General features: G+C 43.1%; 1 non-coding gene across 1 annotated transcript; it reads left to right on the plus strand.

Annotated features, from left to right (window-relative positions):
* Positions 1 to 30,220: 30,220 nt before the first annotated feature.
* Positions 30,221 to 30,292, plus strand: trnag-ucc (transfer RNA glycine (anticodon UCC)). The gene has a single exon. It is a non-coding gene; the product is annotated as a tRNA-Gly (tRNA).
* The last annotated feature ends 41,797 nt before the right edge of the window (positions 30,293 to 72,089 follow it).

Raw genomic sequence — 72,089 nt, forward strand, 5'->3', positions numbered from 1 at the left:
CACACAAGATGGCATGTTCGTAGAGTGGTACCTTGACCTAAAAGGTGAATTAATTCCGTGACCCAGCTCGTAATACAAGTTACTTGGATATCAAATTCATTTTGCTCAAATTTCATAAACATAACCAATAAACTGCTGTGGCAAAGCACTGGTTTAATGTGAAGAAGTTTAGCTGGGTCTCAAGTGCATCTTTTTCTTTCTGTTCTTCTGGCTTGTTACAAAGTTGTTATTGATAAAGAGTTAAAATACACAAAATGATGACATTTTTGCGAGGAAAATACACTTTCTTTGCATTTGAACCTAGAAATAATATTAAGTACAAGCACTGAATAAGTACTGCACTCTAAAAAGAACACTAATTAACCAAATACATTCTAAAGTCCAACGGGTAACCCCGTATTGGGGGAAATAGCTAAACCAGGAATGGTCCAGAAGCAACTGAGCCAATGCTGGGTTACTTATTCCAAGTGCATTGGGTTGAGGATTTGACCCAGCATATTGCGCCAAGAAATTGATCCAGGAAGGGGTTAAAAAAACAACAACACATACTGATGACTTAAAGCTACCAAAAATGGTTACCATCTTATCAGTCTAAGTGGTTACCAAGAGTTCTAACAATCTCCAAGAAGAACCGATGTGTCCGTAGTCAGCCGAGTGACCCACTGAGCCATCCAATCAGTACCAATGCTTTCTGCTACATTAAATCCATCAAATCCAATTTCAATTTCTGCTGGGTCAAAATACCGGTAATCAACCCCTGTGTGGGTCCAAGTAACCCATTCTGCTCAAAACCCATTGCCCAGCAAGTAGGTTTGGAAAACAACCCAGCATTTTTTACTGTGTACATTTTCCCCGCAGTGGCGCAAGGTAATTTAGTGAAATGCCTATCCCTTGTTAATATCGACCTGGCATCTCACCATCAAATCATATCCAACGCTACGGCTGCATGAAAAAAGGGCCGCAGCGATTCTCAAAATAATTACTTCTAATTTATCGGCAAGAGAGGGGGCAAGGCCAGGATCAAATGCCCTGAGCTGTCTCATTTCTTAACGAGTAAAATGTTGCTGACTTTCCACTTTCTAGCAGGAGGAGCAATGACCTTGTTTAAAAGAGAACTGAATGGAAGCCTGTCCTTGAGTTTACGAAGTAACAACAGGTAGGGCGTGACAAGAGAATTTAATGTAGGTCAATAAGAGCCCTACTGTTGCGTGTAGAGTGAGCATAGCAGCCAAGGAGGGGTTGAGAGGGTTAACCATCCAAATTTGTCTCAACCCGTATGTCTATAATTTGCTCATTTATGACATAGGAATGCCAAATATGCTATCCAAGAGGTACACCTTGCCAAATAGGCAAGTTGTGCTTCTCAAGAGAGATTGATCTCATTTGGATTTTGTTTTTCGTCTTCCCCTTTCTTTAAATCTCAAATGGTATCCAAATAATACAAGATAGGTACATTATTTCAGAAAGGAAATGAAATGACTATTATGAGCAGCTATTCTTTTTTTTGTCCTCCGCATATGCTGTTCATTCGTTGGTGTGTTACACTTCCAAATTGGCAGAACCTTCTAGGATCCAAATTGATAAAACTATATTTTACGTGAATGCTTTCCAACTTTTATTTTAGGAGATGTGATCTTGAGGTCAGAGTTTTGATGAAATAAATACGTTGTACTTTAAAATACCCATATTTTATCTTGGCCAGCATTGCCAAAGGTGGGGCTGCTCAACTTGGCTTCGAGCCCTTCGCATATTCCTCAAAGACTTGTGGGCCACTGAGCGCATCACACGGATACAAGCAGCCGGCTCACGTGAGCATGAAGTCATCAACAAATCTATGATTGCTGCTTTCTCTCGTGTGTCTGTTTTACTTTTTCCCCGTTTTGTCTGCCAGTCTCAGTCTGTGTATACATGTAGGGCTGTGACTGATGCGCAGCCAAGTTTCACGCTGAGGAAGACACATGTACAGTAGGAGGCAAATAAACGCACTAATGAGTACCCCGGACGTGTGTATGCGCAATACCCTGACCGTAGATGTTACCTGAGGGGGTCTAGGCTGTGGTTTGAGGCTTTTGAACACAAAGAGTGATTAGACACAAGGCTGGCTGCGATGTGCGTCACAAGCATGAGTTGTCTCAAATAATCAAAGACACACTGACTGCTCCAGGGTCGCTGGAGTTCCCCGAAATGTTTTAGATGAAACACCCGCTAGCTTCCAGTATGAACATCAAAGTTTATACATGTTTACGAGGTGCATCTTTATATAAGCTCTTTCACAGACATGAACTGTCCAGTGTGGTTTATGTTCTAGTTTTGAAGGTTGTTTCTGCATTGAAGACTTCTCTTCACCTTGGTCTCGTCGGAATAAATTATAAAGGAGGGAGTTACATTTGGTGCTTTATCAAGACACATTTATCTTTTTAAATTACTATTATTATTATCATATCTTTAACCAGTCCCAAAACCACGGGCCACACTTGTGAATTGAACGGGATAGACTAATAAAAAATAAACAATGCAGAAATGAACAGTTTGTGTTAAATTCTAATATTTATATGACCATTGGATCTAGATAAATATATTGTATAATCTGCGGTATATGATGTGCTTCTACTCCCCTGCGGCTAAAGCCAAACTGTGGCGGTGTTTTTAGTTTCTGGACCCGGATTTGACAACGGCGTATGCTCAGTGGTGGAAAAACAGGCGCAATGTCATTTTGGTGCCGGGGGCAAGTCTTGTCTTGTCTAGCGTGTTTGGGACCACATTGCACTTCACTCGGTGTTCCGATGCACGGAGCTGCCTCGTCACCGCCACACCTGATAATTTGATCGCATAAAGTAGACTGCGTTTGACGTAAAAATGTCATGAACGTGGTGATGGAGGGCCCCAAGAAGCAGGCAAGAGGGAGGAGCAGAGTGGACTTACTAAAATGTATGAATAAAACACAGAAAAAATGAAATCCAAAACAAAGTCCCAAAAAACAACAAGAAACCAAAGTAACAAAAAAAAAACCATGACAGTAAACACAAACACAAACAACGACCCGACCCTGAGTGGTCAGGCAGGGAGTCCTTTTAACAGAAAACCTACTCATGACATAATGACCAACAGGTGTGCGCTGTAGGAGGAGCACCACAGTGCCACCTGTTGGTCACAAAGAGATTCCCCAATGACAAAAAAATGGTGCATCTTAATTTTCAAGCCCATTTCAGTGTGTTTGGGAATTTAGTAGATTGTGAGATGTATCACTTGGTGTCTCGGGGACCGAAGGCGTTTTCTGTTACGCTCCTTCCATTTGCGTCTGCAAATTTAGTTACAAAAAGTAGACACAATTTTAGAAGACCTAAAAGCAGGTCTAACTCGTGGCGCAGGTGTTGTAATGCGATTTTGCTGTATTTAATGGAGGCGCAGGCAGACAGATTTGGCACTTCCCAGATATGTGTGGTAAATGTCATGGGATTTTATTGATAAATATGATACTAGCCTGGGACAATCCCTCAGAATCATTGTAGAAAGCAATTCATTGAAACAATTACAATCATTATTATTAATGTGTCACAAATGGACGCATGGTCGTGGGTGAAAGGCGTTCTCCACTTGCCCACGTCACATGCATGACGACTCCATCATTTGCAAGAGGAGATCATTTAGTTTAACCGGCTGCCCATATCATGCGTGGATACCAGCAAGTCTATTTTTGTGTCTGAAATGTCAAGCACGGCGTAACTGGGCACACTGCTCTGACCACCCTGATTTTAATGCAAATTCCGATTGACAGGGAAAAGGCTACTTCCATCCCACAAGGGCTGAATACCAAAAGAAAAACAACTCCATCCAAGGGCACAGTTAGACTGCGTATTGCACAGTTTAACTCATCATTGAATTTAATAAATCCACAGTGTTATTTTTTGTCACAATTTAGCATTTTAGTCATAAGTCACTGTCAGCCTATTAGGGGATTACAAAGGAGCCACACCTTTCTGAAAGGGACAGATGTGGATCTTTTAAGAACTTTAAAAGTTTAAAATCGGAAGATGAGATACAAAATCAATTTCTGGGCCGTGTCTCCCATACTCAGAACCTTATAATCAGATTCAAAGTGTTTATCTTTAACAGTAAACAAGGTACTGTGTATCATTACCAAACCACACTCTATCGCTAACGTCCCATATTTTAAAGGTACCAGAATACTTATGGTACAATCGATTATTTTTAGTTCCCTTCAAAACTTCACAATTGGCAATGAAAACAATCTTATCTTGCACTGAACTGAACTGGTTTAGGAGGATAAAAGCCGGTATTGCTGCCTGAGCATGTCAAAGCGTCAGGTTGCAACACACACCTGACTCACTTGAGTCAGGGCACGAGCGAGGGAGACGTGTTTGGGTTGAACTCAGAACTATTTTTCTCCTTGTTTACTCTGTGTTTCTGAAGCAGGCCTCCCCCTAAGTCGTCGGTGCCACTCCTCAAGTTGTACGATGCTTTCTTGAGAAGAATCTGTGGGAGGAGATTGGGCCTTCATAGTTCTCCGTTTATATGCCAATAGTACGTCAAACAACATGCTGGACAGGGGAAGGCAATACAATTTTTGTAGGTCAATGACGGTTTGAGTGGAAGGAAAAACAACACAGCATAATGCCCTGCTTTATAGAAACGTTGAGTAATAACAATAAAATAAAAAGTAAAGAGATTGTGCATCATGATTTATTGCTTTCATTGTGCTGTTCCTTCTTATATGCCTGCGTTGGCGACCACAAGGTAGTATAATTCTATTTTGCAGACACAAAAGAAGAAGAAACTTGCTTTTCTTGCATTTCAGTCAGTAACTCACCAAGATGCTAGAATGTATTTTTTTGTAAAGGAGAAGGACTATGCCTGTGGGTATTGTTATATTGTTTCTCTATCTGTGTTGCTCCACTGTTTATAAAACCATTTCTTTTATAATCACAACTATCAACGCTAAATGTTAGCAGTAGCATATCAGTGGCATTTTCCATTATATGTTAGCACCAAGCCTGTGAGCCATTTAAAAAAAATACACACAAGATATAATCTTTGTTTTATGTGTATTTTGACAGTAAACTTCAAACGGGTGTGGCGTTGAAACAGCTCAAAGCATTTTTGCCAAACTGCTGCTTATCGTGAAGTGAGTTGGTTTGAGCTCACTGCCACCATACAAAACTTGCAAGTCATATCTCAAGGCACCACTGAATGATAATGTGTGATATCGCAGTTTACAGTGCCAGGAAAAATGACATTTTCTTTTTGTTTGCTTGAGTGGTTAATCGTGTCGGGATTCCATCCATTTTCAATAACGCGGATCCTGAACAGGGTCATGGGGAGTTGCTGGAGCCTATCCCAGCTGACTGAGCGGAAGGCAGACTACACCCTGAACTGGTCGCAAGTCAGTCGCAAGGCACTTATCGGGCGGGATTCCCTTTTTTTGTAACATAACCTCTTCCCATCGAGAATTATTTACACATTGTTTTGTTTCCTCTCCTTTTTGCCACCACTGCGTGTGATGTCGGAAATGTAGGAGATGTTTGTCTTTTCACTTGGGCACCGTTGTCTTTTGTGTGTCTCTCTTGTCTCAAACAGCATGTCAGCCAGGCAGGGCGGCTCTGGGAGGATGTGTGTGACTGAGAAAAAGCGAGTGTGCGCTGAATGCAATGTAAAAAAATAAAAAGGCACGCCTGCCTGCGCGCGCGCACACACACGCACACACACGCACACACACACAGCCTTTGGCCTAATGGGGGCTGACACTCTGACAGGCTTCTGAGCTCTTTATCTGGGCCTCTTGCCTTAGTTTTGGTGTGTGTAGGCCCGTGTAGTTGTGTGTTGTGTTTCGCATGCATGTGCGTGTGTGTGACCCCAGCGGGGGTAGTTGGAAGCCCCCCAGAGAGTTTTATAACCCCCAACCAGAGTCAGCCTCATTTACATTGAAATGGAAGAGTGGCAAGGCCTCTTTATGGACTGTTTGCTTTTTCTCTATAGAAAAGCCTCAACCCCACCCTTCTCACATGCGCTCACATATGCACGCTAGCTACATGGGAATGCCTGGCTGCAGCTCACATTTTGCCAAATGGCGTGGTGGTTGCGCCCTCTTTAAGACTGTGTGTGTGTGTGTGTGTGTGTGTGTGGGAGTAGCATGAGTTATGGGAGTTGGGGTCAAAGAGGGCTGCTGGATCAAGTCTGTGTTGCAGAGGCCAGAAGACTGCTAAGTGTTTTTCCGACTCTCACTCCTCTTCTACCTACCAAATGACTATGGGCCAAATGCTGTTGCGGAGTCTCCCCGGCTCCTGCTCAGCTCGCTGGTTCTACACACCATATAAACTCCACCTGAGGCAGAGATTTCTGCATCAGAACTCGCTCCTTCAAGAACTTCATCGTCCTCCAGAGTGGAAGTTCTAAATCTGGCCCCAGATCAGTGCGTAGACAGAAAGGGCTCCTAAAGTCAGTGTAGGCTGCCAGAAACCACACGTCTAATTATAGCATGCAGGAAGCGAGTGGGAAGGAACCCGAAGCCCATACAATTATTTACTGTCAGGGAAACACTGGAGCATAGAAGTGAGCACCAGTCTTCTTCCTTCTTGAATCTAGATCGCTCCCATAAAAGAAAAATAAATGTGGCCTTTTGTCCAGGTTAACGTACGACAGTATTTCTCCACTCTCCGTGCTTATCTTTCTGTAAGGGCCCTCGAAAAAAAGTAGAGCAAGGTGTGGCTCCTTCAAGTTAAGTGCACAAAAAGTAAATTAAGGCGATATCGCCATATTTCTCTCTTTTTTTTTTTTCCTGATCGAGTTCCGAGGAAACTTTCTGTTCACAAAGAATGTGCTAATCCCAAAAATGCAGTTCAGTCTTCTAAATGTGAAGAGTTAAAATTTAGAAGTTGTTTAGCTCAGGAACAGTTTTCGGACCCAAATGGCAGAAGGCCTCTTTAATTGATGCAATCGGCATATTATCTTTCCGGGACTGGTCCATGCAGTTAACCATAGATAGCACAGTTATGATATTTCACATTCACTTTCCAGCACAACTGAATCAATATTAGGAGCATATTAATGAGAAATCACAGGGGCAGACAGTACGTGGTGACAAAAAATAGGAATGCACTTGTGATTGGTTTTCGAATGGAGTTGACCTCAACTGCAGGAAAAAGCATATGGCACTTGTCGGTGTTGAGATACACGATTAGATTTTAGCTACAACAGAAATCTACCCCCATGAGGATCATATTACTGAGTGATTTTTAACAGGATTGCTCAAGAACAACCTCCATTAAACTTTACGCAAGGTCTAAGGAAGAACCTGTAAAACTTGTCCACAATGCAGTGTTGTACCTGAATGAGTTCAATGAATGAAAGCTCATAAACTTGCTCATTTTATTTAGTCAAACATGAACTGAAGTTAGTGTATTTTTCCTGGCTGTATATTTTTGTTCATTATTTGTTCAACAGTGCGATATTTGACTCAAACAAGCCTTCATTAAGCGGAAAAGCCACCGGCAGACACATGATGTATATATATATACGGATACATAATGTGATCTCACGTATGTGTATATATATATATATATATATATATATATATATATATATATATATTCATTCATTCATTCATTCATTCATTCATCTTCCGAGCCGCTTGATCCTCACTAGGGTCACGGGGGGTGCTGGAGCCTATCCCAGCTGCCTTCGGGCAGTAGGCGGGGGACACCCTGAATCGGTAGCCAGCCAATCGCAGGGCACACAGAAACGAACAACCATTCGCACTCACACTCACACCTAGGGACAATTTAGAGTGTTCAATCAGCCTGCCACGCATGTTTTTTTGGAATGTGGGAGGAAACCGGAGCACCCGGAGAAAACCCACGCAGGCCCGGGGAGAACATGCAAACTCCACACAGGGAGGCCGGAGCTGGAATCGAACCCGGTACCTCTGCACTGTGAAGCCCACGTGCTAACCACTGGACTACCGGGCCGCCTATATATATATATATATATATATATATATATATATATATATATATATATATATACATATATACATTGCAGAGTGCTTGGAGGGCCGAGGCAAAATGAATGCGCAATGATAGAACTCACAGCAGTGCTACGAGCAGCCCCACTTTTTGGCATTTAGAAAAAAAACAATCAAAAATCTTTTTACCACAACTGTAGAAACTCGATCGGCACACTCGCTTACCATGAACTACTACACTGAAGATTCCCCAAACCTATCAATGAGGGACACATTTGAAACATAACCTGAAAAAGCCCAAGTGTTCGACTACAAAAATCTTCATTTTTGTCTTTGTGGCCTCTGTCATTGACGTCCTTACAATTTATTCACCAGACAAGTGGTGCATGTGTGCGAGTGTGTGTGTGTGTGTGTGTGTGTGTGAAAGGGGTGTTTCTTGAAAACTGTCTCTTTTGCCAAAGTTTGAATGAAGTACTTGTCAGCCGGGAATTCAACAGCAGCCACATTCTACATCAGTGGACACAATGTCTTCCACAGATATGCACATGTGGTTTGGTTGAATTCATGTTTTCGAATACAGTAATCACATTGAAGCAAAGTTCTACATGTTAGTTTCATACCACTTCCTTTTCCGGTAGAGGATAAGTCATTTGTGTGTGTGGGTTGCGCCACCACAATACAGGCCACTTTTCCTCGCTTTGACAAAATCCAGATGGACATTTTTAGTGGAATTGTTCCATTCTTTTCTCAACATTTCTCAAGCGTATTTTTCTCTCAACCAAAATAGTTGCACTGCACTATAGCAAATGCTAATTTGTGTCATTTTTACTCAAAAAGGTAAAACTATTACGATACATAATTTCTTATGATGTCAGGTGCTCATTATCTGCAAGCTTCGAAAGGCCTCACATTCGCCTCAGTTATTCCAGATGTCTCATTTCCACTACTTTTGGAAGCAAAACCATGGCATCGTCTTTGAGCGACTCAAGCAGTCCCTACGCAGGGACACACACTGCTATACTATTTCCAAACAGTGCTCTGAACTGTGACCACTAAAACCGCTAGTGTCCAAGCAAGAGTACTTTCATTTTTGCCAAGTGGTCAAACCATTCCTTTGCCCTTCAGGATGCGGGACAAACATCTAGGGTCAGCTTCCCATTTTTAAAAACAGTCTCATGTTCACAAACCAAAACAAGTTGTTATTGACTTGTTTTGAGGTGACAGTTTCTCAGCTGTCTGGTATCTCGACAACCAGATTTGAGTTCTGGGTTATTCGTCTCCATTTGGGGGCTCCAAATATTTTTGAAGACGAGAATGCTTAAAACCTGTTTACTGGGAGTATTTGCATTATACGCGCACAGGCAAGGAATGCCCAAGTACTCCACATGAAAAGGCTGCATATATGAACTGTACTGTGAGCTGGGGTGACATCTTCACTGACAATGTGTTTTTATGCTCTTAATGAATGAGGACGAGCTATTGATGGACATGCATTGTGTTCGTCCCTTAGGTGGCTGTGCCATTCTTATAATTCTTTATTTATGTGTGTGTATGTGTGTGTATGTGAAAGTTAAAAAATAACCCACAAAGAAACATTCCTGTTTTAAGCATCAATGTTGAAAGCATCAGAAAGAGCCGCACTTCAATGGAAATAAAGATGAGCGATAAAAAAAAAACACGCACACAAAAAACTCAATATACAGTTTTCAAGGCATGCTTACAGTGGACCTGTGCTATTTGCAGAGATAAGAAACGGGCCAGCCCATGAACAGTAAAAATCCACCAAAATTAATGGCCATTGAAATGCATGAGGAAAAAGCAATAAGAAATCCCCTAACACCGCAACCCCCCCCCAAAAAAACAGTGTTTTTTCCCTCCATTTTTCATGAAAAATGGAGGAAATAATGAATGACCCTCTGCTCAAAAATCCTCAAAACAAACGAAAAGAAAAAAGAAATAAATTGGATAGAAAAAAAGAAAGAATATCCATGAATGTAACTTATTGTTCATGCAGCATAAAGGATTCTGATGTTATCTATAAAGTATTTCATTTTTTTCTACATTGAGTCATTATCACTTTTGACTCAGTGTCTTGCTTTTGCAAAAAACAACAACAACAAAAAAAACACAAGTAACAAATGATTTTCATTCTGTTTCCGACTGCGGTCTTAAATGTCTCCCTTGACCCTGAATTATTACAATAACCATGACAACTGGAGTCACATAACATCCAATAATAACAAAATCCAAGCCACCATGTTTTCCTAGCCCTAAAGCATGGTGTTCTTTCGCCTTACCAGACCTAAATGGTCATGTTTATCCATCATAAAACATAATTCTTTCAGTAAACATTTTTGTTTGGCACATTGCAAAGAAGAGTACTTCCTGAACAGAATGAGACACGTCTGTTTGCTCCAACTTCTTATTTGAAGGTGAAGGGCCTTTGCAGTTGGAAACTAGAACATATTATGAGAACAAATGCCACCCTCTGCAGTGGTCTATTTCCCTCATAACCACAAGCACTCCAATGTTCCAGCACAACGCCAGCATCACGGGGGTGGGGTTGTAAAGCCATTTCTTATCAACATCATCTCTGACAGCCATCAAAGTGTACATTTACCAACATAAAAACGAGAGCAAAAAAAGTTTTTCTCCTCTTTAACGGGCATACATCACTGCTTATCTCAAGCCCTGTTTAACCTTGGCCCCCTAACTACAACAATAACCGCGTCACAATTTGGTCAAACCACTTAACCGTGATGACCTCAGATCTCAGCAGGGAGACAGGCAATGCCCTGCTGCTTTTGGAGTTGAACTTGTCATGAATAATTCACTGGAAGTTCTGTAATATACACTTACCGCAACATTCGCGACACGTGCACGATCTAACGAACAAATGCACATTTTATTGAATTTGTGTTGTGGGGCGGCCTCATGGCTAGTCCGTTTTTAATGAAAACAAACAAAAAAGAATGCTGTTTTAGCTTTTAGCTATGCTTCCTGTGCCTTCACGCCCATGCATTTGAACGGAAATAAGCAAATTATGGTATTTTAATGATAACATCATTGACCTTATTGGACTGAAAGAGAAAATCTATGTAAAGCGCGAACCAGAGAAATAAAATGGCTGACCCACATCCTTGGCCCACGCTATGACACTACCACCGCCATGCTCTACTAATGAGATGGTGCAGTATTTAACAGTCAGTATGGCAATGAAACCCCTCACCTACAAGCTTTTGGAAGAGAATAAATCAGCAGGCACCGAAAAGCCTGAATTGAGGTATTAGCAAACACATTCATCTTGAAGCATATGCCTCTTTGGAAAGGCACTCAGGGCTGCATCCGCTTGCAAGCGATTGTTTCTTATCTGAAGCTAAATGGAAGTCGAGGCGACAACCACAATTAGGCGGGACAGCGCACGATGAGAGAGGGTCAACCACATTGTAATTACTCTGTCACCCCAGAGGGGGCCATTGACACGCAAGCACTGGATACAGATCAACTAAGTAAGTCACCAACGCAACAAATATACACACCGTTCGGAGCAAAATAAATGCAGTTTCCAGCAAGTCTTCACTGTGAGGAGGTCCGCAATATTTAGGGCTACAAGCCAAGCATGTGCTTAACACGTGTTTTTGAGGGTGCAGTAAATGTCATCATTTTAACATCTCCCCCACATAAAGATATATTGTTGTGCCTTTAGATATGAGTTTAGTTTGTCTGACTACCTTGCTAGTATCCTAAAACACACTTTTTCCAATGATATGAATAGAAATGGCATTAATCCGTAACGTTTTTATTTATGGAAAGAGGAAAAGTGGCACTCTACCATGTTGTACTTTATGGAAATATGCAGTAATTACATCATTAAGTAGACCGTTTTTGGCACACTTCAGCACCGGAGTGTAAGATTTTTTCATTCTTCGCAGAGGATAAAAAAAATATGACTGTGAGTACTGTCCTGCTGTATTATCTTTCTATGTTTAGCTCCAATCTTTGTGTTCAAATATCCCTTGCCTAAATGGTCACAACGCTGCAACATAGATGCTAGTCGTTAGCCTGTTATTCTATGGTGTTTCCTATTATCTGTTAGCATTAAGCTAATGGGCATAAAGGAAAATATACAGTATGCAGTTGTTAAGCAGTCATTCGTATTTCAAGGCATAGGCGATTTCACTGAAATGAGAAGTAAACTCTTGATGGAGCCAGGACTCACCGTAGTGCAAAAAACATATCTTACGCTCTGTCATTTGTTTTGCTGCTCCACAGCAGAGGTGAAAATTGGCGAAGCTTTCTCAATATCCAGTTGTTATTGCAGCATGAGTCCAGGCAGGTCCTCTGAGTCAAAACAACAAAGTTGGTTTGAGCGTCCTTTGAAAACAAACCTGAACTCCCTGAGGTGCAAGACATTTATTTATCCTACAGATACCGGCTGAATTGCTCGGGGGCTGCCTGACACAACCTTCCTCCATATTTTATCCATCCAGCTTGGATAAGCTGACCCTGACAGTCTTGCTCTTCATTCTGAAAGTGTGTCACAATACGCTCGTGTGTGTGTGTGTGTATGTGTGTGTGTGTGTGACTCTGTGCTTTGCGATAAATGTTATAGCAGTGACGGAGCATCTCTGCCCTCAGCATCCTTTCAAAGTTTCCACTATATTCAGTGACTGATCTCTCCTTTCCCCACTTCATCCTCTCTTACGATCTACAGTATCTGTCCTCGAACTAGTCTCTGCAGTTACAAAATCATCTTTCCTCGTTCGTTTTCTGGCACTATGTAAGTACAGGCGAACTCCTCAGTCATATTGATCAAAAAATCACTTGACATCAGGAAAAGATGGTGATTGATGAAGTCACCATCCACAAGTACTGGATGCATTGCAGCTGTGACTGTGTTTTTGAGACGTGTGCACATTTCCTGCTGGGCTCCATACATTTCTTGGGATATTTACACTTCGAGTTGACTGATAACGTAATTAAAGCCGTGTAGTGATCTGTGGCCGCTGTGTTCCCACTGCACATACCAAACCAGTCAGTAAATAAGAGACTGGCGCTCCAGTGGCGCTCCAATGACACAACGTACAGAATATTCACTGCAGCCGTCCAGACATACTGGACAAACGAAAAAGCTTATCGCCGACACTATCAACATAACCATTTTACTTTTGAATGCACTTAGAAGTATTTTTGTGTCTGGCTTCTTGCCTAAAACAGTACTTTACTTCAGCAGGATAATGACAGCTTGTTTGGATTTTTTTTCCCCAGCAAATGCAACTCGGAGAAAGCTGTGCGCTCTCCTAGACTTGCCATTCAGTTGTTTACTCTGCCAAAATAAGTTTCGAAGTATCATCTTCAATTATTGTTGTACTCTAAAGTTGTCAGAAGACATTTTATGTCTGGCGAAATATAAATTCCAAGCTTTTTATCCTAATGCTCAATTTATTTAAACTTTATTTGAAAGTAATTACCCCACATTTCATCATCTCAATTTTTAAAAGATTTAATTAGAAATTAGTATTTTTAAAGTTTTGCAATACTGTTTGATCATATATTCTGTGTGATATTTGAACTCTTGACATTGTTTTAAGATTCAGTTCATTATGACTTGAAAGGGGCGGAACAGTGCTCGACTGGTTAGCACTTCGGCCTCACAGTGCAGAGGTGCAGGGTTGGATTCCGGCTCCGGACTTCCTGTGTGGAGTTTGCATGTTCTCCCCGTGCCTGTGTGGGTTTTCTCCGGGCACTCCGGTTTCCTCCCACATTCCAAAAACATGCATGACAGGTTAATTGAACCCTCAAAATTGTCCCCAGGTGTGAGTGTGAACGCGGATGGTTGTTTGTCTCTATGTGCCCTGCGAGTCAGTTCGGGGTTACCCGCCTACTCCCCGAAGACAGCTGGAATAGGCTCCAGCATGCCTGCCACCCTCATGAGGATAAGCGGATTCAAAAATGGATGGATGACTTTAAAGCATGCTAGTCCTTTAAAAAATGTTGATGTACAGTATATTTTTAATGATTGGTTTCCGCCCAAAGACATTCCTTGCCTCAGTTGATCGCCAGGTGCATTGCAGACAAATAAATGCCTCAACTCAAGCAGCAGCCACTAAAGGTGCCAATACCTTCACAACAGCAACTTTCATTTTGGCACACTGCACCTGGACTTGGTGGGCTCAGCAGGGTCACCAACATTGGCGTGTTTTAAAATAACCTGACCTATTGTGATTTCCGAGAAATGCTGTCGAAGTCATCATTTGCAATTGCACTTGCGAATTTTATATCACTCGAGTGTTACATATTGGTAGTCGTTTGCCACCTTCATTATTATTACAATTTTTTACAATTTTTACAATTATTGTCAGAAATTGTTAACATGATCAGGGATTTAGCATTCATTATTAATCATAGCATGCTGTAAAATCAAAGTTAACATCAGCAAATCTATGATTCCAGAAGTGTGTAAGTGCCTCGCCCTTCGTATTAACCAGAACCCAAGAAGTAGCTCTCAGTTTCCAAAAGCTTGGCGACCCATTTTGGCGACAGCATGTGCATAGCTACATATGCTCCTCTTGGGTGTGTGTTTTATTTTTGGCAAATTTTAGATGTTTAAAGTGGTTTCATTCATCGTTTAAAGCAAAATCTTGCTCTCCTGTCTCCATTGCAAACCATGAACGTGTCAGCATCACAACCTTTCAGATTAATCGTTTTATGTCATTTCAACAAACAACAGCCTTATAGAGTGCTTGCCAGTACCAAGGCACATCTCTATCTTCAAAGGAGGACAACAAGAGTCTACTTGATCCAGACTGACCAGCCAACCACATTCAATCTTGAGGATTAAAGGCACTTTTAAAGGAAAAACAAAAGCATGACATCTTAGTTCACTCAAAAGTAGGCACCAAAAAGTTCAAGAGAGAAGACTTGGCGGGAAGTGCGAAAGAAAACAAGGCAAGTGAGGTCAGAGGGGTTGTGTGGTCCATTTTCCTTTGGTTTTGGCTTATGTTGGCAAAGGCAAGTCCAGGAAGCGGTTGCATGCCACAACAGAGGTGACAATACAAACACAAACTGCTTTGTGGTGTTGTTTTCACATCAGTACTGAGAAATGGCCCACACAGGCCTTTGAAGCAGTTAGTGCAGCAGAGCAAGTGTATCCACTCCACAAATGGTGTCGTTTAGTACGTGTTGTCTCATAAATCCACTCTTGATAGTCTACGTGAGACAATTCATGAATGAAACACATTTTGCATGGTGCAACCCAGCAAACAACCTCACAATCGGCAGAACATGAGGCACCTGCACTGATTTGTTTGGCTACATTTTTCCAGTTCAAAGCACTAGTTCAACCGCGACAGTGAACCAGAACGTAACTTCGTTCTGCATCCAGTTACAAGTTTAATCGGTTCTGGGTGCAAGTTTGTCACTGAAAACACCCGTACCTCAAATCATCTTTCCTTACTGAAATGAATGGAAATTCCATGAATCAGTTCCACTCTCCCCTCAGAACTCCTGTCCCAAGTTTTTGCATTTTTTGTTTTCCAAGTAAAATGAGTTCTCTGTAATGTTGTTCTCTATGAAAACATGGAGTTATCAAAAAATTGACTGTGAAGAATGAAACAGTTTATGTGTCATGATTTAATGCTGCAGCATGGTGACTTTCCTTCTGATGTGCCGACTTTGGACACCTAGAGGCAATACTGCATAATACAGTCAGACAGACTCAAACGTAGAACAGATTTCTTCTGTTACTACTACTGTAAGTGAGTCAGTTGCTGTAATGTTAGTCACTTTTCACAGAGGATAAAGGTTATATATCTACATATGTTGTTCCACCATTTGTGTTCAATTATCCATTGCTTCAAGGGTGATGCTCATTATTAGCATGTCAGCGGCATTTTCTTCATTCATGTTAGCATAAAGCTAGTGGGAGCCCTTCATAATGCGACATTGTATAGTTCTTTTAAATAAACAACTTGGACTTGTCTTTGTTTTACGTTTAGCATGATCGTACCTTTCAACTGGGAGTGGCATTTAACAGCTTGAAGGTTATTTGGGGGAGGGGGGGGGGGGGGTCAGGGGGTGAATTGTTTGCCAGACTGCTGCTTTGTGAGTCAAACACACATCCAAAATGAAAACCCTCATAAGGTGCATGAAGGAGACACTCGTAATTAAACGAGCTGAATGACAAATGTAGACTGACTCCAGCCTCATGATATCATGATCTGTCTCTGGACTTGAGGTGTTGTGTGATGATAACATGGTAAACTTGTAATCTCATTACAGCTCAAAACTCTTCAAATCAAACCATTAATTGAGTCCCAACAATACCAACCATCCACTCCATTCACAAAAAAATAAAAAAAGTCAAGCAGCAGCTTTTGGAGGAGAGAACAGGGCTGGCCTGTTGAAAGCATTCATTCTGTGTTCTTCAAGGATGTCCAGTCTTACCACTTCTAGTTTTGTGGGATCTGTCTGGCGCTGAATTCACAGAGTGCGAGGGTCTTTCATCTCCCAGGGCCTATCACTCGGAGCAGTGAATCAGGCGCTAAGGGACCATCAACTCACAGTGTCCCAACCTTGCTTCTCCACACTCAACCCCCTCCTTATTGCTGCCTGCTGCACTGCTCTTCTCAAAGGAGTCTTTCAGTATTGTGTTGAGGCCCGGTTCCAGGTCAATAGGAGCCCAGAGATTTAGAGGTGCAGAAGGAGTGGGAACAAACGGTTTGTTTGGTGAGGGCTCTGAAGTCGCTTTGGAACTTCCATCAAACTGAAGGTATTGCTGACTTAGGGCTCTTTAGTGTTCCTGCAGCAGAACTAATGTGACGGCGATGACAGAGGCGCTGAATCTCACCACTTAAGGTTAGGTAGAGGTGCTCCAAATAAAGTTCATATCATATTTTACTTGTTTTTTATTTATGAGAAAACACATTCTTCATGTCTCAACAAAATACCATGGAACGCACAGGCCAAATTAAATCCGGCGACACATGCTGTGGCATTTCTGGAAACAAAATTAAAATGACCTGTGAGGAGCTGACATTTACAAGAAGCACATATGCACCTATCAGCACAATTTCTGCAGCAAATTCTTATTCTGGAGACGCATGAATCTATCCAGCTTTGCATAACCATTGGTGATTGAGTAAGTATCCATCACTCTTTTCTGATCCACAACATCAGGGTGATGCTTCTGCATGTCGTCGGTTGTATCCTTGCGCAAAGGTGTCTTTTGTTTTGTTTTTTTAGTCCATGTGTCCCAAGTGACATTCCGGCATCAATTGCGAGACATTACCGTGGTACTCCATCTCGAGCTATCTCTGCTGCGGCTGCTGCCTTTGTGTGAGTCTCAGCTCCAGTCCAGGCGGTATAATGTGACTGATGTCCTCTGGGCAATCTGCTGTTGGGACAAGGACGTGCTCGGGTGATACAGAGAGCCTGATTGGCGCCTGGTGAAAAGGAGAGGACACGGTGACCTCTGAGGCTCTGAGTCTGTCAGGTGCCAAACCAGCCTGTTAATTATGCATCCGCACAACCATTGGTGGAACCACCCCTCCTTCTGTCTATGTGGCGTTGAGTCATGGAAACTCAAAATTCACTGGCACCACCACGGGCTCAACGCCCCCTTTGTGTATGTTGCCACGTTGATGTGTGAATTTCGGAACCATCTGCTCTCAGGTTGAGCAGTGTGTCTGTGCCTTGATGAGCATCAGGAGATCATCCGGATGGGAAATCAGAATACTTCTTCAAATTAGTGAACGTTTTCAAAATAGAATCTTAGCAGTGGGATATTTCGACAAAATATAGATGCAAGTTCCCAACACTACTAGTTACTTGAACATGATTTTGACTGAATTTTCAAGATCCGCAGAATATTGTGTTCTCTGACTATACAAGCATCAAAAGAAAAAGCAGACTATCTTCTTTCATTAGAAAAAATGGATTCTAGCTTTTTGTATTCTTTAGCATTATCAGCAGTGGACCATGGATTTGTATGTGTAATGCCAAGCAGCACAGTGGTTTCGATGCTAATATTCTTTTCCTATTGTGACACCTCAAATCGTGAAACAACAAAAACAAGACTGCGAAAAGGCTTGTGATAGCAAAATACGACTTTCTTTACAACAAAGAAACAAACCGCGGCTCGAGTTGAATGCCAGTCTCTTTTTCTACATGGCATTCCTCAATCACTCCTTGAGCGTCATCTTTTTTTCACAATCACAGCAAACATTTTCAACTCCCGACTGCGACATATACTCTCGTTTAGACCAAATATATGCAAACGCAATTTGAGTGTGATGTACTTTAACTTGCCTCTCACAGCCAAACTGGGCGAGACCCTCTCCCACCCCAACGAATTGAAAAACGTAAGTGACGAATGCATACGGCAGTCACAGTAAGATTGATTAATACTTTTTTTTCAAGGGATGGTAGATCACAGTCTGAACATTTTGAACCCTTGCCTTGTTGCCAGCATCATGTTGAGCAAAATGAAGCTGCCCAGAGTTTTCTTCATGGATGTGCAGTAGCTGGAAACCCTGTCGTTGATTTCATTTGGACAGCAAATGTAAATAAACAGAGCCCCGCCTCACCATCAAGATTACTATATTAGTCCCTTCTTAGCACTATATAAACCAATAGGCTAAGTAGTAATGTTCATATGTCGGATTGTTGTCTCAAAATGGCCATTTAAAAGTCAGTTCTGTGGAATGAACAAGAAATGTGACCTCCTTGCACCAGTAATATCAGCACAAATTTTGAATCTAGGTTACAAATTATTGATGCACAATCCTAATTTAGACCGATTTTTATCCTTTATCCTCACTAGGGTTTCGGGGGTGCTGGAGCCTATCCCAGCTGTCTTCGGGCAGTAGGCGGGGGACACCCTGAACTGGCTGCCAGTCAATCGCAGGGCACATCACACAGAAATGAACAACCATTCGCGCCCACACTCACACCAAGAGACAATTTGGAGTGTTCAATCGGCCTGCCTTGCATGTTTTTGGAATGTGGGGGGGAAACTGGAATACCCAGAGAAAACCCACACAAGCACGGGGAGAACATACAGGAAGGCCGGAGCTGGAATTGATTGGTACCTCTGCACTGTGAAGTCGACATGCTAACCACTCGACTACCGGGCCGCCCCTGTTTATAATTATTTTCTAATATTGTATCATTGTTTTCGCAAGAGTGGCTACCTTTACAGCAGCTCCTATACTTTTTGTTCTTCCACTTTCTTCTTCCCCTACGTCAGTTCTACACGGCAGTCATTGACTCAATCCTGTGTTCTTCCATCACGGTTTGGTTTGGGGCCGGCACAAAAAAGGACAAAATCCGACTTCAACAGACATTTAGGACGGCGGAAAAAAAATCATTGCCACCGCTCTACCCACTCTTGAGGAGAATCAAGACAAGGGCACGGAAAATCCTCCTGGATCCTCCGCACCCTGCCCACCACCTTTTCCAGCTACACCCCTCAGGCAGGCGCTACAGATCCATGCGCACCAAATCCTGCAGACACTTAAACAGCTTCTTCCCTCTCGCCATTAACTCCCTAAACCAGGGGTGGGCAATTATTTTCTCGGGAAGGGGGGGGGGGGCAAATGAGAAGCAGAAAATATTGTGGAGGGCTGGGCCAAAAGTTAGAAATAGAAATAGAAAATAAAGAAGATAGCACAATGTCTTTGTATGCCAGTAATAATGTAGCATTATCCTCCACCATCACACTCAGCACCGGTTCTCCTCAAGGATGTGTACTGAGCCCCCTGTTGTTTACGCTCTACACATTTGACTGCTCTCCGACTCTTATTAGCGGTCTAGTTTGCAGAAAGTTTTTAACATGATAACAATCAAACCAACAATGTGCACCAATCATCGGCGGGCCGCATTAAAAAGACCAACGGGCCGGATCTGGCCCGCGGCCCGTCGTTTGCCCACCCCTGCCCTAAACAGTCACTGACGTAGTCACTCTTCTTGTACAACAAATACTGCTACTGGTCACTCTAAAATGGTTCAATGTGATTTTCTGCACCAACTGTACAAACTGTCATAGTATTGTATTCTATCACTGATCACTTTAGCTCGGCTACTTTGCACATTGTCTCACAGTTGTCACTGGGTGGTACCACCGCACTATGGTTCACTTACATTACGAAATCTCCTTACATACCTATTTGTCATATCCTTGTTTACGATGATACAAATGCAGCGTGTTATACCGGAGACAAATTCCTTGTGTGTTCTACATACTTGGCCAATAAAGATGATTCGGATTCTGATTCATAACTTTGCTGCTGTAAATTGGGAATTTCTCCATTGTGAGACGAAAAAAGGTTTTCTTATTATTATTATTATTCTTAATTTGTGTTTATTAACTAGTCTCACTCAGCTAGCTGGATTGAAGTTATTTTATTTATTTTTTTTGCTCACCGTGTTCGTTTTGGAGGTCTCAGACTGCTCGCATATTGGTTAACATGGTGGCTAACTAATCACCTATGTTCAGTCAGGCGTATGACTTGGGACGTTGTCAATGTAAAAACCAAATACAGCAGCACATGCGTTTATTGTAGTTGAGCTTTCACAGTTTAGAAAATGCTGGCCCTCACGATTGAGCCTTTTCGTCACATTTAATGAAAAAACATAAAAGCTGTGATCATTTGCTTTGATTTATTGTGAAGAGACTACAATAAACCACCTTGTGGCTGTCTCTCAGTTCGATGAACAGACGAGACGTTTTCAGACGGCTGCTTCACCTGATTTGCTGCTTCGTACCATCAGACACAGTTTGCGATCATTAAACAGCACCAAAACGCAATAAAAAATTAACACAATAGCGGCTCCAACCACCGGATTAAATGATTTTTTTAACAGCATTAAATAAGAATTTCCTCATTTAACTTGCCAACGATGCTAATCTTAGATCAAGATAAGAGCTCTGTTTCTTCTTTCTGTAGCTACCATTCAAGATCAAAGGTTAGAACATGAACATAAATACAATGACATAAATGAAAGCAAAGACCAATTACCATTGGCTTGTTATTGACATTATTTGGGGATTCAGGACTTCTCAGTTTTGTGTTCTGAAGTTCCTCTTCCCAAAGTTTTACAGGGAACTTATTTCTCCTTGAGACCTCTCAAGCAGCATTCTTTGCGGCATCCCCTTGAGAACGGTTCACTGATTGAGCTTTGTGACATGGAGATAATTACCTAAGACTACATGTCGTTTACACACCTTATTAATTTTGTTGCTGTTGAAAGTCATATTGTAATGTATACCTAAAATAATTCATGTATGCAGAGGTCGAAAGAGTCAAATAGGCTGGCAAGCAGCAACACTCATGATTTAGTGTCTTTTAAGTTATTGCTCTATAGTCATACGTTAACAGGCCAGTGGTGTCATCCATCCGCTTTGGTACACTCGGGTGACCAATCCGACCGGCAGGATGCATTTTGAAAGTGAAGAAATGCATATGAAAAACAATCACTTGAGTTTTAAACAAAGATGCTAGTACTGAACGATAGATGAAAACAGATGATATCAGTGCTCCTTCTGCTAATTCCAGTTTAGTCTACCCTTATGAGACAAAATGTAACAAATAAAAAAAGAGAAAATGAATGCTGAGTGCAGTTTTCAAGAAAAAGGGATCGCTTTCTTTTCATTCACAGAGGTGAATGGGAAACCTGGCTGTGTAATCAATAAGTGTCGAAAGGAATATAATATGCGGCACCACCGTGAGACTCATGTCAAAAGTATGACCGCTTGCAAGGACAACTGAGAAGAGAGAAGATAAATGAAACGCTGGTAAGTCCTAGGAAACGGCGGTCTATTGTTAACCGGAGCCGAGAGGTTCGAGACGCAGCAATAAAAGCCAGCAACCCGACTGCTAATGAAATAGCATCCGCATCAAAAGCCTTATTCCCCGCATGTTGATAGCTCTGTCTCGAGAAGCCACAATATTCTACCAACGTGAGTCTGATGAGGAATACTGTGTCAGAAAGAATTGCTGAACGAGCGGCAATTTTGGCCAAGCGTCTGAAACACAAAGTTAAGTCGTTGCTTGTATTTTCTGTTGCGGTTGATGAGAGTACAGACATCCTCGGTGTTGCTCAATTGGCCATGTTCGTGGAGTTAATAAGACACCGACCGTCACAAAGGGAGGGAGGATGGTGGAAGGAAATAATAAGGATGCAGGGAAAGGAAACTGAAAGAAATAAGAGAGATGTAATAAATAAGGATGGATGGAAAGAGGAGGGAGGGCTGAAAAATAAGACGAGTCAATACGACCCAGGGAGGGTTAAAGGTTTATTTATTTTGAGTTTCCTTTTCTTTATATTGTATTCATACAAACACCGAGACCAGATGTAAATGAGAATCAGAAGCGAGTTGCACAAGTCCGTCTTCAGAAGCGTATTCATGATATGTTTTCCAAAAAGGACATTTTATTCAATGCAAAGATGTTCCTCATGCACTCCTTTGCATGACAACAAAGGGAGAATCGTGGATTTATTGTTATTTCTAGACATTGACGCTATGATATAATGAGGTTGACACTTCTGCTGAAGTCCGTTAGGCAAATCATGAAATCTCCGCTGAAACTTCCAACTGACTCGAAACCCTTTACCCCCGTCCTTGTACTGAACCCTTTTCCGTCATACTTTACATACTGCATACATTACGAGCAACATCATTAGTGTGTGGGTGACCAAGCAAATATTGACGTTTTTACTGGCTAATCTCCTTTCCCCCTTCCTCGCAAGCTCCTGATCATCCCCATCTCTCATCTCCCTTTAAAAAACGGCCTCCTGTATCTGCTTGACGGCCCCTTGTTTGTTTTAGCTTCAGATTGTCTGATAGGTAAGCTAATTTTGAAGCTTTATCACTGTATTCCGGCAAACTTAAATTTGTTGTGTGCTGCTGATTTAAATGGAGCACTCTCCGTCTCCCTCCTTGTTCTATTGTTAGAGTCACCGCTTGCCAACATCACTTTTTTTAATCACAAAAAAAACCTTGTTTCGGATAAGCCATGTTTATTGTTCATGCTGACATTGCTTTTATGACAGAATGACTAACGAGTGTGTCGCCGCGTGAATATGTGTGTGTATGGGAAGCATAAACGGCACAACCCCCCCCATCCCCAAACAACAACAAAACAAGCCTTTTGGCAAAATGTGTACTTTCTGACAGTGAAAATTATGATTTGCAATTAGTGAGCGAAAGCAATGGACAAACTCAAGGACATCAAGTTCTTTGTTTCCGTAAATCACCGAAAAGAGGAAAATGAGCTTTCTATCTATCCAACCCAGGCACCGATTACATCTGTCAACAGGGATGCAGTGGACTGGGAATATGTTGAACTAGCTCAAGATGTCTGAAGGTCAGTGAGGATGATGTCATAGTGGAGGATGGTGAACAAGGTCTGCCAATAGAAGTGACCAAAAGCATGTCAAACTATTCTGAAATATTAGCACATTATGAACTGAACTGGCCAGTGAGAAAAACAATCTTTGTTTTCAGCAGAAATGTTACCATTAATACTTAAAGAGTTCGGTCCATTCCACCATACTTGGGTTCCCATGTGCAGGTTCACAAATTAACGGGGGGTTGTTCAAAATTTTATTTTTAATTTTGTAGGTTTTTTTTCTTCCCTGGGTTTGCCTCCCATCACCATTTCCCACATATTTGTGTGGTAAATGTATAGTGGTATCATTTTTGAAGCTTTTTTTAGGTTTTCAAAAAAAGAAAAATGCCTTTTCATCCATCCATCTATTTTCACCACTGCTTTTCCTGAACAGGGTCGCCTGGAGTTGCTGGAGCCTATCTCAGCTAACTTTCGGCAGAAGGTGGCCGACACCCTGAACTGCTCGCCAGTCAGTCACATGGCACATATAGAGGCAAACAACCATACACATCCACATCGTCGCTGAGTGGGAACCGATCCCACGCTATCCGCACCCAAGCACCACGACACTATCAGCCACTGTTTTATTTTTTTGGGGAACAATTTCAAGATTACGCTGATGTTCACTCTTTGCCGGCTGGCTGAAGTGGAACACAATGAGTTCCGGGTTATTTTTGGGCGTGTGATTTATTTGCTTGAAAACAGTTGTTACCCGAGGAAATAAAGGAAAATACATCAGCTCCACTGATGTATTATTAAACTGCCAGCATCCTAACACCTTCATTAACTATCCAGGTAATGTTTAAAGTGTCATCAGACTAGAAATAAGTAACACACTCCAACTTTATAAATTTACTTCCTTCACCAAGCTCTGTATATTCTTCTCTTTTCACGTTCTTGTTTCCTAACAGTTTTATTGAAGGTGCTCCTTGTCTTGGAGGAAGTATTCCAAAAACACACAAAAATCTCAAAGAATGAGCCAAAGACAGTACAGAGTATCTGAAGAATGATTAATTAGCTTCTGATTAAAATATGAACAGTTGAGGTGTTGCCCAGAGCACCAAACTGAGCAACTAAACTAATGCATGTTTATTGGGGTACATTTACACCAAACACAGTGCCATAAAAATAGGTCAGATGGGGAAAGATGAGCTACTTTTGCTTATATGCCTCTTTTATTCAACATTTAACATTCACGGTAAAATCCCAGGTCGGAGGCTTCCAGCTCGCGCCTTATTTTTTTGTTGCTATTGCTCTATTGCCTCACATTGTTGCTGCAAATTTGCTGTGCGCTGAGAATGCACTGGGAGGGTTCTCAAAAGATTAGAAGGTGGCTGCCACCCTTAGAAGGCAGAAATAGCAACAAAAGCATGACGGATGCGGTGAAAATGTATAAAGGGGCCCGAGGGATTCTGAAGAATCTTAATTTGACACAGGGGTGTACGTATACTTGCTGGTGGTTGTGACAGTTTTCACATATTGTGCATGTTATCACTGCAAAGACACCTGAATTGGGCCATTCAAAGTAAGGGCTGTTGAGTCTCCTTCAATGACATCATAACTGGCATTGAATTCCTGTTTTCCAGTCCATAAACCGTTGTCGCAACCTCACCGGCTGGTCAAGATGTTAACTGGCTTGAAAATGAATTTGATCCTCGCGTCAGAGGATCTCAGATGAAAAGATGAAAATTGACAGCAGCTTGCATGCTTCATGGGTTGGATCACAATGTCCTTCAGAGAAAAATACATGGAAGAAGAAGGCATCAACCCTAATTTTGTGCTTGTTTTGTTGAGCCCTTCACAGTCATGTCGTGTGGTCTGTTTTCCTGACACTTCTTTCAACTGGAAATGAAATGTTTTGATGTGTGCCTTTTGGCTCCTTGACAATAAAAGCAAACTTTTTTTTTTCCCCAAAAAGGACAGTTTTGAGTTTTTTTTTTTGTTTTTTTTTTCAAAAAATGACAATGATTGTCTGTGAAACTGCAAAACCATATTTGCGGCAATGATCCAACTCAAAATAATGAGTTGGAGAACATTTCTTCTGCAAAGTGTACAAAGTACATAAACTGCTCCAAGAACTTATGATCAAAAAACACCCTACTTATTGTACTCAAATGAAATTCTAAAGCCACTGCTGGACGCTGTTGCTCATTCGTTGCATTTGATTTATTTCCACTTTCTGAAATCTTTTTTAGGTCTTTTTAAACATTGATAGTTTGGGTAACCTTGTTGGAAAAAAAACCCCAAACTCTAAACATAAAAGACTGTCGATCACTAAAGACAGAGGATCATGGTGTTCTTAATGTATAATAAATTTGGGTAAGGTTTTTTAATGCAAGGTAAGCATAATTAGTGTACTTCCAATCTTTTACAATCCGAACAAACAGTTGTATTTGTGCCATTTAAAGCGACATTCATAAGATATCCTTTATTCGTCCCACACTGGGGAAATTTACATATCGGTATAAATGTCATGTACGAGGTTGTTCATGGCTGACATGTACAGTGAATGACAAAAGCTGTTTGTTTTTTTTAAACACCCTTTCTTTTCTTTTGTTCCCCTCCTATTAAATCTTTAAAGGCTTCTTAAAGATGACTTCATATCAAGCCCTCGGAGACTGTCCCCAATGTGTTTTATACGTCTCCCACTAAGTGCTCTCAGTGCTGTCTCAATATTGACATATTGCTCGGGTTGATGGGTCTCGTTTACATTTCAGATTAGTTTGGATCAATAAAGAGCAACCAAATGATTAGATTGTGACATCAGATGGTTTCGGCTACATTTGCCGTATACAAGTGCAAATGAATTGTATAAATCAAGCATATGGTGAAAGTGTGTTTGCATGGGGGCGGGGGGGGGGATAGAAGGGGGCAGCATTAGTGAAGGTTCACAGATTCGAGCTCCACTGCAGACCCGACTACAATAGTTAGACGATCGCTTGTCTTTCTTTTGCACTGTCAAGGTACCCTTGAACAAGCCCCACCTTCCCCCTGCCCTTCCCATGACACCTACTTCATTAAAAATTCCCACTATGTATTGGATTTTTAAAAAATTACCCACAATTCTCTGCTACTTCTCAAATGTCAGCCTATTACTGAAGCACTGATCCACTCGGCTTTCCAATTTTGTTTCCATTTACTAATCCATATTTCCAATTGGCAACAGAAGTTATGGATCCAGTTGTTTCGAAGACCCTGTTAAGTTTCTAAACACATGATACACATTTGAAGATACTTGCTTTAAAACAATGCAAAAATCGGCAACAATGGAGGATTGAATTGTGCCGATGTTCCGTTAATGTTTTGTGCCAGATATTTTTCCAGATATTTTGGCCGTGGCTAAAATGATGCACTTGGCACAAGTCACTCCACCTCACGATATAAACACTTGACCACCTCTGTATACATTATGGTTATTGCGAGTTTTGAGTTATTGTGAGATGCTCCTGCATTCACATGGAAGAAATACAGTATTGCCAAGTCAAAATGGAATCGTGTTAATGTCAACAAAAACATTTTTATGCCAAAAAAAAAAAAAGACTTCTGTAGCTCTATGTGAATTTGTTTTTAAAGATAAGCAAACCTTTATTTGTCTCAGAAAAGCATGTCCTCTCATAACAAGTACGGGAAGTAAGAATGTTACTTATAAAATGAAAACACCTCTAAATGGCAAAAATGCCCAGCACACTGCCGTCATTGTACTTTTCTATACATGCGAGCAGTCATGAATTAAAAATGCTTCACACGCGCACACAGTGGTACATCACCACATTCACTTGATGACATGTTCTTACTGGTAATAAAATAGTCCAACATTGTGTAGCCATGCATTGTAAAAGTCGTTAGAACTCCATCACGGTCTTAGGTTGAGGATACGCCACTCTGATCTTGTGTTTTAATGCGTTTTCACTCGTGGTGCCAGACAACGTCACCGGTTGAGACAGAAATAACGCAGATAATCAGATTCAAATATTTATCCTCGAGGGACACAGGAGGAAGTGCGGCATGGCTCCCAGCCACCACTGACGTTTGCACTTCCATCCCTCTTCGCCATCTCTCCAAAAAGTGACTGAGCTAAATCCATCCTAACCTTTACATGCATTTGAAATAAAACAGTGCAGATTTCCAGACAGATACTTTTGCCTTCAAGTTATGTTTCTAAATGAAAACATAATAGCTTAAACACACTTTGTCTTATTGTGGAATATATACAAGGTTGTTCTCAAGGACAAATAGACGTAATTGGTTGTTGTTGCCCCCCCCCCCCCACCCCCCGTCTCTCAAACACACATCCACACACACTTTTCCTCCGAAACCAGGCCACTCTCCTTGTTTGTGTGTGGAGCTTGAGCTACTCATCAGACCCTGTTAATTACATCGTTCTCCAAAGGGATGACAAGTTAAGCTTCTCTCTTTCCCGATTGGGTCTGAGGCATGCAAGCATTTCTAAAATAATCCCAGTGATCCATAAAGTGGACAGACACATGCTACTGTCTCATCACTGATTCGAGCTAAGTAACTATCTCAGTCAACTGTCAGCTTGTACACACAAATAACCGAAATCTCTACGTGGCTTTGCACCTCACATTTTCTTCGCTCTGCTCTATTACAGCAAGGGCGATGACAATATTGCAATCTGTCAGTCACAGACTCAAAAAAGACATTAGCATCTTGTAGGAGCCTGATGGATTTCTTCCACACCATCATTCAGACGCCTCCCCTCCGCGATTGTATTAAAGCCTCCATGATATCGTCTATACATGACTGAACAAGGAAACGTAGCCAACGCTACTGTGTGCATTCTTGTACCACAAGAATGCAAATTAAGTTACACTGATTTGCACCTGGCTGGATCCCATTCTACACCAATGGGACTTCAAATAAATCTCTGCTGCATTTGCAGCCTATGACACGTGCATGCCAAGGCAAATGACTGAGAATAAAGCGACGCTATCCGGTGGCACCTTGACACCTCAGAACTATACTATAAATATACTTTGATTTTGATGAAAGTAGCACTTTGATCTCATTTTTTGGAATAAATAGGCAATGAGTTATTTTCTTTTTTTGGGGGTGGGGGGGTCAACTACACCATCCCCGTCTACTGAAAATAATGGGGTTTCACTGTACAGTGAAAAATCCTATTTCTGGCCAAATTATGGCATGTCAGAACAGTACCAGATTCTGTTATAGTTTGTATGTGACCACAATTGCACGACAACAGGCAGGTATGGTGTAAGCCAACACTTGGCGATGTTTATTAGAGTCTTTGCAAAGTCAACTCAGGGAGAAGCACGAGGAATCCTCAGGGAAATGTCTTGTACAGGATGAGAAACCCTCACTCAGGAAAAAACAAAACAAAACTGGGACTTACTCAAAAGTTCAAGGAGAAGCACAAGGAGTCCACAAGGAAACGTCTGCACAGGAAACGAAAACTTCAGGAGGTGCCAACAGAGCTCACTACATGTGGTAACGGCACAAACTTGCACTGAGGACTGGTTTGGGAGCCAATTTATACCAGTCCAAATGAGCAGATTGGCTACAGGTGGGTGATGAGCTGATGAGTATCTGGTGTGAGGTGCAGAGCACCCTGGCTGAGGGGGCTGCCTGGCTGGCCCCGCCCTAACATATTCAAGCAGTGAACAGGACAATTTGAAAGCTATGAACTGTATATACTTGAATGTATGACAATGCATGTACAAAAGACATAGTCATGTTTGTATTCAAGGGCAGAGGATCAGAACATGATCCTGAAGTGTGGAAAAATGTCTATTCTGCTCTGCTCTATGTTCAACTATGTACTGCAGGTCCGCTCGGAATTTTGCTGGCTGTCAGCAAAATGTGAATTTGCTCAGGCATCTGTCTGAAACTAACATTCTTTAGATGATCCACTACTTTGATATAGGTGCATTTCTTTTCTCAACTCAACTCAACACTTCTATTCATGAAAGTTGAAATAATGAATTATTTTAGCTCCGATAGAAAAAAAAAAGTATCTTTGCTCGTTTAAGAACGGTTACTCTATGATATATCTGATGCCATACCTGTGTCCTCTTCTGTTATCAATCTACTGAAAGTTGGCTTCGAGAACAATCCCTCGATGGAGACAGAGTTGAATGATTTTCATTCAAACTTTAGACAAGCAGGAAAAGTTTTACTTTTGTAGAGTTGATTACAATCGAATCGTCTGGTGGCAATTCATGTCACACAATCATAAAATTGTCTCTTTCTTCCATTCTACCATTCCATCACGGTAGCGAAGTTCCCTCCCTTTCATTTTTTTTAAAGGACAAACGAAGCATCTGCTTACTTTAACCTTTGCCCAAAAGCTTTTAATAAGCACCTTTATTTCTCAGCATATGGTTTGGTCTGTGTAAAATCTTCACTGCATGTGTTTAGTGATGTATAGTTGGGTTGCAAATAAAAGGAAAAACACCACATGGGCCAAAAGGAGCTGCCAGAAAAGCTTCATAGCATCAATACACACTGGAATAGATTCTACAAGCCCTGGAGAGCCATATGAGAGGACTCCAAGGTTGGTATGCATTTATCCACAATATAACATGTATTTAATGTTGATACACATCAAACACACTTCCTCAAGATCCCATGGGTGTTGTTGTTGTTGTTGTTTTTTGCGTCACGATCTGGCGATTGCAACACCTAATAGTCAATCATCTAAGTGATTGGGCAATGTGTGTGATGTTATGCTTATAAATCATTCAAAAAATTGGGAACAGCTCCATAGAAAATGTATAATGAATTAGCAAATAAGTTAAGGTTATGCAGAGACAATTGTTGTGTGTTTTTTAAAAATATTACATATTTTAAATATGTATAAAGGAAAAACGCGTTGGTGGTATAGTGGTGAGCATAGCTGCCTTCCAAACAGTTGACCCGGGTTCAATTCCCTGCCAACGCAGACTCCCCCCACCTCTCACTGTCTAAGAAATGAAAGAATGAACTATTTTTGGCGGCCCGGTAGTCCAGTGGTTAGCACGTCGGCTTCACAGTGCAGAGGTACCGGGTTCGATTCCAGCTCCGGCCTCCCTGTGTGGAGTTTGTATGTTCTCCCCGGGCCTGCGTGGGTTTTCTCCGGGTGCTCCGATTTCCTCCCACATTCCAAAAAACATGCGTGGCAGGCTGATTGAATGCTCTAAATCGTCCCTCGGTGTAAGCGCGGATGGTTGTTCGTCTCTGTGTGCCCTGCGATTGACTGGCAACCAATTCAGGGTGTCGCCCGCCTACTGCCCGGAGACGGCTGGGATAGGCTCCAGCACCCCCCGCCACCCTCGTGAAGATCAAGCGGTACGGTAGATGAATGAATGAATGTATAAAGGAAACCTCTATTTGCAACAGTTATAGACCTTCAGAACCTTGGTTTTAGAAACAGCCTCCCCCCCAATGACGTGGCCTGATGACCACGAGCTGGAAAATCGCAAAAAAATTAGTTGGTGACTCCTGCACCTTGGAAGACACACGCACACTTGGCGGATGACCCGCACATCCATATTAACTTCCTGGAATGAACAATCTGCGAGTGATGTGGTACTTATCAGGATACAACCTTTTGAGGTACCACATATAATTTTATTGAGCCACAAACATGGTTGCACGATTTTCAAGAAAGAAACAAATGTCCTGGCTGCTGTAGCGAATTGAATATTATGATATGAATAAATGAGAAGCAGAAAATATTGTGGAGGGCCGGGCCAAAAGTTAGAAATAGGAATAGAAAATAAAGAAGATAGACAATGTCTTTGTATGCCAATAATAATGTAACATTCTCCTCCACCATCACACTCAGCACCGGTTCTCCTCAAGGATGTGTACTGAGCCCCCTGTTGTTCACGCTCTACACATTTGACTGCTCTCCGACTCTTATTAGCGGTGCAGTTTGCAGAAGGTTTTTAACATGATAACAATCAAACCATTCTAGGAAATGTTCATTTACTCGAGCCACAAGCAATTCACTCTGAGCATGAAATTGCCAGAATCGGACTGAGTAAGAATCGCTTCCTTGTTTTTCAAAGTCTTGTAGATTTGAGTCTTTCCGACTCCATGCGTCTCCTGAATGTTTCGTACTTTGTTACCTGCTTCGTTTAATCAGATACATATCACTTTCCCTTCCATGGTCATTACTCTCTCCCTCTTTCTTCGAAATTCACAATAAGAATGCATGACAGATTTTTTTTTAAATTTCATGCTCCCCCAAAGCTATTTAGCAGCCTGTAATTATTGAATATATGTGGAACAACCTGTCTTATCTTTGGAGAGTGATAACTCAATATTGCTGGTTTACCGCTGGGTGGACATGTAAAAGACTGATAAGAACTGTTTACTACCTAAACAAAGAGTCGTGAGGAGGTCATTTATTTCTTCAACCATAATCAGACACCTTCACTGGTATCTGGTGCTAATACAGCTGCTCGGTTTTCAACACTTACAATTCCACCAAACCTCCTCCTTCCTCAAATATCACCGTACGTGCTGAAAAACGTCCACGCCGGTGTTTTCTCTATCGCCCAGTAAATACCACTAGCTTGTGGTTGGTGTTAACTGGTGTGGGGAAGATGAATGCCCTCCTCTAAATGCTTCAACCTCATTGCCTCTTGGTGTATTAGTCATGTAAACAACACTGGCTTATTAATGGTAAAAGCTTTCCCTAATGATCCACACCTCGCATGAGTCTGAATATCAAGTCAGGATGTAAAGAGCAGCCATACATCATCATAATAAATGATGGGAAGCTGGCAAAATGCTTCGGGAGGGGACCTGCCTTGATTCGTATGCAGTCTCTGTTTCCCTGTTTGATTCATATGCTGTGTGCCTCGCATACATCAATGCTGCATGATCCCTCCATTAAACCGACACTTCTCTGGAGCACATTTATCAGACACTTGTATATTTTGCGATGACGGTTTTCCTAAAAGTCAACAGCAAGGATATACACAACACTGAAGTTTGCACTACAGATGAAGTCACTGTTGAAGTTTTACCCAAAGATGTTTTGAAATCCTGAAGGCAACTCCGGCGGGAATTCAAGTAAATTGCAAATCTAATCAAATGTGTTCAAAAGACTCGGTATGCGTGTCTTAACGGGTGTTCTGATAGCTGGCTGACATGATCGGTCCCCCGAGACAACCCACAGAAGCCCCTGTTGTGTTTATTATGCAGAATGGTTCAGGAGAAAATTGGCATAACTGCGAATTTGTTCTTGTCAAACATTGAGCATTCAAAAGCCAGACAGTTGTAAATAAACAAAGTCACATCAGCGTGCTCTGCCATGCTAATAGCTGCGCCACCACGTTGCTCCTATTAGGGTGTGATTATTTTTATGGTGGTACTGAACGCTCCATGACAACGATAATTCCGTAATGAATCAGAATTGTACCTCTAATTTTGCTCTAATTGCCCTCACTTGTGTGCCAGAGCTGCAAGCGTGTTGTTTTGAAGATGTGCAGTCATTGTAAAACAGCAACCTGTTCACATCACTTCAAACGGATACAGAAAGTGCTTGCGGGGAGGATGAGAGGTCATGAAGAGGGAGGGCTGGCCATAAATTGGAGACATTATCCTAGCTGCAGGTGGAACTGTCCTCCATGCCACTTCCCTCCAATCATTTGATTCACTCATTAGTTCCAAAGGCTGCAAAGAGAGGCCAATGCATGGGTGACTTCAATCATTATCCTTGCTATTGAGACTCGCTGTCCGACATGCGATGGTGACGAGCACGCAGTGGACAAGCAAGGCGTTACCTAATAGTTCAACGTCATGCGTGCGTGAGAGAAGAGATGATTGACTCTACCACGCAGGGAGCGGCAAGCATGATGACAAGATGACATTCGGGGATTATCCCTGTTGCTTTTTTCTTTTCTCTGGTCTTGGCCTCCAAGCAGCACGGGCTGAACGTTTTGTTTTGAAAGGCTACAAAGCGATTTGTGAGCAGAGTGAAAAGCAGAGGCGCTGGTGACATACTGCTGGGCGGAGTATTGTGAATTCAAAACATTACTTACAGTGCTAAACTTGTTGTCGTGGACTTGTTGTTCCTCTGAATAGCCAAATGAAGTCCCCGTAGAAGTGTGTTAGCAGTGCATTCTTATTCTGTTGTTGTCTTGTTCTGGTCTGGAAATGAATGCCTCCTCTAAATTTGAGCATGGTATATGGGTAAAGAAACAAATGAAAGAAAATTACCATGAGGCGGAAACTAGGCCATGGCACACGAAATAAAGGTTCATTCTGCCACATCAAATGGATGTCAATTCCTGTAAGTGAAGAGAGAATGAAGCGTTGGACAGACTATTCATATTGTAATGCTCTCAAATCCTACAGTGCTAACTGAAATGGATATGCCAAAAATCAGCTGCATTGAATGTGTATGTAATATATGATTGAGCTTGAGCTCTCCTGCCTCGATTTTTCTTATTCCCGGGTTCAACGGGTTGTCCGTTTCCAGCGAGGGACATTTGAAACGTTTTTGCAGAAGAGCTTGTCATCTTTTCCAGTGTATATTACAAGTAAAGGGTATAAATTCAACCTACGAATGGGGCCTAAATACATTGCACAACAGCAATATGCCAACGGTACCAGTTTCTGTACAAGCTGTAAAATCCATGGTGATACAAATCGTTTATCAGTTTGTTACATGCTTTTCACACTGAGTACTTGATTTGTCGAATACATTGCAACAAGAATCCATGGGTCTCGACGACCGGTTATCATGAATCAATAGCCATCCAGAAAATATCGCCCAATGACCTGCACTTTAAGTCCCTTCTCATGGTACTGATCATATAACCAAGTCATTGTGCATTACTCATGACCAGACAGCCACTTGCCCGAGGAGTGGTCAAGATTATCTGAGATGCAGCAAATGCTTTGAAAGCAAGGTCTCTCTCGTTTTTTTCCAAAGTAAATGTAGTTTCTGAGCTGATGCCAAAGCCAAAGTGATTTTGCTAACCTTGGCGGTGGCAAGTGGAAATATCTCTTTTCCCTATCCCACTGTCCGCTTCAGTGATTGAGACCTGGAACTAGCAAGAAATGTGTTTGGAAACGTGTATCCAAGTGCTGCTGAATATGTAATTGTTTACGCACGGCGAAGATGCACTGTATTAAGGTCACAGCAAGAGGGATGATGAAATGGAGGTCTCCCTGTCATCCACAGCTGAAGATTCCCAAGTATGGAACCTATTTTCAAATGGGATTTGTGTGTTTTTAACGTCAGCGAGTCATCAAATGGGCTGTACAGCAGTCCATCCTATGACAGGATTGAAAGTGATGACTCTGGATCATTTCTTTTTTTCCCTGGAGCCTCAGTGCGACCTAGGGCTGTGTCGTAATAATAGTGCTGTGCGACAGCGTAACTACTCTGCTCAAAGCAAATAGCAGCTGACAGTTGTTCCTGTTTGAGGACCTGTGGGCTTAAGCTGCTGCTGCTGGTGGCCTCTCTATTGTGCCACTCTCAACAATGCCCCTGAAAGACACCGGTTGGTGTTCTGAGCTGCATTGTTGTTGTTAAACTGCAGGCAGAGTAACATTCATTATCAACAAAATGGCCAGGACTGGGCATGCTGGTTGATGTCTTTGTGGCTCGTGATCAGTCCTCCAATTTCAGGAAAAATATGTCCACCATGCTGTGTATCAAGTCAGAGCTCGCCAATCACATGATATGCTTGGCCAGGTGTGCTAAAGCTCCTTTAATCCCATACCCGTACTCCCGCTCTACGATAAGGGAGGGGCGAATCCCTAAGCTTAAAAGGAGCAATGTGGTTGACGGCATGGTGGCCAGATCTGATGGTTTTGCCGTGGTCGTTATTCTGCGGTTGCCGGGTCGAGTATCAGACGGCCTCGGCAAACAGTCACCCCACTGTTCTCAGCCACACAACACACAGAGCAGTCTCAATTAGTTGCTCCAGTCATCTCCCTCCGCTGTCACATGATCTGGGGCTGTGTAATAACATACAGGGGGCAGGGGCGGTCCGGTCAGGAAATGAGATGATCCATGGTTGACAGCTTCGGCACACAGCAGCCACTTATCTTTTATTATGTTGCTAAAAAAACAATCTCAACCAGAGATCTTCGAGTGTGATTGTGCACATGTGTGTATGCAAGGATGTAAAGAAAAGTGTGATATTAAAACACATTACAAGATTGGGAGATAGCTGATACTGATCTTCTGTTTATGTTGGATTCTCCTTGTATGTGGAGCTGAACAGCAAAGCCTCTTTCACACATGAACTGCAAAAGTGCACTCAACCTGATTCTCGAGACTTTCAGCCTGATTCAGCAACATGTTTTCGCTTGGGGAGATGTATGTGTGTACGTGCGGGTATCCGATACACGCAGATGACTCGAGATAAGACTAGGGAACTGTAAGTGAAGTGGGCTGTGACCATAAATGGACATAAGGATGTCCATAAGTTTTAGCAAAAGTGCTTTAGTGACGTCAAGTCATCAATAACAATATGGTCGACATTTGAGCTTGTAGTAGAGCACAAACCACAGTACCCTCGCCGGGAATGTAAATCGTCACTCGTCCGGACACGAAGTGATTGAACGCAACCGAATAGCTACCATGTACCCTAGTTTGCTGTATGAACCGTGGCAAAGTGCGCACCAAACGCGGCAGAATGTGAAAGGAACGGACGATTTTAGGGGCTACATCTGGACGGCTTCCAAGTTTTGACACGCCCTATTACCTACTGTCAGGTTTAGTTGCGTTGACTCCGTTTTACCATGGTTCACTAGATTTCTCATCGTTGCCAATTTTTTGACACTTTTGAAATCTGGTTGGGCAGTCACAGCCTGTCACGTTCACCCATCGTGTCCTTTCCCTCATTGTCTCATGACTATTCCGTTTTGTGCCTGCATCGGGGCTGCCGTGGTCGCTGGGGGCATTGTCTAAACGCAGCCTAACCATCTCGCTGAATTTGTTCGTTTAATTGGCGCTAAAGAAGACGAGAACATTTAGAAGGAGCAGATAGATCTCCATAAAAATGAGAGTGTGGGATGTCCACTTAAAGAGCCCCGGTTCAAAGGCTGAGACGGTGGTTCTCAGCAGAGTGTGAGATCAAAGTTAAACACTGAGCAACAAATGTGTGTTTCTGCCACTGGTGATTTGTCGGCGTGTTTGATCAGCAGCCCGTCTTATCTCCCTGCCTCACTCTGCTGCTAATATGCAGTAATGGACTGCCTTTCATGAGACAATAGATGAGGAACCCGATGTGAGCAATCAGCCTGAGCTAAGGGGGAGACAATTTTTAAACAACTTGACTCCTGGAAGTTTGGAAAACTGTGCACGCTATTCATCTATATGTTGGTGGAGTGTGAATAATTCATACGCCCAAGGAATTTACATTCTGTCCAAGTTGAGTCACTGATGCTTGTTTATCTTTGCACAGACAAGATCATAATCTTCAAGATAGATAATCTCCCTCACTCTTTCACATTTTCTCCTTTGCATGTCTTTCATAAGGTCTTAGCATATATTAGGACTGACAATAAATGCATTATCGTAGTTACTATGACGAAGTACACAAAAATAAGCAGGCAAACACAGTCACCAAATAATATGAGTGTGCCATGATTATTGTCGCAAGCACACAAATTTTCTTCAGCTTCACATAGAACGAAAACACCTTCTGCAGGTCATCTTGTTGAGACTCTAAATTTAACTGCTGTTGATTACTCTGCGTGCTTGGACACTGAAGTGGCTGCAGGACTGGCCGCGGCACAACAATTCCAAGCTCTAAAAGTAAGAAAGTCATGTTATGAGGATCCATTACTTAAACACCAGGAGGGAGAGTGTCTTTTAACTTATCTTTCACTAAGTGAGTGTTTATGTGTGTGTGTGTGGGCGGGGGGGGGTGTACGGGGGGGCTTTGAGATTTTATTGAGTGATAACAATGTACCTATACATTGTATTTCTGAGCGCTGATTAAATGACTGAGGTTCAGAGCTAAGTTTATAATACAAAACCTTTATCCCATTTGCCAGCTCTAACTGAGCAGTCACCTTTGTTGCTCCGGTCAGGAGAGATCCAATGACACCAGCTGGCTGGCAGGGAAGCAGCCTGCAGCCTAACAAGACTCTAAGAATCCACAATCTTCTTCCCTGGCCAGCTCTGCCACATGCGGTGCACAGCTGGACAGGAAGTGGATTAACGTTGTTTTGTGGACCAGCGTTAATTGAGAGTTAAATGATGCTATAAAGAGGATAGGTATGTTGTTGTTTAACCGGAGAGGCAATGAAAAGCCTCGTCTCGTATTGATTGATGATAATTGCCTTCAGGCATCATGGTCATTGCCGGTTTATTAAAATTGGGGTATGTGTACAGTATGTTGCGTTGCTCTCTAGCTTTTTCTCCATGTTAATGCTTATCGTCATTTCGGCAGTCTAGTTCTTGGCATCACATCATTATGTAATGAGTGCTGAATGCAATGAATCTGCATTGCTGGACTTGTACAAACAAAATATTTCTTATACCATCATCGACCAACTGCACTACATACTATGGAACATAATGACATGATGAACAATTACCCTAATTTGTTCTTTTATGCTGACGGTCCCTTGTAAACACAGCTGGGTAGAGTTGCCAAAAAAACATTCTCAATTAGGAATACTGTTGCTTTAGGATAAAATGACAAAGGAATGGCGGTTAAATTAAATTACATGGGAGGTTAAATTAGATACGAGTACTGAAATTAGGGGTCTAGAACTTACCCTTTTCTTCATAGTTTGGCTGGTCCTATGATTTATACTCAGGTGTAACTTGTGTATACATTAAAATTAGAGCTCAGACTGACACCCAAAATCTCTTAACCAAAAACAAATTTCCCCCCAAAATGTGACTTATACTCTGGAGTGATTTAATTTGTTTTCTTCTTCATGATGCATTTTTTTTATTGGTGTGACTTGTACTCTGGAGCGACTTATTGTGCCAAAAATAGTAGGCCAAACGTAGTCCAACGTTGCCAGTGGTTATGTTGGATTGGGGAAAAAAAACATGTGACAAAAATCTCATTCATAAACAACAAAAAATGGATCTCTCAATCATACACATCGGTCGACAAAGCATCTATACCTCATGCGGGCTTATATGGCCTGACATGGATATGACCGGTAGTGAACCTCAGCGGGGCTTTACTGTATGCCCAGTATAGTATTTTCACCCCGGTCGGTACCCATTGTCTTTGATGCTTGGATCACTCGATGCGGGGCCTTTATCAGATTTTGGAGTAAACTTTGTGTTTGGTTGCAGGAGGCAGGCGGACAGAGACAGTGAGAGTCTCTCGGGAGGATAAGGTAACAGGTGGGCTGAGTGCCATTCGCAAAGGTCAGACAGCACAATGCTTGCATCTCCCGCTGGTGCTGATAGCATCTTTTGTGCGTCTGCTCAGCCCTGCTACCTATTTCACTGCTCAGCGACTTTACATCCAGTTGCCTCTGATTATGTCTGCAGAACAGCCCCGGGATCCAATATCGCTGCACCGCTGTAGGACAATTACCCGCTTTAATAACGGCCGTCATTACTCACTCAGTGGATAGAATATGAAATACGAATTCTGAATTTGAATATTGTCTTTTTGTGTGATGATGCAAGCATTTCCAAATCTCTTCTGCATTTCAGTTGATCATTAGTGGAAAGCAGTTATAGGTTTGTTTCATAAGAACTTTCAAAGTTCTCCTTGATCATGTAATTTTCATTATGAATGACAAATTATTTTGCATAGCCTTGATAGCCTTTTGGGAAGGGATCGGGTACAGCACTTCCATTTTAGCAACAGTATGGCTTTACATGAAATGCACGTATCGCGAACAAATTCAAGACAAAAATATAATATACACACACACAGACACAAAACTATATCAAGCTACAATTTTACAGCTCTATCGACGTTACAGTGCATTTTCATTGGCCTACTGGCCATTCTTGGCATGCCAGAGATGAAGGATGAACTGGGAGTAGAAGCACCTTGAGTCATTCATAAGAAATACATTTTTAATAAGCATCATGACGGCAGAATACAGACTGAAAACACAAAATTATATAGAACATATTTGCCATCCGCAGCGAGTCAATGTAAAAACGAGACCATAACACTATTTTTATTTTATTGTACAGCAAAGATTCGGGTGTGTGACATCCTCACTAATTGTCCTATGCGCGATCCACTGAGTCTCAAGCTACACACTGATATGAGAAACACATGTAACATCATGTCAAATAAATATGAACAGGTATTCATTCATTCATTCATTCATCTTCCAAACCGCTTGATCCTCACTAGGGTCACAGGGGGTGTTGGAGCTTATCCCAGCTGTCTTCGAGCAGTAGGCGGGGGACACCCTGAATCGGTTGCCAGCCAATCACAGGGCACACAGAGACAAACAACCATCCGTGCTCACACTCACACCTAGAGACAATTTAGAGTGTTCAATCAGCCTGCCACGCATGTTTTTGGAATGTGGGAGGAAGCAGAGAGCACCAGAGAGCACCCAGAGAAAACCCACGCAGGCCCGGGGAGAACATGCAAACATGAACAGGTATTTGATTAAATCTAATCTAAATGCATTATAAATATATTATGCTGTACAACATGAGTCTGTATGGGAATCGCAAACCGTTTTTCTTTGAGAACTGCTTCCCCGTAATCCTAGAAATTGTTATTTTGCTTCATGATTCTCCATGTCAATTACTGATGCAAAAAAATATATATATATGCTAGTGGGGCCGCAAAAAGTTCCTCATTCTTAAGTTTGATTTGGTCAAGGGGAAAGCAGAGCTTGAGAGAATGAGAAAAAAAGAGCCAGGGGCTTGGCCACTGGTGCTTAAAGTGGCTCATTCTCAAAGTAAAATAAACTGATTAATATAAATATTGAATTATCAGCTTTTTTAAACATAATGTGCTGAATAAGTCTGGGCGATATGGCTGAAAGATGTTAGCGGGTTCAATTCCAGATGCGGCCTCCCTGTGTGGGGTTTCTGCGGGTACTCCGGTTTCCTCCTGAATTCCAAAAGCATGCATTGCAGGCTGATTGAACACTTTAAATTGTCCCTAGGTGCGAGTGTGAGCGCGGATGGTTGTTTGCCTCTGTGTGCCCTGCGATTGGCTGGCAATCGGTTCAGGGTGCACCCCCCTACTGCCCGAAAACGGCTGGGATAGGCTCCAGCACCCACCACGACCCTTGTGAGGATAAGCGGATCGGAAAATGGATGGATGGATGATGTTTATTGATTTTTTTTCCATTTTAAATAAAGAATACCATTAAATTGTATCCAACACAATGCTGGGGCTAGGATTTATATCTTCATTTTCAAACTATTTATTGAAGGCATTTAAAAAAAATTATTCTGATTATGTGGCTATCATGATATATCTTGATACCGAATGCCCAGCCCTATCAAAGAAAATATGAATGTCTCATTGTAAGTTCACCCTCTTAAAAGTGCTGTAGATATTTTTCCTTCTTAATGTAGTGAATACCGCTAACTGCCTGAAAAGACTGCTTGATGGTGACACTGACCAAAAAATAAATAAAAACATTTTGAGATAAGAAATGTGACTTGTGATCTCGTCTGACTTACTTTTACGGTCCCTTACCCCTATGGTTTGACTTCAGTGGAGAGATACTGGTTCAGGTCTGCTGATGTCTGCAGGAGTCACACTATTTTTGTGCCTCTTTGCCAGTCTTCCAGTTAAAGGATTATGTCACTTATTGATGTGTCTGCAGATGTTTGTCACTTCTGGAGATTTATACAAAGAGATAGAGATTCTGTCATTGCACTGGTTCAGAGGTATGCATGACTGCAATCATCCATGGTGGTACTGTATAATCATTCCTGAGTCAAATGACACTGCAGGCTGATGTACCCTCCCCTCTTGTGACTGCAGTAGCGCTCAGTGTCTCTTTGATATGAGCCAAAATGGCAATTTGACTTAACAGAGCCAAGTCTCTGCTTCTGAGGAGTCTTTGTCATTCCAAGAGTTTCTTTTTTTTCCAGGCTTATCTAAGAGTGCCTTTGCCATTTTAATCTGTGCCTGTGTATGAAGAGTGTCCCATCGGGGCTGCCATACACTAGAAGATTAATGAACCCAATTTGCAAAAGTGACCTTTTGGCTGCTAAAGCACTGCTGCAGCTAAGCCTCTTAAGGCCTGCTTTTTAAAGAAACGTTATTTGAACATTTTTTCTGATAAAGCCAGGGAAATGAACATATCAGATGTGAGACTGGATTCAAGTGTGCATATGTGGTCACTGTCCTGGGCCAGGGGGAACTCGTGTATACTACAGAAGGATGACACCTTAAACGGATACATCAGCCTACTAATCCTATGCCCAGATTGTCATGACATATGTCAACAGACAAAAAAAAAGCATGGAAATAAAAAAACTACAGTTAAAAAAAAAAAAAAAGCATGCTGGGAAAGTATGTACATGTGTAATTTGACTTTTAACTGCACAGTTACTTGTCCCAAAGCCATTGCCACATTCTGATTGACTGAACCACAACAACACTATCTTAAACTTGTAGGATTTATGAGCAAATGTACTTGTATAAATGGTGAATGAGGCTCACTGACTTGCAAGGTTTGTACAAGCACTGTACACAATTATGAAGGGTAACGTTTCTGATGTCAATGCCGTGTTCAACAGGGTCTACTAATGTTTCGGATCACAACATGGTTGACTGTTTACATTTTTTTTAAGACGAGCCACGTTGTACCATCAAAAATATTTTCAAGATCAACATTTAATCAGACCTTTGCCATGACAGAATCGCAAGTCAGTGATGAAGTGATGTTTACATAATGTCCGTTTAAATCGAATTGTCCTTGCCTTCTCTCCTGCCTCTGGATGTATGGCACTTGGCTAAATCCAAATGTTTGGCTGAGCAGATTATTTATTGATCAGATAAGGACACGTGGAACACATTATTCTGGATATTTAAGTTTTCAATATCAGCGATAAATTAAGTGGACAAGAACTTTTCCAAATCAGCTCTTCCAACCAGATGCAGCTATCAAAGCAGCTGTAAAAAATGTAACTTCATCTCCGGTACTTCTTTTGGGCTATTTTTTTTGTTTGAGCATTTGCAACAAAAATGGCAGAAGCGCTTTAAAAGGTTCTTAGTGCAAGCATGTGGTACTTTAGGGCATTTTAGAGGTTTGTAATGAGCAATCTCAAGCTGTTCTTCCTTGCCCACAGTCCCATGAGAAATCACAGTCGCTGCAAGGACATATACTGAGGCTTTTAGGGCTTTTGTGAGTGCAATACTGTATGATTCAGCTCAGGAGTAGGTCTCAGATTGCTGCCTTGCTTACTTTGTAAAAATGAATTCAATATATTTAAGGTGACTAATCTGGGCAGTTGGGCGCCATGCCATGCCCCAAATTAGGACGATGGGTGGTTGTCTCTCAGACGGTAAATGTGGTTAAAAATCAGTGGATGGCTCGCCATCGGCAGTGACATTGGCAGAGAGATTCATCAAAGTGTCATTTGTTTGACGCAAATGTTTTAAAGCAAACGGACCAAACATTAGGTCTGTCAGGAATATGGACGACACAGCCTGATAGAAGAAACTTTACCCGTGGTTGGAAGGGAGATTTTATTCCTTTAACCGAGATTCAATTGTTTAGCTTCCAGGATTTGGTTTGACAGCTTGGGTAGGACTTTAATGTGTTGTGAAGAAATATTTTCCGGCAATGCAGTCTCTACTCCCACCCATCGACTGGTACAGTGAAAAGTATTGCCTTTTGAGCATTAACACTTGACTTTTACAATTTAGGAATATGACATTCATTTTTTTTAAATACCGGTAACTGTTTTTGTGGTAAGATTGAGAGTTTTGTCAATTCATCACAGACAGAACTCATTGAAGGAAATCTTTCTGGATCGCACCTTATCCATTGTTATTCTGGAACAGTAAAGGGCTTTTTAGTATAGTATAGAACTGCACGAATTAACAGCTTGTATCTATGATTTGTTTTTGAGTCTAATCTGGAAGAACTCTTGGATGTAATTGTAGATTGAATACATGGCTGAGGTTTTACATCACCAACACATCACTCCGAGCGCTGACTTTGTGTAAACACACACACACACACACACACACACACACACACACACACACACACACACACACACACGCACGCACGCACGCACACACGCACGCTCGCACGTACGCACACACTTAGAAACAGAGGTAGCAGCCTCCTGTTCCCAAAACCCCATTCTTCTTCTTATCCTTCTCTCAATCGCTTGCTTCTAAATTTGCTGGCTTACTCTACAAGGATACACAAGGTACCGGTACACATATAAATGATTGCATCAGACCAAGTCAATCAGGCTTTGACTTGGTGGTTTCAATCAAGTTTGCCATCTTAATTTTTTAATTGCTTCTTTTAATCAGGCTCCCATTGCTTTGACTGCACAAACCACACTTGTAGTCACGCCAATGTGTTCTATATACATACCAGCCAAGTTTGACAGTATTTGGTATTCTGTGCAGTGTCCCTTCTGCGACAGTGAGCTCGAAGTCACAAACTGTATTAGAACGCGACTGTGATATAGGGTGCATTCAATTCATTTTGAGGTCAAAGCGTTTTAATTAAAGCCTTTTCAAGCTCATCTTCTTCAAACTTTTCATTGCCCGATATGAAATTGTCAACTGTATTGCGTTGGAATTATACCTGATTCCAATCAGCAGAGCTGTCGGTACCGAGTATCCCCGGTCACATCTGCAGATATTTGTTATCAGTCTGTGATGCTTGCCAATACTCCACTGATTTTTTGGACTGGTTGTTTGTATATGACAGGGTCATTTGCAGACAAACGGGGTCAGCACTTGACAGCATAGGTCTCCCAGTGCTTTTTAAACACGTCGTTCCTTTTTCCTTGTTTTGCTAAATGACATTGAAGCAGTGTTGCAAAATTACCACCTGGCAAAATGTTTTTCTGTCCCTGACTAGAGTTCAGGACCTGTTCGGGAAGCTGAATGGCCGTCACGCTGCTGCAATGTGTCGTACAGTTGATGCTATCCTGGTGAGTTTTCTTGAAAAAAAAAACCAAAAAAAAAACTGAAATAAAGGTGGAAGCCCTCCTATTACTAACACTAATGAAAAGAGTGAACTGAGCAGACGTTCATGCAAAACTAGGTTAAGTCTGTCTGCACGGTTGCACAGGAACTCTGCATGAACAAATGCTCGGTTTAGCAGTCGGAGAGTGATACAATTTTCCCTGGGCAAGGCTTTCCAAAAACCGCAAAGCCTAAGCCATCAAATGCTGATGGCACCATATATATTTGAATGATAACTCATATAAAAAAAGAAGTGTAGATAGAGTGTGTGTAGTGATCAAAGTACGCCCTGGATTACAGTTGTTGTGAATGTAAAATGAATATTGGATACTAATATTGAATTACAAATAGCTTTCAAGCATATTAGATGTACGCAAACACAATTAATTTACACTTCACTTTTTAGGACAAAACTTCCATCATCATACAAGCAACATTTTTTGAGTTTTAAGTGCGCGCTATTGCATTACATCATTTCAATATGTTTGGAGGAGTTGTTTGTGCTTTCACTTTAAACACATCTGACAGCACGTTGGGTATTAAGGCTTTTCAGTGGGTGCACCATGCTGTGTTTGATTGTATTCAGGAAGTAGAATATAATGTTGTTTTTTAGTGCACAAGAGCAGTCTGTTGAGAGTGCGGTCACTGGGTGAGGACATTAGTTGCCCCCTCCTCGTCCGGCATGCTCACAAGAGCTGAAGCTGTCCCTTAGCAACCACTGAAATGTTTAGGGAAATTCTTATGTGGTCATGCTCACTTAGAGCAGTGGATGATTCTAATTGGGGCAAGTGACCCACATATTTCACAACATTTCATATGTCAAATATTATTGTCCCCAAAAATAGAGGTAATACCCATGTTGAAGCTGCCTTTTCTTCTTGATGTTCGCATTAATCTCTGCACATTAAAATATGTCTTTACTTTTGGAAAGGATATGCATTTTTTCAGGAACTCAGTATTCACCATCAGTCTGTCAGTCAGAAATACGGGGGGGGGGGGGGGGATGATGAATGCCATGTGCTAAAATGTCCTCACAGCGGGTCAATGTGTCCTCACAGTGTGGGACTCGTTCACAGGCAAGAGGGACAGGCAGAGAGAAAATTAATTTGAGAGAGGGCTCAGCAGAGATAAATGGAGGACTGCCCAAGACAGTCAGAAGAAAAGCGGAACAGAGAAAGAGTCCTGAGAAACAGTTTAGTCTGGTCCAGGCAGGGTAACCCCCCTCCAATTCAGTCTTCTGTTTACACACAGCAAAATTTCTGACAATTTCACAGCTCTCCTTTCAGCAGCCATTGAAAAGGGCCGGATTCCATCATGGTTACTCGCCCTCTGTCCTGTGAGAGTGCTTGCCATCATGGGAAAATCTAAACCTTTGGCATCCCTAGTGGGTTACCTCTCTGCATTGCGTTGCCTCAGTGCAAACAGTGGCCCTGCGTAATGCCTGTGAAATTTGTGTGCGCATGGGGTTCAGGGTGCATCGTCGGGATTAAATCAAACAGGACCCCTCATTCAAGGGGTCCACTCGGCAGTGCCGGGTCTGCTTACATTGATGCGGCTTCTTTCAGTTTGGTTCAGTCGGAACCTCTCTCTCTGTTTGCTATGTGCTGGGGAATGTATGCACCATTGTTTCTTGTGTGTGCCCCGACCATGCCAGATGTCATGGCCTCCGAAACTTCTTCTTTATAATCCGACAAGAGGGCCCAGAGGGCAAAATGGCACACGGCCACACATGCCTAGCACAGTGCGTAGTATGGAGGGCAGGAACAGAGGATGGTGAAAGGCAGAGGGTTGAAACAAGATATTCATGAAAAAGATGGTCGGTCCAAGAAAACCAACAACATGGCTCTGCCTCAACTGTAGTTCTACAAGATGTAAGGAGACCGGCTTCTTTTTATGATGCCCTGATGTGTGTAAACTAGCGGAGGTCTCGTGCCCTCCATCTCTCAGACGGGAGCAATGGGTCTCTTTATCCCTCATCCCAGGTGTGTCATTACACAGCCACCTTAACGTACTCAGACTCATATGACACTATAGCACTCGGAGCCGGAGTAAGCCGAGCTCCTAGAATAACATCTCACTCGAGCACAACGGCAACCGCCGACATTCTGGGGCTCTTTGTGAGAGGTTTCGGAGGCAGTTAATGTGCCTTACAGTGAGTTTGTGTGACTAAGCTGTCACTTCTAACCCAAAACAGCAAGAAGCTGAGTAAATCCCACGAAGATAAAAGGAAGCGGTTGCAGACGGGCACAGTCACACATTACGTTTGATGTGCAGAAGATGTCAGCAGGTGCGCTAGGCCGTTACTGCATTCTTACCATTGCAGAGTTTTTTTTTGTTGTAAAACTGAAACTTTTGCAGATCATGAGGGACGAGCTGAGATGATGCTCTGACTTGAGTGTATTGATTGCGCTCAGCATCAAGCAGAGTCAACAGTGGGAGGGCTCAGCTGGCGTTCTTCCTGAAATTCTGTTTAGTTTGTGGACTTTGCTCCAAATTCTCTTTCCTGTTCCCCATCACCTTTTTTTCTCAGCCGCGATGAGGAGACTGGTGAGATGGGCATCCAAGATGAGCTATGTACGGAGGAGAGTGGAAAACCAATAGAAAATGGAGAGCACTTGGGATGTTAATAAGCATGGCTCTTAGCTCAGAAGTACCTCCTATATTCCCACACAAAATACATGCACAAATAAAAGGGTACCTATTCACATGCACTCAAATACACTCAGTGATGCTTGGCCAATGGCCAGCATCTCCTTGGGGTTGAAAAGAGGGGCCATGTAGCACTAGCAAGAGAGGCTGTCTGAGGGAATGGCAGACAACGCCCGGTGCCACTGTGTGACAGTCCATTATTCGAACCCCTCAGTGTTTCCAATTCAATGTGTTCTGCCCCCCACCCCACCCCCTAAAAATAGAGAGAGCCAATGTCAAACAAGAGACCAAGTCTCCTCTCCAGAGAGTCCTGTCTGCACATTCACACATCCAAGTTGGTTGCATGATTCATATTCAGGCTGAGGGGGAGAACAATTGTTTTCCTTCCTGTTTTAATGATCTCCACTGTCAATCATTTTATCTCAAGCTACATGTAGATTTGGCATGCTTATCTGGCATAAAGCTAATCTCATTTGGGTTGAGCTATCCAACCCACCTGGATAACAAGGTACCATGTGAAATTTTCCAGCAGTATGTGGGTTTCCAATAACCTATTTTTAGTCACATTTTCAAGAATGCAGAAAATAACTGCAACGGAAATGCCAGAAAATTGATAAATAAATAAATAAATAAAAAGCCCTAAAAGTTTTACGCTTGGAGGGGGCGGGGGGATTTTTTTTTTATCATATCGATACCAGTAACATTGTAGCTATAGAAACAGGTTTTGCGAATAAATGACGACAGGACAGGATTTCACCTTGCATGTTTCGACAACATATAATCACACATACATATTGTTGTCACAAAAAAATAGCAGCAGACGTTAAAATATGTTTTGGGGGATGAAGAAATTGAAAGATTTCTGGGATTATTGAAGAAGTGAGCGGTAATGCGGGTATGCGTCTGCATTCCTATACAGATGACGCAGTGGTGTCCTTATCTCCAAAGGTCCCCTTTTCATGACGGCTCGGTAGGAGGTGAATGCTGACACAATTGCAACCAGATCCAAACCTTGAAAGCGCGATGAGCAATTTGTCCAGGATCCCTTTTGTTGACAGTCAGTCGAATGTTTTGTGGCAGAGAGATATTCTCGGATGATGTCATTTCATGGCACGAGCAGTCTCCTCCCACTTTCCGTAAAAATAATGTGAAATGGAAATGGCCACAGGTCTCATGTTCTTTTTGCGCATTTTCACTGAATTTGCTTATATTAATTAAAAACATTTGGATGAAAAACCCAAAAGTGATTTTGGTTGAATTATATTTGCTTGGAGTTTTTGGGAAAACACTACTAGCCTCCAGTCTCGACTGTGAGATCCAGCACACAAATCCACAACCTTTAACACTCATGCTGCAATCCTGCTGTCATCCGAGAAATTGACTTGGAGACATTGCACCTGATAACCTCCCACATAAAAGTTCAGTTCTGTTCTACAAGGTTTGTTTGGATAGCTAAACCCTGATCAGACTTTTCAACCGTTGGTGTGTGCAAGAAACAGCAGCAGGACATTGTGCATCTCACCAATTGAAACAAAGATGTCCCTTTTTTTTGACAGTCGCTGATCAACATCCAGCAGGCATGTGAAACTCCACTGTACGCACTGTACACCAATAAAAGCTTGCTGTATTTTCAGAAGCCTTTCAAGATAAACCACACTGAATTGAACTGAACTGCTGAATGGGAAGAGGATAGTGAGACGGAAAACCTTCACACTTCACATTCTCGCCTCCAAACCAAACGCCTCAAATTTCCACCAAGTGCTAAGGTGCATTTTTGATAATCCTTCACCTGTCTTCTTGTGTTTCCACCGTAGGTGCAACAATATACTGTATAAGTATTTTATTTTATTTTATTTTTATTTTTACAAGATGGCCCCCGAGTAGGCAGCCTTCGGCAAGTGGTCTTCAAGAGCCTTGCTTTTTTGTTCTTTTTTGCTGTTTTTGTCTTTTGTTTTGTCACATGTTGTTTCATTGTGTGGACCTGATATGGACTGTTTTCAGCGCTTTTTGGCCACGACATTTGTCAAAGGAGCAGTATCTGTGCTTGGTGGTTGCGCCTTCTCGGCAGCATGCCTGTACCAGCACAGATTTTGATTGGGAGGAATGTCGGCGCCATTGACTGTCGGTGCTGGACAGACCTGGGGCGCTTGTGTTTTTTGCGCCAGTAATGGGCAGCATTTTTCACAACCCCGATTTGTTCAGTGGCTATGTCAGCGCTGTTGGACAGTTGGTGTTGGTGCGGCTGGATGGATGGCCGCTGAAGTTGAGGGTGAGGAGAGAGGAGCGTTGGCGAAGAGCACCGATGCGTATTTGGAACCGTGAGTCGCCGCTTGGAATTGAAATGGATTTCCATGGGACAGGAGAAGTGAACCAATCTCTTTTTTCATCAATGGATGCTACAGCTTCTTGTTGACTTTGAAACTTAGCTTGTAGCCGACGTGTGCACATTTTGAGCATGACGTCTCTGATCCACTGGTTAAAGGACACTTTGATTCTCTCCTCTTTCATCTCAAACTGCTTCAAACAACAAAGCGTGTGACGGAAAAGTGGTTAGGACTGCACGACTGTCCGTGTTTTATGTTATGTGTTGTGTTTATTATTTTACTTTATGTTAACTGTTTTGTAAAGCGCTTTGTTACAGCTGCCGCTGTTGTGAAAGCGCTATATAAATCAGCATGTATTGTATTGTGTATTGTATAAGTAGGATACAATTGAAAATGGGGGGCCTTTTTTCTTTCTTTTTTTTTTTGGCAAGAGATAAACAGGGTGTATTAATGTCACCAACGGCCAATTATTTTGGTGTAAATTGATCTGCCAGTCTATTTGATCTCCTATTCCCATCACATTTTGGTCCATTTGGGCTATTATTGTCCATCAAAGTGGAGTATGAAATGTTAAATCTGGCCATTTCAGAGGACTATAAAAGTATTGATTGCTTCATCCTAGTGGTTGTCTCCAATTTGGAATTTTTATTATTTTCTTTTGGTACGTCAGATCTCATGTGTACTGTATATACAATACAACAATATCTGCTTTGCAAAAGACTCTTGTTTGTAATCATTTTCTGCTTTGAACATTCATGCTGCAATGTTTTGTTTGACAACACTTTTTTTCCCCCTTGAGGACAGTCCTTAAAATGTGGGATGGGCCACTATAATGAAAATTCCAAAACTATAGTCAGGCTGTGGACCCACATGAATGTATGAATACCTGCTATCATCACATATTCAAAAGAAATTGGTGGATAACTAGATTTGAAATCAGAAGCCAGTAAATTGTTTGCTCAACTATTTTCCAATTTACTTTTATTTAATTTTATTTAAAAAGTGGGGATCAGTAGCATATCTCATATCTCAGCGTTTTAAAAAAGTGAAGGCTGTTTGCAAGAAATAGCAAGACACACATATTTTGCCTTCGCAGGCCACTTAAAATGATGTTGTGGGCCAGGTCTCGTCCCGAGGCCTTGAGTTTGACATCGTGTCCAACACAATAACAGAAACATGCAACCATCCATCTCATCACACCTGTGGGATCCCCCACCGTTCCTTTATTAGACTCGTGTTTGATTCCATTCTTGTCATTATTTTTGCGGCAACAAAGACAAACACTTCAAACACAATACAAAAGGAATAATTTGCCTTTATCCTCTTACCAGTCCAAACATTTGTCATTTCAATATTCAAGTATTTTTCACGAAAGCTAACATGCATTAAACATGCGTATTCATGAATGGGACCACATTTTTACCAGCTTGTTTTGATCTAGATGAAGGATTGCCGATTGTAATTATTCATTCATTCAATTGTAATCTCTTCTGTTTCTGTTTGTCAGGGTTTGTTTTGTGTCACCCAAGCTCAGCTGTACACTACACTCTGCTGACACACACACACACACACACACACACACACACACACACACACACACACACACACACACACACACACACACACACACACACACACACACACCTTTGTCGAGACCAAGGGACCATTTGACTGACCCTTGTCAACTCTTCTAACATTGCGAGGCAGTTGGTTTCAAAAGAATACAGGGACTGTTTGTCATCTCGCAAACCCATCTTTCAACGCTTTTAGGTTTCTAGAAATGGTTTGACCATTCAGGATCCTTTGAGAGAGAGGTGGCTGCCATCAGTGCGGCGGAGTTGTGCCAAAAGAAGAGAGCAATGATGAGATGACATATTGGCATTTTTTTTGATGCACGATCAATAAAATAAGAACCGAATTTCTTGCGTCGTGGTATCCGCTTATCTATTTTAGGCTTTTCCTTTCGACTGTCTAAGCAATCGGTATTGATGGGGTGCAAGACCGACACCTACTGAAAAATCATTGTCCGATCACCTGCCATTTTCCATTTTACAGTTACCGTCTGCTCGAGATCAAGTTGTGAAACGACCCTTTTTGTAAAACAAATAATGCTGTGTTTCCTGTACTGTAGTGATAGGTTAATACTTAAATAAGAGGGAAATAATTAGGTTTTTGATCCTCATAAAGCAGAGGCGCAAGCAACATCTGAATGAGGGGTTAGCGGGGTTAATGGGCAAATGAAATGCCAGATGATAGCAATGCTGGAGTAGAGATAATATCTTTGGCCTTTAAAAATGTTGCTGTACCATATATCCATGTGTGTGTTAAAACCAGTACAGTAGATGGATGGAAGTTCAAAAGAGGAATGAAGGAACAGGAACAGCTGTAATTCTCCCTCTGGATGACTCCTTCACAGTCCTGAGAGCTTTCTAAAACATTCATTCCTTTCCGCGAGCCTATGATCGCTCTCTGTGTACAGCAGACACTAATGTATTGTGCTATATTGACAAAAACCATTGGTGGTGAGCGCGTCAACCTCACAGTGCAGAGGTACCGGGTTCAATTCCAGCTCCGGCGCCCCCCGCGACTCTTGTGACGATAAAGCGGATTAGAAAATGAATGAATGAATGAATGAATGAATGAATGAATGAATGAATATTAGGACACCACTGTTTCACTTCTTGTTGTGATCTGTATTTGGACTTTAGTTTTGTTTGATATATTTACTTTTGTTTCATGTTCCATCTTGTTTTCTGGTGGTTTGGTTCATGGCTGTCTTGTTAGGGTTTGGTGTCCACTAGTTGCGCCAGCTTGGCACATTCTGTTTAGCAATGAGCATCCTCAGCCACTCGTGTCTTGTACAGGTGTTCCTCGCTGTCTGGTCTGTTTGTATTTAGTTCCTTGCTTCCTTTCATTCTTTGTTGGATCATTGCTGCTGTTTGTAGTGCATGCCAGTTGTCACTCCCTTGTGTCCTGGTGAGTTTGGTGTGATCGTTTGTGACTTCTCTTTTTCACCATGGGCACACATTTTTTATTCTTCCTTCACTGCAAATCATCTTTGTAAATGTGATTGTTTTAACAGCCAAAATCAGTATTAAAAAGTCCACCTCATGTATTTAATTCAAAGTTCAAGCATATGCACATTTTCCTGCTCACCTATGGGCATGAGCTCTTTGGATTGACTTCTAAATTGATGATTTATTTACGACTCCCTGAAGCATGTTCGAAATGTGAAGTTTTATGTACATGCGCACGTACACGCTCAATAGACACATCTTCATGCCCAAAGATGCATTTAAGTGCACTGTCAACAAACAGGAGATCGCTCTCCCCCGACCGCTGAGTGTGCCAGTTTGCCTCAGGCATTAAGACACTTTCAGACACTACACACACATGCAGATATAAACACATGTGCAAATCACACAAAGGCACAACCCACACGATGAAGAAAGTCACAGCGCTGCAGTGCACTGTACGGTGTTGAAAACTGGAGCAGGAGACTTCAAATCAGGAAGCAGGTATTACACCATTTTCCCATGGGAGACGATTCAGGAGAAAACAATTTAATGAGATTCAGCAGAATGAAAAAAAACCCCATCTCTCAATAAATGTGTACCAACCTTTTGCCAAAATAGACTAGTCACTCCCTGATTGTGTTTTTTTCTACAACATAACCATATATACAATCTAACCCATGACATTCAAGGTCAGCTTTGGGTCAAAGTTGTTGAAACTACTCCCAATTGCCACAGCGCAAAAAATATCATCAAGCGCCCCGACACAACACACACATATCTGCTTTCCTGTGTTAACGGAAAATGATGCCAAACACCCTCGCTGTGATGTTAACGATGGATGATCTTTTTGTTTGATCTAATTTCATTGCCTGCGGATGCCGTTTCCAGTTTGGATCCTCCTTTCCAAATGGGATTGGCCCTGGAGATAGGTCAATAAGTATGACAGCATCACCGCTAATGTGCATCCATTAGTGTATTTGATCAATTTTCCTTACTGCTTTCATTCAAGTATAAAAGAGAAACGCAACATGTTTCATATGTGTGTGTGTGTGTGTGTGTGTGTGTGTGTGTGCGCGCCTCGCCTTCATCTCTGCCAAAAACTCAAAGGGGAGTACATGCATCAGGATATGTGCAGGTTCAAGGCAAAATTAAAGCTTGTTAAGCAACTTCCATGAATAGACCTTATACTGGCAATATTTTTGACGTCGTTTGAATAAAGTATTACGTATTTATACAATGTGTGTGCCTTTGCAAACTTTCCATCAGAAAATTCTGTATAGCAATGTGGTTTGTTGTGTTTGTGGCATTTTAACAACGGCACATTTAAGGACAAAACACTATTTTTAATTATTGAATTGGTGGATTTTTATTTTACATGAATTTGATGTCGCTTTTATTTCACATTAGTGATATGGACTGCAGTTTTTGTGCTATTTTCTTTCCCCCCCTTACATGGTTGTGAGATATGTACAAGGCTCACCAGGCTTATCAGCTGTTTAATGGGTCACAGATGTCCAGCTGGCAAAGTCAGTTTTAGCTTTTGGCCAGGAGCACCTCTGATGTGATATCTGAAATCTTCACACTGACTAGTAATCCTCCAATTGCATGACAGGTTACTTTCAGAATGCATGATAGTGTAGCCTCATACTAGTACACCCAAAATGAGCATTGCTTTGTTAGTAAAGGCACAATTTAGGCAGTTGGACTCTCAGTACTTTTTTTTTCGACGAAAAGAGCAGGCGGCGGGGAGCCTTCTTGCCCCTCTGGGACATTTGCTGCTGGGCACCCCTCAGATCATTGGCAAAAGTGGAATTTGGTCTGCCTGATAATATTGGCCGTAGAGGATGTGGAAGATATCAAAAATATTGTCCTTCTGATAACAGGTATGCTGCTGTTTGGAGTTGGCTGCTTACTATTCCAATGAAAAAATTCAGCCGGAGGGAGCAGCTTCATTGGAAAGGAACAAGCTGGCGGCCTTTCTGGAGGGTGCGAGGCAGGTGATCAACACTCGGACTCATGCGTTGACCGAACTCAATCGCAAAGTGGATGCGGTGTTGGAGTCTCTTCGCAATAAATAAAAAAATGAAAAAGATTGAGGAGTAGCTGGCCCGGGCTGGAATAAATTGAATGATTGATCAAGGATACGGCTAATTGACACCATTGGGAAGTCACAAACTAAAAGACCTTGTCTTTCTTGTCACTCCGAATGTAATCTGACCACAAAGAGCAACCAGCGATACATGCATCCACATTCAACAGTCACGCATCCTTTCGGCTTTCCCAATGGCTCAGAAACTACTGGGGAATGCAGCTGCTAGCTGGCATGGCTAAAGAACGTCCTTTTCCATTGTACAGTTGTTGCTCCTCTAAGTCATGAATACTCGCCTCCATGACGGTGAATAATCGACACTTCTGACAAGTATCGTTATCATAAAAGAGAATGAGGCATAGCTAATTATGCGAGACACAGCAAGAAGAGTAAATGGGAGATGACGAAGGAGCCTTGGTATCGGTTTTAGGCAATTTTAAATTTGGAGGTGCAAAACACGAAAGTAAGTGCTGTGTTGGTACAGTACACTTTTAAAAAGTTTGTCATTAACCCCGCGACAGTGGGGAGTGATCAACTACAGCATAAACAGCAAATTATCAGGTAAAGTGACTGTCTGAAGAGAAAATATAATGGCTAGACAGCTAGCACACACATCCAAAAACCGGAAATGTACCAGTGCGTAAGTCTATTGCCTCCACGAAAAGATAATAAAGTCATAAGTATGTGTCACGTTCTGCCCGAAGCGATAACTATCGCTCCGTGCAGAACAAGGAAATAAAGGGTTGGATCCCCGGAGAACAGACAACGAAAAAATCTTGTCAAAGAAAAAGAGTGTCTTTAATGACAAAAAACATAAAGAGCCCGACAGGGAAAAAACGGTAACACAAAACGCTGGTCAAATAAGGACCAGGAATAACAAAGAAGGATACTATAACTGAAAACGCTCGCGGAAAACAAAACGACGCAAGGAGGGCCTGAATTGGCGGAAATACGAGTAATACAAAATCTAGAAGCTAAACGCGAATAACAAGAGTAACGGCCGTAAGGCAAAAAGGCAACAAATGACAAAATAGCGAGATCGAGCGTGAGAGCAATATGGCACGGCGTGGAATTCTCCGGCAGTGAGTAAACTGCCGGAGTCTCCTAATAAAGGAAGCATAATCATCCCGAAATGAACAACAGGTGTGCAGTCGGCGGAGAGAAAGCCCGCCCCCTGCAGGCAGGCACGGAACGTGACAGTACCCCCCCCTCAACGGACGCCTCCCGGCGGACCCCCCGGTTTGGAAGGGTGAGAGGTGTGGAAGTCGCGCAGAAGGGACGGGTCAAGGATCCAGGAGCGAGGCACCCATTGCCGCTCCTCCGGCCCGTAGCCCTCCCAATCGACCAGGTACTGGAAGCCCTTGCCCCTGCGCCGAGAGTCCAGGATGGCACGCACCGTGTACACCGGACCACCCTCGACCACCCGCGGAGGTGGCGGCGGCGTGGGAGGAGGAGCCAAGTCACTGGAAGACACGGGTTTGAGTAGGGAGACGTGGAAGACGGGGTGGACCTTCATGGTGGGTGGTAGCCGGAGCCTGACTGCAGCTGGACCGATGATGGCCTCGACCTCGAACGGTCTGGTGAATCGGGGACCCAGCTTCGCCGACGAGCCGGCCAGGCGAAGATCCCTCGTAGCCAGCCACACCCTTTGTCCCACCACGTATGAGGGGGCCGGACGCCGACGACGATCCGCGATCTGCCGGTTCCGGGTAGCAGTGCGGGACAACGCCGCCCGAGCCTCTCTCCACACGCGATGGGCCCGCTTAAGATGGTGCTGGACGGAAGGGACCTCCACCTGCCCCTCCTGTGATGGGAACAGCGGCGGCTGGTAGCCGTAAGCAGTCATGAACGGTGACCGGCCGGTTGCGGAGGAGACGAGGGTGTTGTGCGCATACTCCACCCATGGTAAGTGGTCGACCCATGATGCGGGACGGTGGAGGCACACACAGCGGAGGGCCGCCCCCAGATCCTGGTTGGCGCGCTCCGCCTGACCGTTAGACTGGGGGTGGTAGCCGGAGGTCAGGCTGGCAGTAGCTCCCAGGGACCGGCAGAACCGCTTCCAGACGCGAGACACGAACTGGGGCCCCCGATCAGACACAATGTCCGTTGGAATGCCGTGGAGACGGAAAACGTGTTTGACCAGGAGGTCGGCGGTCTCCAGCGCCGACGGTAACCTGGACAAGGGCGCAAAATGAGCCGCCTTGGAGAAGCGGTCCACGATCGTGAGCACGACCGTACGGCCCCGGGAGGAGGGAAGGCCCGTAACGAAGTCCAGAGCGATGTGGGACCAGGGGCGTGGCGGAACGGGCAACGGCTGGAGCAATCCCGCCGGAGGTTGACGGGAAGACTTGCCGCATGCGCCGGAGGTCTAGGCCCTGACGAACTCCGTCACGTCGCTCCGGAGCTCCGGCCACCAGAACCGCTGGGCGACGAGTTGCACCGTCCGGTTCACCCTCGGATGGCATGCCACCTTGGACCCATGGCCCCACTGCAGGACTTCCGAGCGCAGGGACGGAGGCACGAACAGTCTTCCCGCCGGACACCCCGCCGGCACCTGAACCCCCTCCAGGGCAGTCTGGATCCGCTGCTCAACCTCCCACTGGACGACCCCCACGATGCACTGAGCCGGGAGGATGGTTTCCGGGGGCCGATCCCCTCCCGCGGGGTCGTGGAGACGGGAGAGGGCGTCGGGCTTGGTGTTCTTCGACCCGGGGGAGTAGGTGAGAATAAAGTTGAACCTGGTGAGGAACAAGGCCCACCGGGCCTGATGGGGGTTTAGTCTCTTGGCGGTACGGAGGTAAGCAAGGTTCTTATGGTCCGTGTAGACCGTGAACGGTTCCCTTGCCCCCTCGAGCCAGTGTCTCCATTCCTGCAAGGCGGAGACAACAGCCAACAGTTCGCGGTTGCCCACGTCGTAGTTGGATTCGGCCGCTGTGAGTCGACGAGAGAAGAAGGCGCAGGGGTGCAGCTTCTGGTCGATCGGAGAGCGTTGAGACAGCACCGCCCCCACCCCTGAATCCGAGGCGTCCACCTCTACACTAAAGGGAAGATCAGGGTCAGGATGTTGAAGTACGGGGGGACTGGTAAACGCCGCTTTTAAGTCTGCGAACGCAGCGTCCGCGGTGGAGTCCCACTTAAACGGGGTCTTAATAGACGTCAGGCGGGTCAAGGGGAGCGCCTTTTGGCTATAGGCCCGGATAAACCGTCTATAGAAATTGGCAAACCCCAGGAAACGCTGCAGTTCTTTGCGATTAGTAGGAACCGGCCATTTCGTGACTGCCTGTGTCTTGACGGGGTCTGCTCGTAACCTACCCTGCTCAATGATAAACCCCAGAAAGGAGATGACGGGGACATGGAATTAACACTTCTCTGCCTTGACGAAGAGCCGGTTCTCTAATAGGCGCTGTAGCACCCGCCTAACATGTTGCTTGTGCTCATGTAACGACCGGGAGAAAATCAATATATCGTCCAAGTAGACAAAACAGAAGATGTTAATCATGTCCCTTAAAACATCGTTGATGAGGTTTTGGAAGACGGCAGGAGCGTTAGTAAGCCCGAAAGGCATCACTAAATACTCGAAATGGCCCAGAGGGGTCGTAAAAGCGGTCTTCCATTCATCTCCCTCTCTGATACGGACCAAGTGGTAAGCGCTGCGTAAATCTAATTTGGAGAAAACGGTGGCGGATTGCAATGGGGCGAAGGCGGAATCTAACAAGGGTAGTGGGTATCTATTCTTTATGGTAATCTCGTTTAACCCACGATAGTCGACGCAGGGTCGCAGGGTCTTGTCCTTCTTTCCCACGAAGAAAAAACCCGCCCCTAACGGTGAACGCGAAGGTCTAATGAGACCTGCGGCGAGCGAGCTGTTAATGTACTCCGTTAATGCCTCGCGTTCAGGCCGAGACACCTGATACAGCCTCGAGGTCGGCAAGGGGGCGCCCGCCTGCAGGTCTATTGCGCAGTCATAGGGGCGGTGTGGAGGTAAGGAGCGCGCGCGGTCCTCGCTGAAAACCTCCTTGAGGTCCCGATAGCAATCCGGCACTCCGTCAAGGCAGATATCCTCGGGGGGTGTGACACGTTTGTACCCCCCGACGGCTGACTGTAAACAGTGCTGATAACAGTACGGACTCCAACTATCTATTGCTGGGCGCGCCCAGGAAATTACGGGGTTGTGTACCCTGAGCCAGGGTAACCCGAGAATAATAGGAGCGTTGCGGGACCGCATTACGAGAAAACGCCGATGCTCGACATGGTTACCCGAAAGGTGAAGCTTCAATGGCTCCGTTCTATGCGTTACGACCGCCAGGAGACGCCCATCGAGATCATGAACCCGCTTTCTATCGATAAGTTTCTCCAAGAAACAACCCAACTCGGATGCGAGCTCGGTGTCCATCAGACAGTCGTCTGCTCCTGAGTCTACCAGGGCCCGAACCCGCTTCGACCGGGAATCACCAAATATCTCCCCCTCAACTTCCAGTCTGTTGGGGTGTCCCGGTCGCGCGTCGGCTCGTCCAGGCTCGAGGGTTAACGCGCGGGATCGTGACTCACAGTACTCGGGATGGACGTGAAAAGATGATCCTGGAAGACTGGTTGTGGCGTGAGGAGAGGTTTGGGTGTTGTCTCTAGTCGTTCGACGGCTGACACGGCGACTTCCTTCCTCTCCACCAACGTCTTTGCCACCCAGCTGCATAGGTTCCTCCGCGGGTGCTGTCTCCCGGAATACTCCCCGATGTTCCTCACGATATGGAGTGCGTCGATTCGGGAAACGATCTCCCCCACGCTCCCGGCCCCGCTCCCTCAAGCGATTGTCCATGAGGAGAGCGAGGTCGATCAGCTCCTCCAGGTCGGTGCTGTGGTCGCGGGTCGCCAGCTCGTCCTTGAGCTGAGAGTTCAGGCCGCGCCGAAACAGTCCACACAATGCTCGATCGTCGTATCCGCTCTGTGCTGCCAGAATCCGGAACTCGATCGAGTAGTCGGCGACCGATCGTCTTTCCTGGTGGAGGGCAAGTAGCCGACCCTCTGCCTCTCGGCCCCGCACGGGATGGTGGAACACCCGGCGAAATGCCGTCACGAACTCAGGGAACGATGATCGGAGACTCGGCTTGGATTCGCTGGTCGCAATCGCCCATGACGCCGCCGGACCTGTCAACAAACTCATAATATAAGGCCACTTTGGCGGCATCATTAGCGTAGGCAGACGGCTGTTGGTCGAATATGAGTGAGCACTGGTGAAGGAAGTGGCCACACTGCCCATGCTCACCCCCATAACGAGGGGGGTGTGGAAGCGATGGTTCCCTCGACATAATGGCATGAGAGGGGGACGCTTCCGGGGTGGCTGGATGGCCTCCGGAGGAATGGTGTCTCCGTTACTCCACCCGTATTAAACGAGGTTCGAAATCGTCGAGCCGATGAGCCAGCATGGAGACCGCGCATCGGAGTTCCGAAATGGCTTGGCCCTGCTGACTCATCTGTTGCTCTTGCCGTGTAAGAGCGGACAATATTTTTTCGATATCTGCGGGATCCATGGTGGCCGGAGAATTCTGTCACGTTCTGCCCGAAGCGATAACTATCGCTCCGTGCAGAACAAGGAAATAAAGGGTTGGATCCCCGGAGAACAGACAACGAAAAAATCTTGTCAAAGAAAAAGAGTGTCTTTAATGACAAAAACCAGAAAGAGCCCGACAGGGAAAACACGGTAACACAAAACGCTGGTCAAATAAGGACCAGGAATAACAAAGAAGGATACTATAACTGAAAACGCTCGCGGAAAACAAAACGACGCGAGGAGGGCCTGAATTGGCGGAAATACGAGTAATACAAAATCTAGAAGCTAAACGCGAATAACAAGAGTAACGGCCGTAAGGCAAAAAGGCAACTGGTCAAATGACAAAATAGCGAGATCGAGCGCGAGAGCAATATGGCACGGCGTGGAATTCTCCGGCAGTGAGTAAACTGCCGGAGTCTCCTAATAAAGGAAGCATAATCATCCCGAAATGAACAACAGGTGTGCAGTCGGCGGAGAGAAAGCCCGCCCCCTGCAGGCAGGCACGGAACGTGACAGTATGTAGAGAAGAATAAATATTTACAATATCAACAGTGTTACTTGTGTTGGATGCTATTTTTTTTGCACCTTTATAGAGCTGAGTTTTAAATACCGGTATGAGTTTTAAGATCAGTCCAATGTTTTAATAAATTGCATGATACTGTGTTTGTTTTTCTTTCATTATTTCTTTTTACTGAAAGGTTTTAAAGACTTTAGCTTTATAAGGGACTATTTTATCAATTCAGAATTACTTCAATTTTCATTGTTATACTTGTGTTTATATTGAGAGATATATGTCATTATAGGGTTGGGATTTAATCTGTATTATGATATGAATTTTAGGCTATATTGCTAATTATTATCCAATTATGGTATCTGCACAATGGCTTGCTTTGTCTTCTGTTGTGATGGAACGGTTTATCACAGAAACAGCAGTGACAAATACATGCACAGCTGAATCACACACTGGCAGAGTTATAGACAAAAAATACATGTCTGTGTGCATTCAGGTCATGTCTCAGCAAACGTGTATGTTTGTGCGCGTGGCACTGTTCAGTACCTGGTTGCATGTAATCTTGTGTGACAGAAAAGCAGCTGGCAACAAGGTACGGATGATCAGCAGTATGGAGTGTAACTTGTGAGTGTTGTGCATCTAGTCATGTTGCGATGCTCTGTGTTGTGTATCACTGTGGAGCACCGAGGATGTTCATCACTAATCATGGTGGATGTTAAACAGCTTCAGAGGGAGACACTGCATGTATTTAAATCTGAGTTGGATGTGTCATACTTTTGGTTTTCTGTCTGGTGTGTATGCACATTGTTCATGTGTTGAACTGGTTCTTCAGTCTTTTGTATTTCATGTTGATGCCAACGCGTGCATGAACCCCATGTGTTTGAATGTGTGTACACACACTACACCATCTGCTTGCTGTTGTGGAGCTAAAATCCCTGATAGCCTCATGTCCCTGTTTCCAAAACAGCTGATCAGTCATCCAACTCGCTGGCTGGCAAGCTACTTCAAAAGACAAAGTTGTCTCTGGAGAGGCGTGTGTTACGCTCTCAGACACATCAAATGCAATAAATAAAGCCACTTACACAACACCAACGCTGTGGCTGGAGCTAAATGGCAGAGGCACAAGAAGTAGCTTTGAATGATGAGATTTGCCTTGAAATTTTCAATATGTACAGGCCCTGGTATGCTCTAGTTAAATTTTGTAAAAATCGATGTTTTTGTTGCTGAATATTTTTTGGACAAGGCGGACGGCGTTTGTCGCAGTGGTTCGCACATCGGCCTCACAGTTCGAATCCAGCATCTGTCATTGCTGCATATTGTTTGCATGTTCTTTCAGTGTCTTGGTTTACTCCGAACACTCTAGCTTCCTTGTATGTTCCAAAATCATGTTTATTGGATTAATTGAAGGCTCAAAATTGTGCAATGTGAATCCTTATCTATAAACATTCAGTGCAGCACTGACTGCAAGTACTTGCTGTACAAATTGAAGCGCTGTGAATACTTTCCGGATGCACTGTTTATACTGCATGCTGCGATTGGCTGGCAATCAGTCCAGTGTGTACCCTACATTTTGCTGAAAGTCAGCCGGGACGGGTTCCAACTTGACCTGCAACCCTAGTGAAGACAGTGGATGATCACAGAAAATTGATCAATGGATGTAGTGGGTGGTAAAGTTGTGTGCAATATGTGCAGCATCACTGGACGATATTTCTGTTTGTTGCCTTAACTCGTCAAATTCTTTGCTGTTGCTGTATTATGATTTGATTAATATGTAGCAGGGGAGTAAGAAAGGGGAGTCTTGTATTGGTTCCATTTAAGATACTGTGGGACGACAACTGAATGTGTGTTTTTAACAGATGAGTACCAAACATTACATAGGTGTAATGGGGTAAACATGACACATTTTTGACATACGGAACATAATTGTGCACACATAAATCATAAATGATAGCACGGCAGTGAAATTGAAAAACGGCAATAAAAAAAGTTGTAATTAAGTGTTTGGCACAAAAAAAATTATTCAGAATCACAAAATGCTGTTGTTCACAAACCAAAGATCCCCTGTACCTCCCAAATAAAATGCCCCAGCTATTTAATCTGGTCTGGAGTTGAGCCATTCCATAAATGTCTAAATTTAAAACAAATTGGGAAAATAGCCACCGCAGGAGCATCCTTCCAAAATAGATGAGTCATTATGAGCGCATATCAAACTCAGACCTAATTAAATTTTGCCACAAACTCTTGTGCAAGAATAATTTACCGCAAATGTCCCAGTGATTTATTTATTTTATTTTGTTTAAAGCATGAGTTGCAATTGAAAAATTGCTGACAAAATGCCAACAAGTCTCCACAGGGAGCATTTTTGATTATCAAATTGAATCAACCTCCTTTGTGTTGGCACTGGGATGCTAGCAGGTGTCGCCAATCATCATTAAGGACAATTTTGGAACCAGCATGTATACTCACCAGCCATAACATTAGGTACACTGCATCAAATGTGTGTGCGTGTGTGTATATATATCTATATATATATATCACACACAGAGAGAGAGAGAGAGAGAGAGAGAGAGAGAGAGAGAGAGAATGTAGGCAAGGTGGCTTATGGACCATGGAACAATTTGTGACAATGACTCAACTTGTTGGACTCCTCATTGTTTGATTATAACAACAGTGTCACTGTGTTGGCAAGAGGGTTGGACTCGTGGGCTGGATACTTTGCTCTTGCGGGTTGGATCTGGCCTGCGGGTCGCTAATTGGAGTTGCCTGTCACAGAGGATAAATTGGTCAATATGTGGCAAGACATGACCTCGTCCGGATGAATGAAACTGAAGACACTGATGAAATAACTGCTACAACTTATTTCATCAGGTAACAATCAGGCTGTATATTGACCAATAGTGAGCATACATATTTGGAACAACAAAAAAATAGTTTAGGTCAGGGGTCAGCACCCTGCGGCTCTTTCATCCTTATGTTGCGGCTCTGCGTTGTCACGTTTCGCTCGAAACGAAAAAAAGGAAATCGATTCGTGCGTAGCATCAAAAGCGAGAATAAGTGGATCCCCGAAATAGCAGTCACCGAAAATGGGGTCTTTTCACAAAGTAATATTTATTACAAACCAAAATGATACTGTCTAACAGAAAGCGCTGGTTACTAACGAAAACCAGGAAACAATATAACAAGACAACAAAAAGCGCTTGCAAAAAACGGCAAGGGAATTGATTAGGCAAATTACGATTTATATTCACAATGGGACGTCGAAGAATGTAAAGGTCAGTAATGGTACATCAGTAGTGCTTTCTAAAATACATGGGCAACAGCAGTGGCACGGCATGCAATACTCCGGCAACGAGTCGACTGCCGGAGCGCCTAGATATAGCAGGTGCAATCACCGACAAATAGGCAGCAGGTGTGCAGGCGACCGAAATGGAACGTCTGCCACCTGCTGCCCAATACGGAACATGACATGCGTGGATTAGGAAGATCAATTATAAATGTCTGATGGAAGTGTATGTTATTTGTCTCAAAAACGTCTGTTATGTTCTCGGGCTGTCCACTAGGTGGGAGTGTGTGTTGCTATAAAAATATTATTCATTCATTCATTCACAAGGAAGAAGTAATGGCAACTATAGTGAGTTGAACGATCTAGTGTTGTGCGGTTAATAGCCTGATAAGAAAATAAAGTGTTTGACTACGCCCAGACTTGGTTGTTTTGCCTCCCAACACCACAACTTCTTTCTTCGGACCTCGTGGAATTTCACAATCGCCTTCTGAGACATTTGCGGGCAACTTCAGCTTTTTAAATGCATTTGAACGATACCTTCAACGATGCAGTCGTTTTTGTACGATTTCAAAATGTGTACATTTCATAAATGAAAGGTCATTTTCTGAAACATGGATGGACAGCATGGATTTCATAAGCAACACACTATTCTACAACTGTGTGTGTGTGAGTGTGTGTGTGTGTGTGTGTGTGTGTGTGTGTGTGTGTGTGTGTGTGTGTTTGTATGTGGAGCATTACTCCGTGACAGAGGGAGGTTTATTGTATCTGCAATTTCATTCTCAAATATTTTTCTTTACGCTGTGAAGAACAATTCAAAGACATTGCTGCAGCTGCGGGAAGGCCAAGTGGGGTCTGACATTCATTTTCATCAGCCTGACAGAGGTCTAGTCACAGACCCCATTTCACCCCAGTGCCCATCCCCCTCAACACTTACCTAACACGGGTCGTGCTAATTAAATGTTCCAGACTCCCTGGCTTTTAATAAAGCCTGACATGACAGCTTGACCTGTGCATGTCAGGGTGACCCAGTAACCCGGAAGCAGCCTTGTGTGTTGGTTTTGTGTACGTGTCTGTCACTCCGGTTTGGAGTCTGTATCACTGGGGGAGGGGCAGACACCTGTCTACATCCCAAAAAGGTCACTTTGGTAGGGTGTGGGAAACATTGTGACTCAGCATCTCTGCAGCAGAGGGTAAATTAGCAATACAGATGCATCACTGGGGGAAAGCGACTGATACTGTTCTGTGTTCTTCTTGGAGGGCTCTGAAGATGGATTTTTCTTTTTTTTTAGCGAACCGTCTCACACTTGAGCAGCTGCCCTTGAGATTGATTTTATTTCATTTTCATCAGCAGTTCTTAAACACATCATGGCCACAGTTGACACGCTGTTATTTTATTTTGTTGTGTGTGTGTGTGTGTGTGTGTGTGTGTGTGTGTGTGTGTGTGTGTGTGTGTGTGTTCTTGCTTTTGCGCTGCTCTGCCAAAGAGAATACACATACTTTCCCAGGACCAAGTTCAATGGCTAGATGGAAGGATGAGCGCATGTTTTTTTTATTTTACAGTACTTTTTTCATGATTATATAGACTCAGATACTTTAAGTAGATAGAAGATGGATGGGTAGTGGATAATGGATAAAGAGGTATGGCATTGGGTGGACACAACAAAATTAGGGTAGATGGATAATCAAATAAAGAGTGCACAATTCCTTGGATGGATGAGTAGGTAGCACTCCAGGTGAGTGGAGAGAGATGGAAAAAATTGCAATGGGGGTGGGATGGGGGTGTATGCATGGGTGATTGGCACATGAGGGGGATGGTAGTGGTTAGATAATGCATTATCCTGCATTTGAAAAAAACAGAAATGTAGAAACTAAGTTAGTATAAATCCAGCCATCTAAAGCAGCTTTAGTTGGGTGGAGTCTCTTCAAAAATTCTGTACAGTATTTTAAATGTTTTAAATTGTACCACTGAGGTATAAATGAACACTTAATTCTGATATGGCCCTGCAATTTCAATGTCTCAATGGCAGCCCCTTGGTATTATTGACACAACTGAACAGTGTGCTCTAAAAAAAATACTGTCAGGTCACTCCTGAGAGTTTCAGCAGGATTTTTAGGCACGTGACGGCAAATGAAAGATATACGGTTTTAAAAGTGCTCTGTGGATGTAATCACAAAAGGAGCTTCACTTCTGAAAAGTTATTTGATGTTGAAAATATCGACTCTACAATCACACTCAATATAAACTCACGACAGCGGTTGAGGGCGGCCCGGTAGTCCAGTGGTTAGCACTTCGGCTTCACAGTGCAGAGGTACCAGGTTCGATTCCAGCTCTGGCCTCCCTGTGTGGAGTTTGCATGTTCTCCCCGGGCCTGCGTGGGTTTTCTCCGGGTGCTCCGGTTTCCTCCCACATTCCAAAAATATGCATGGCAGGCTGATTGAACACTCTAAATTGTCCCTAGGTGTGAGTGTGAGTGCGAATGGTTGTTCGTCTCTGTGTGCCCTGCGATTGGCTGGCAACCGATTCAGGGTGTCCCCCGCCTACTGTCCGAAGACAGCTGGGATAGGCTCCAGCACCCCCCGCGACCCTACTGAGGATCAAGCGGCTCGGAAGATGAATGAATGAATGAATGACAGCGGTTGATGTAATGCTTTTGTGGTCCAACACTCATAGATGGATTGATTGACGTACAGGTGAGGATTGGATGGTCTAATGTACAGACGTGCAATTGAGGGCTTTATGAAAGCAGATGAAGTATTGATGAATGTGTGAAGGTTGAGTTGGTGTTGGGATGGTTTAATATGCAGATGGTCAGATTGATAGCAGTGAATGAGTAGATGGATATATATTAGTAACGGGCCCACATAAATTCAATGCCATTTGCTGAAAGGTCCACTGAACAGCTTTTGGGGATTAACAGTAAATGATTAAACCCTGCTAGCATATGGATCAACAAGTTAAGCTTCTACATCGGCATGCGCGCGTGGCGCATTTAAAACACAGGGCCGGCATAAAGCACAACGAGAGCTGAACGTGACCACAAAAAGTCAACTTCTAAAGCAAACAAACGGAAACTGGAAACGTGAGTGTGAACTTAAGACCGACCCTCTGATCGCTACCAGGCACGAGCAGACAGACCACCGCATTGTGTGTGAGCTGCAGCTGCTCTCACAACAGCTGACTGCTGTTTGTATTCCCCTTTACCATTAAAGGAATTTGATACTTTGATACTCCCATACGCAGGTTTTGGAGATGTATATTTCTGTACTCTAAATATTCTGTGTTCTCTCAGAACCTCATCCCCGCCCCATGAAAAGGCCCTTTTCTATCCTTTCTTCCTCCCTGTGGTCATCTTAACTGCCCATGCTGAGGAGATGGAAGCTTCTCTATATTTACTCCATCTCCACCCGGCTTCCATCTCGGCAGGCAGTGCTATGCATCTTTCATCTGTGGAGCTGAATGACCTATATTCTCATTCAGATCCCTGCAGTTCCTTTCTGTCCCAGTCCTGGCCTTCTCTGGTTACTTTGAGTTTCAAGGCTAAAATGAAAAACAAAACAAAACCATATTTTACTGGGATGGGATTGAGGGAATGGGCCCATACCAATGGAATAATAAATATTTCAAAATGTAACCGGGACGAGCAGCTCTATTTAATAGTCACTGCGACTGTAAATGGGTCAGGGTGAATCTTATTGCACATGACCTGGTTTACCGTTTTTCAAAAGCATTCTGATGGCATGCCCAAATATGTTTCAACTAATAAGCGTACGAAGATTGCATTTCTTTCCATTTACGCAGAGAGTAGACAAGCAAACAATAGACAGCCAACAAATAAGCGTAACCGGTGATGAAGAAAATGAGTTTTTTTTTTCATTGTTTCACCATGAAAAATGCAACACTATTCACATCATTCCAGGTCAATAGGTTGAGATTGCTCGGTGAGATTCCACAGTATCGAATCACAGTTATTATTGCTACTCGTCTCTGAACGGATCTGAACACACAGCGTTACACAATATTAAAATACACCACCCACTCACAGAAGGTGAGTGAGGGAATTTGGTGAATCAACAAACACAACTTGAGGCATTTAAATGCTAAGAAATCAAACGATTCATTTCTTGAACTTGCGTTTTTAGATCAAGTGCCTTTGGGTGGTCACCCCCAGGTTTTGGGAAAGCACAGACCTTTCTCATAAACTTCTGACCGCAAACCCAGAAGCCAACTCCTATCTATTGAACAACAATAGCAATTTTCACATTCTCCTAGTTCAGTGCCTTGAAAACAATCTCTCACTTATATACAGTACGATATTAACATCCATTCATTCCAAATTATTTACCTCCTTCCTGATTTCTGTGTCCTTTGCATTTTTATCACACACAAAGATAGTTCAGCAAACCAATTTTAATATCACAAAGTGACAACCCAATGACAGACTAGAAAACCCTCCAATATGGCGCAGGTGAAATAATTCTGTGAAGAAGAGTGGCCCAAAATTCCTCCACAGTGATGTGAAACACTCATCAACAATTATGGCAAACACCTAATTTCAGTTATTTATGCCAAGTTTGGCACAACCCATTACAGGGTTATTCGGGGTCAATTACTTTTTCACATAGGGACATGTAGCTTTGGATTTTTTTTTTTTTTTAATGCCTAAATAAATGTAGGAGAGCGGTTTGCACATCGACTTCGCAGTGCAGAGGAACCGGGTTCACTTCCAGCGCCAGCCTTCCTGTGTGGAGTTTGCATGTTGTCCCCGTGCTTGCGTGGGTTTTCTCCGGGTCCTCCGGTTTCCTCCCACATTCCAAAAACATCCATGGCAGGCTGATTGAACACTCCGAATTGTCCTGAGGTGTGAGTGTGAGTGCAGAATGTTGTTTGTTTCAGTGTATTGATTGCCTGGCAACCGGTTCAGGGTGTCCCCCGCCTACTGCCTGAAGACAGCTGGGACAGGCTCCAGCACCCCCAGCGACCCTAGTGAGGATAAAGCAGTTCGGAAAATGGATGAATGAATGCATTTAGAAACTGCATTTCGTATTTCTTTGAGTAGTATCTGTGTGATATTAAAACCGGTTTGATGAACTGAAACCTTTGTACATTAAGTGGCCAATTCTTAAAACTTTCAGAAATTTTCAAAACTAGGTGGTCAAACAATCTAAAAGCAGAGCAATCACTTTAAAGCTAACATTCCCATCAGACAAAGTTTGAAATGACATACATCATCCCTCTCATAGCATCCTAATCCAGTTTGTTCTAAGAGCAAAACAAAAAGATTTCTGTAAGCCATTAACTCAATTCTCCATCCCTATGTGCACGTCATTTACGACAAAGTATGAAGACGCACTGAAATGTCATGTTCAAGTTGCATTAAATATGCTGAAAACCTAATTTCATTTCGAGACTATAGAATTTAATGAGTTTGTAAAAAGGTGCACGATGCAGTGTTATTCCAGACAGGGTTTATAGAGCTGTGGAAGAGACAAAGGAATGAAAACCCCTATAAACCGGGATGGATGTGTTACAGGGAATGAAGAGCAAAGCAGTGGACAGAGAGACGACTTGCTATGGATGTGGTCGTTTGTGGAGACATGAAGGCTACTGGGAGAAGAGTCATGTTGAAGGGTTGAGGGGAAGAAGGGGCCTGTCGAAATCTGAGGGGTCATGCCTGAGAGCTGGCCAGCGTCCTCTGCCACAGACAGACTGTCTGTCTCCCCTTTGCTTAAGAGTTTAGGGAACACTCTCAGCCTCTGGTCTAGACAAGAGTCAGAGTTAGAAAGGGAAGGGGGCGGGGGTTCAGTCACAGAGAAGTCATTGCAAGCCCACATGTCTTGATTAGTCCTTCCCAATGCACACTCTGGCAGCTTTGGAAATGCCCCACACACCAAATGATCCTCGACTGAAAAGGCAAACTTAGTGGTTACGCATTAACAGCAGATTTAGCAGAACACAATTTACCACAGCCTAGGCGGATGCACCATCGATCGCATGTGTTGATCTATAATCATTTATCTTACACAACATATTTATACAGCACTTTTCCAAACCCTAAAATATGCTTTACTATACAAAAACAATAGAAAAGAGTCTGTCTGCCTCAGTCATCAGGATGGAAACTGAAGGCAGCCAGCTGGTTAGCTTATTGAGCTCGCTATCTAGCTACCTAACCAACTAAACAATCAAACAAAATACACACAGCCACCTATCTATAATTTTCTCCACTCTGACATTTTCATCCGACCAAACCTTGTTATCAGTGACTTGGTTCCCTCTTCACCTTTAAGTCCCCACCCCAGGTATAGAATAAAAATCACAGGTCGTTTCTGCGAAATATCAGTGGGCAATGACCTTTATTGTCTCACCGAAGCAATGAGGCATTTTTAAGAACTCTGACAGGTTCAATTTTATGTATTGCTCAGATGTTTACGTAATAATGTACAGCTGCTGTGAATAATGTTAATATGTGTACAGTATTTCCAGGGTGAAACCAAGTGAAGGAACATTACTTTCAATTATGGCCGACTGCTTTCATTTTTACTTTGATGATCAATAGAGGTTCCATGTCCGTGGTCTAACGGCCATATAAAACAAACAAACAAAAAAAAAATAGCAATTTTTTATGCTTTTTATCTGACAGCTACTTCAAGTCAAAGATTTTGCTTTGATAAATCCAAGGATTTTAATGTTATATGTCAGGGATTTATTTTGATGTTCATTTCTACATCGGTAACCGAAAAATCGTTTTGGGTTTGAAAGACTATATTGGATGATGGAAAGTCACAAAATGCGAGGTGGTGAGCTCCCTGCTTGCCAGCTGTTAGCCGCACTGACCTGCATCTGCTCCACAGAGCAGAGCAGCAAGGTCATTGCCAATTGAATCAGCGTAATTTGTGGGCATCCCGTCACATGCATCTGAGAACCACTAAATGCATTATGGGCGGAAACCTGCTGGCCGTGTGGGAGTGTCCCCCCGCCTGCCCCTCAGGTTCACGTGCGCATTTTATGCTGTCAGTCATCGTGTCTTTCTGTTCGTCCTTGTGTCATCAGCCATGTTGTCATGCTGCAAGCCAGCTTGCAGCACAAGCCCGCAGCAAATGAGCCACTGGTGATCACGGGCTGGCCCCTGTCGTGTGCCGATAGGATGCTGCCTCTTTCAGTTCAAACAGAGCTCTAATCAGACACTTTAACAGGCTGCCTTATACAAACAGACAGTGCTCAACACTTGGGATCTGGCAAACACAGACCTGCATTTGTGTGCACGCTGAGGGTCAGCAAAGGTAGTGATGAAATGGGATGTTGGAAATCTGCCTCACTCCATTTCTGTGTAGACTAAACCTCATTCTGTCACATTTCAATAAATGATAAAGTAGACAAAAATGTATGTGTAAATTTATAACGGGGACATAAATGGTTTGGGGGTTTTTTGGTTTGGTTTTTTTTTCATGGAAATTTAAAATTAGGATCAAGACAGACATTTTTATAAATGACAGATGGCAACTTATTTTCTAGAAATAACTGTTGCCTGGCTAGAAACTTAACAAAACATTTAACAGCAGCATTAGTGCGTATGTTTGTAATTTGTCTCACTGTGTGAGCCATTCCCTGTCCTACAGTCCCTTCATGTTGATGGCACTTTCCACTGAGACAAAAAGCAGATCCAGACGAGTCAAACAAATTTGAAAATGTCACAACTTGGTTTGCGGTTCAGTTAAGGTCAGGGTCAATGCGCCAAAGTAGGATGTGGGGCATTAGTTGTCAGGGGCTAAAATGTAAATGAAGTGTCACTCTAACAAAGAATATGTTGGCTATGTTTGCATTTAAGTTGTTCAAACACGGGCTGCTTTTTCGGATGTCTCTGTCTTTTTGTCAAAAGTGTGTGTGTGTGTGTGTGTGTCCATTTAAAGAGGGACCTGGGTACACACAGAGGCCTGTTATTACTTGCCCACAGACCCTCATTGCTCTTTTAATTGTTCCATAGATGAACTTTGCATTGTTTAGATTCATTTGCAATCACAAAAAAAAGGCTATCCTACATAACAGAACTACTAAACTGTAAAAAACAAATACAAATAAATAACGTTGAGGGAGCTCAACATTTCAAGGCAAGGCAAGTTGGGGAATACACCCAAATATTTTAAATTTTGCTGATGAGACATTTATTTTTTCCTGCATTTTCAACAAATAAATAAGAGTTAAACGTAGTGAATTGTCACTTGT

Source organism: Hippocampus zosterae, chromosome 4 (assembly GCF_025434085.1).
Source record: "Hippocampus zosterae strain Florida chromosome 4, ASM2543408v3, whole genome shotgun sequence".
Lineage (NCBI taxonomy): Eukaryota > Metazoa > Chordata > Actinopteri > Syngnathiformes > Syngnathidae > Hippocampus > Hippocampus zosterae.